We start from the raw sequence: 72,089 nt of genomic DNA on the forward strand, positions 1-72,089 counted from the left end.
CTCTCCTCCTCTGACACTACCTCCCCTGCTGCCCTCTCTTATGGAGGCCTCTCCTTCACACACTCGGTCAGACCTGATGGCCGCCAGGGTGGAGGAGTGGGCATCCTCCTCTCCCCCAACTGCACCTTCCGCGCCATCCCACCTGAGCCCTCCCTCACATTCTCCACCTTTGAGGTACACACTATCTCCTCTTCTACCCTATTCACCTCCTTGTGGCTGTAATCTACCGCCACTGGCCCCTGCTCCCCTTTCCTTGATAACTTTGCTGCGTGGCTTCCACACTTTCTTGCCTCTGACCTCCCCTCTATCATCCTCGGTGACTTTAACATTCCTGTTGACATCAATAATGCTGCCTCCTCTAATCTGCTTGACCTTACCACCTCCTTTGGACTTTCTCAATGGACCTCCACCCCCACTCATAATCTCGGACACTACCTTGACCTAGTCTTTACCCACCATTGTAATCTCTCTGATTTCACTAATTCTTCCTTCCCACTCTCTGACCACAATCTGCTCTCTTTCACCCTCTCATCCTCCCCTCTCCCCTCATTGCCCAGACCCACAGTCACCAGACGTAACCTCGGGTCTCTTGACCCTACTGTTCTGTCTTCCCTGGAGACTTTCCTCTCTCCTCTTTCAACCATGACTTGCCCCAACCAGGCTGCCTCTTTCTATTACTCTTCTCTCACCTCTGCTCTCGACTCTGTAGCCCCCCTCCACACGGTCCCCCTCCGACGCTCTAAACCCCAACCCTGGCACAACAAAATAACACGATTCTTGCAAAAATGTGCACGCTCTGCTGAACGCCTCTGGAGGAAATCTCACTCTCTGGCAGACATCCTCCATTTCAAGTTTATTCTCTCCTCCTACAGCGCTGCTCTCTCCTCTGCCAAACAATCTTTCTTCAAATCTCTCATCTCTTCCCATTCCTCCAATCCCCGACGTCTCTTTGAAACTTTCAACACTCTACTTCGCCCTGCACCACCCCTTCTCCCTTCATCCCTCACTGCCACTGACTTTGCCTCCTTCTTCCTCTCTAAAATTGAGATAATCCAACATGATATCTCCTCCCATACCCCCTCTGCTGCCCACCCACCCCAATCATCCTCCCCTCCCAACTACCCCACTCTGTCATCCTTCTGCCCTTCTACAGCTGAGGAAGTCTGCTCCCTCATCTCATCCTCTCCCCCCTCTACCTGTCCCTTGGACCCTCTCCACTCCCGTCTCCTCAGTTCCCTCTCCCCCACTGGCTGCTCCCACCTTGCTCACCTCTTGAACCTATCTCTTTCTGGTCTCGCCTATTCTTAAAAAAACAAACCTGGACCCTTTATCTCCCACAAGCTACCACCCTATCTCTCTTCACCCATTTGCCTCTAAAATACTAGAACGGCTGGTTTACAGGAGTCTCACCAGCTACTTGTCTGACCACTCCATCCTTGATCCCCTTCACTCTGGCTTTCGCCCACTTCATTCCACTGAGACTGCCCTAGTGAACGTCATCAATGACCTGCTGTCAGCCAAATCCAAGGGTCACTTCTCCCTGCTTATCCTTTTGGACCTATCTGCTGCCTTTGACACTGTGGATCACCCTCTTCTCCTCCACACAATCCAAAACATTGGCCTCTCTGGCACAGTCTTCAACTGGTTTTCCTCTTACCTCTTCAACCGTTCCTTCTCAGTCTCTGCCTCTGGCTCTACCTCACCACCTTCTATCCTTCCTGTCGGGGTCCCTCAGGGTTCCGTCCTTGGCCCCCTTCTGTTCTCTCTGTACACCTACTCTCTGGGTGCACTCATTAACTCATTTGGCTTCCAATATCACCTGTATGCGGATGACACCCAAATCTACCTCTCCTCTCCTGATCTGTCCCCCACTGTTTTCTTTCAAGTTTCCAACTGCCTCTCTGCCATCTCCACCTGGATGTCTGAGCGATTTCTGAAGCTGAATATGGACAAAACCGAACTTATTATCTTTCCCCCACCCAGAGCTATGCCCCCTACTAATATCTCTATCACTGTTAACAACACCATCATCTTCCCCGTTCCCCAACTCCGCTGCCTAGGTGTCACTCTTGACTCCTCCCTCTCCTTTGCACCCCACATCCAAGCCCTGGCCCATTCTTGCCGGTTCCAGTTACGCAACATTGCTCGCATCAGGCCCTTTCTCTCACAGAGTGCAACTAAGCTGATCATCCACTCACTGGTCATCTCACGGCTCGACTACTGCAATGTTCTCCTCACCGGCCTCGCTCAATCCCAACTGGCTCCTCTCCAATCTGTCCTCAATGCTGCAGCCAGGCTTATCTTCCTCTCCCGCCGCTCTAATTCTGCCACTCCCCTTCAACAAAATCTACACTGGCTTCCATTCCCCTACAGAATCCTCTTCAAACACCTCACACTTACATACAGGGCCATCTCTAATTCCATTGCTCCATATATCTCTAACCTCATCTCCATTCATACACCCTCCCGCCCTCTACGGTCGGCTGACGACTGTCGTCTCTCCTCCATCCTGATCACTGCTTCCCATGCTAGAGTACAGGACTTTGCCCGTGCTGCACCCCTTCAGTGGAACGCACTCCCTCGCTCCATTAGACTCTCCCCAACCTTGCAAAGCTTCAAACGGGCACTGAAAACTCACCTATTCATCAAAGCGTACCCTTCCACTGCATAAACCAGCTAGTTCTCCGACCCCTTGCCTTTTTACATCCTGCTATCTAACCACCACCCACTCGCTTGCACCACTTGTAATCTGTCTGTCTCCCCTTCCTACTAGATTGTAAGCTCCTCTGAGCAGGGCCCTCTTCCCTCCTGTTGTCAAAGCCCACTTCTCTTCACATTTCACTCACAGCTCTCCTTTACTCCAACACTCAGTGACCATCTTTGTCCGCATACTCCTCTCCATCATTGGCCTCAAGCCTCTAGTTGTATGTTGATTGAGTCCTCACTACTTACATTTAAGCTGTAATGTGTATTGTACTGTGGCGCTATTTATTTGTACTGTATTTTTGTTATTTATTCAATGTTATGCCAAGTTTTGTCTCCCTGTATTGTTCCTTTGTACGGCGCTGCGAAACACTTGTGGCGCCTTATAAATAAAATTATAATAATAATAATAATAATGATAATAATGTTGCCATTATTATATATGAAATGCGCACAATAGGTTATAGAATTCCATAAATTGCATAGTCTGCGTTTGTGAACAAATATAAGACTATTTTAAACAATATGAGCGAGAGGTTTAGACAGCTAAAAAATTGCACATCACTTGGGATTTTTAGCTGATAATCATACATGTAATAGGGGTCAGAAGTCACTTGTGATCTCCGGGGATTTTTTTAGTAACAGGAAAGGGCTATTTTTTAGTAAAAGTGTGATTTTTACAAACGGTAAGGTGTGGTTTTTTTTGGGGTAAAATACAAATAAAAATGGCATGGGGTCCCCACCCCCCTGAGCATAACCAGCCCCAGGTCTGGTTTCCCACATACGGACGGGGGATGAATTCACTGGGGTTCCCCCGGATTTAAGAAACCAGCATCGGGCACTTGTTTCAAACCAGACTGGTCCTTGTCTAAAAAATATAGGGGACAAAATAATAGAGGTCCTCTGTATTTTGGAACCAGCATCAGGCTCCGAAAGCCAGCGGTGTAATTCCACAGCTGATGGAAACTTTTTATGCAAGGTCCCCCAGCCAAAACATTATCACCCAGACTGGTCAGCCTTCAGCAGGGTCCCTGGGGGAGTGGGGACCCCATCCATGGCTGAAGCCCCTGGGCTGATATTTTTGGTGTAAAAATAGAATAAAAAATAGCATTGGGTTGTGCTCTCTAACTCCAAGTGACAGCACCCCCCCCCCCCCCCTTAACATTCACACATACTCCCATTCACACACGAAAACATACATATACTCACCTCCCCTGGGTCCCTTGAAGGTCTGTCCTCTTCTCCAGTAGAATCCAGGGGGTTAAAAAAAACCAATCACTCAGACTTTAATGCATGCTGGGGCTTGTGGTTTTCAGAGTCTCTAAATCGGGGGGAGAGTTGATGGGACTTGTAAGTGAAATTGGTGGGAGAAGTTGCAACCAAGTCAGCAAGATTGCCACGCCAATAGCCAACAAGAGTCTTTTACCACTTTGTGTCATGAGAGTGTTTGGAGGAAGTATTGGGAGGCCCATTCTGGTACTATAGGGATATAATTAACCAAGATGGCTGTGGCATAATTTATAACCTGCAGCCAAAATCTGAGAGTTATTGGACATGCCTTGAGGCAATGATACAAATCAGCAGACTGAGTATCACATTTGTAGCAATTTGAGTTACATGAATCTCCGGTGGAAGAATAGGGTAGTAGTGAACAGGCTATAGCCTGAGAAAAAAGTAGGTCATTTGATTATATATTAGAGCTGAGAAAGCCAAGTGGACACATTTGTAGATTTATCAGGTATAAATCTATCCCGAATGCAATCATGAAAAGGTTATAATAACAGAATTGACGTAGTATTGGGCCTGACAAAAAGAAAGGGAAAGCTGCCAAAGGGGGATATTGCCCCCTGGCCTCCTGGAATGTGAGAGGCCTCCTTGCAGAACCACAGATCAGTCTACACACCACAGCTACTCCATGCATTTGGAAAAGAGTCTTGTCCATTTTGAAATTCAGGATTAGCAATAAAAGAAAGGTAAAGAAATGTATGTGCGTTTAGTCCAAATATGTGCCTCAACATATCAGGTTATTCTAGTTTTTGTATATAGTAATGGGTAATAATGATGGAATTTCCCGATCATGCATATGACGAACATTTTTGAGATTACTTCCCTCTAGAAATTCTCTTTCAAGAGATGAATTTGCATACATGTCTCATTCACATATCTAGTCTATTATATATCTAATGTGAGCCACATAAGAATATCCATTAGTTTTAGTTTGCTGTTATTTATTCAATCCCCAATTTTCTGTTCTATTTTTAAAATAAAAATGTAAAATGCACAGCACCCACCATCAAGTGGTGCTGTGCATAGCACGGGGCTTCAGCACTGGATGGGTGAAGCCTGGGATAGGACAACTTTAGTGGGGTGTACCCACTCCCCCGGGGACCCCGCCCAGGCCTAACCAGCCAGGATGATAATGTTTTAGCTGGGGGACCTTGCGTAAGAAATGTCCCCCAGCTGTGGCATTACAACATTAGCTGTTCCAAAACACAGGGCCCCCTATTTTTTTTTTCTACTGTATTTTTGGAACAGGACCGATCCAAGAGACCGGTGCTGGTTTCTTAAATACGGGGTAACCCCACAATTTTCCCCTCATATTTGGGAAACCAGGACCTGCTCAAGGAGCCCATGGCTTGTTATGCTCATGAGTGGGGACCCCAAGCCATTTTTTTTTTCATTTATTTAAAATAAAACACATTACCATGTCTCAAAAATCGCACATGTTCTCAAAATCGCACATTTTCATAACTAAAAATCACACCATATCACATTGGTGGTATGAGAGCAGATTGTGGTCAGAGAGTGGGAAGGAAGAATTAGTGAAATCAGAGAGATTACAATGGTGGGTAAAGACTAGGTCAAGGTAGTGTCCGAGATTATGAGTGGGGGTGGAGGTCCATTGAGAAAATCCAAAGGAGGTGGTAAGGTCAAGCAGATTAGAGGAGGCAGCATTATTGATGTCAACAGGAATGTTAAAGTCACCGAGGATGATAGAGGGGAGGTCAGAGGCGAGAAAGTGTGGAAGCCACGCAGCAAAGTTATCAAGGAAAGGGGAGCAGGGGCCAGGGGGGCGGTAGATTACAGCCACAAGGAGGTGAATAGGGTAGAAGAGGAGATAGTGTGTACCTCAAAGGTGGAGAATGTGAGGGAGGGCTCAGGTGGGATGGCGCGGAAGGTGCAGTTGGGGGAGATGAGGATGCCCACTCCTCCACCCTGGCGGCCATCAGGTATGACCGAGTGTGTGAAGGAGAGGCCTCCATAAGAGAGGGCAGCAGGGGAGGTAGTGTCAGAGGAGGAGAGCCAGGTTTCAGTGATGGCGAGAAGGTTAAAAAAGTGGGAGATAAAGAGGTCATGGATAGTTGGGAGCTTGTTGCAGACTGATCTAGCATTCCAGAGAGCAAAGGAGAAAGGAAGGGAGGGGACAGGTGAGATAGTAATTAGGTTTTGTGGGTTGTGGGTGCGTTTGAGAGGTGTGGAAGTTGAGAGGGGGTGAGACCTGAATACATTCATTGTTCATATAACCTCCTACCTAAAATAAAAACAGATTATCTAATTTTGCTTTCAGGTGTACACCCAGTGGTGTAGCTAGGTGCCACGGTGCCCGGAGCAAGGGCATGTTTCGCGCCCCCCCCCCCTGCCGAATTGTAGTAGGCGGGGCTCTTGTGCGGCAAAAGGGGGCATGGCCTAACATTATACCACACACTGTAATGCCCATTGCACATTTTACCAAACTTTGTAATACCCATTACACATAAAGCCACTTACCGTAATGCCCATTACACAGAAGGACACACATGATGCGTATTACATACTATATAACGAACCATAATGAATAAAAATGAACTTTTATTAAATGTTTGTTTAAAAATTATGCAATATTTAAAAAAAAAAAGAACAGTAAGAAGTGTGAACAAGATATGAAAGAGTGTCTTAAAAAATTATAAAAATTCCTTGGTGGTGAGCATCCAATGTCACTTCAGTTTATTGTATGAATTGTTTGGTGTATGAACTAGTGCATCCTACTCATAAGGGATTCACAGGTTAGACAATAACAACATATGTACATGTAAACATAATTTGTAGCAGTGGTGAATGTCTTGATACAATTTCACTTTCCTTTATTATAAGTTATACCACAATGAGACTGAGGTGATTCAAGGATCAGACTGGCAATAATAATGTTGAGGTAACACTTGCAAACATATACATATGAATGGTGTCCTGTCACTTGAGGCTATTGTATTTATGTTTGAATAAGCAGATGCTTCTCAGCGGGCAGTACAATAATGCCGCTGTGACTTCGGGTTGGTGACAGGCACCTGGGTAGATTGGGTATCTCTCCCTTCTACAGAGCTGATTCCCACGAAGGCAGATCAGAGGACAAGTGGGTTACGCTGCTGTGATTCCAAGTAGATGGTAAGTTCCGGGGTCAAATAGGTGTCTCTACCCTCAGCAACACTGATAGCCGCAGCGGTAGTACAGCCAGTGTGATCTCCCGTCTGCCACTACCCGGACACTGTAAAGTGTGCTCTGGGTAGATGGAGTGACCTGGTTCCCTTATAGTCTGTGGACCGGAGCAGATGTGTCCGTCTCATGGTTCACGCAGACAGCTAATTTAATGAGGCGCGCCAAGCTAAACTATACAGATCAAAATTCAATTTTAAAAAGTTGACACGAGCTTACCCACTGCGAGTTTGATACTTAAATCACTTCAGTCCCATTGTGGTATTATCTATTATAAAGGAAAGTGAAAATTGTATCAACACACTCACCACTGCTACAAATTGTATCTATATGTACATATGTTGACCTATGAATCTCTTATGAGTAAGACGCACTAGTTTATACGGAGCCGGCCCTAACTAATTTGATGCCCTAGGCAAGATTTGGCTGGTGCCCCCTAACGCCACCGCTATTTCTGCCTCTGACCCAGCAACTCTCTACCAGCACAGCACCCCGTCACATTACAGCACCCATTACCCAGCAGCACAGATCGCAGCAGTCAGCAACACCCATCACTCCTCACCCATAGCAATACTCATCTACAGAGCCATAACTTAAATTTTTGGTGCACTGTGCCAGCAAGTGCTTTGGCACTCCCATCTGTATATTTTAAATGGGGACAGCATGTGCCAAAGTGGCCTTGTAAATTATTGCCACTTTAATTACACAGGCAGACTCACACAAAATCTTGTGTGCTCCTGTGCTCCAGTACCCGGCAAAAGTTGGTAAAGAGGGAAAGGGGTTGCAGAGCATATGGGGAAAGACTCAGAATGCTCAGCGCTGCCCACTGTAATTCACACAGGAATGGGTAGAAAGCAGCTTAAAATAAAATTAAGATAAAAAAAAAGCACTAGCATATTAATAAATAAATAAATGTGGGAGTGTCAAATATAGCGGCCACAACGAAATGTTGCAAACTAATAGAATAGCAATGACAAATCAAATAGAAAAGTAAAATAAATAAAAATAGAAGCAAAGCATCATTAAAATAAAAACAAAATAAGAAAAAAAATTGTAAATTTAAATATAAGAAAAAATAGTGGTAGCTGTAAGTACACACAAAAAAACCCCAAAGTTTATATATGGCTTATTGCAGGTGCATGAGTGAGCTGTGTTGGGAAGACAGAAACTGACCCTATCCTGTCCTTAGCTATTGCCTCTTACTTCTCTGTGCTACAAATAGCTGCACAGTCACCACCCCGTTGTATGCAATCTGTGTACACTTAAGGTGTGGGTTGTCAACTTTATGGCTGGTGTAGCAGTCAGCCCATGGGGTTGCGCAAGCCAGCTGCCACAATACCTACCAAGAGGTTAGGAATCTACATCCTCTGATAGAGATCCTGGCCTCTGCCCTTCCCTGCAATGGTGGATGGTAGAGGCCTCCATTTGGAGAAATGGACTGTTGCTACTCTCAAACGGCATCAGACTGTCAATCACTGACAGTCCAATGCCGTTCTGCATTCACCATCATAGACCCGTATTGCACATGTGCAGTATGTGTCCGTGATATGTGCAAAGTACAGAACATCGTACTTTTCTGTATGAGCCACTACTCCATCCCCATCTTAATATGGGCCATAGGGCCCAAATCAGGCATGATCTTATGGGCGATTATCGAGTGACCGTGCAGGTGTACTGCCCGCAGTACGCATGCAGGAGCCATTCATACGACAGGAGCTTGCAATGGGTAGCCCTGCAGGGCTCTGGAGGCATAAACGTAGCATTTTCCGTGAGTGTCCTGGAAAATGCAAGCGCTCTGCGGCCGTTGGGAGAGAGGGCTGCGGACATCATCAGCGGCCTCCTTCTCCCCACAGTAAGTCTAGACTGCAAGCAGGGGGAAATCATTCGATGGTGAGTGATTTCCCCCAGTCTGCACGGATGCAAACCCATTCACAGCCTGCACAGGGGTGGGGGGGGGTGCGGTCATTGTGGTGGGATTTACCTGATTGCATATACTTGAACCAGGACCGTAGTACACAAACCTTCAGCATGTACATAACAAGGAAGGGGGCAATGTCCACAAATGTCATTGTGGGCATGTACATCACTTCCTTGGCTGCTGTGCTGCCCCCAGCCTCACACACAGCAGATAGCAGTGTTCTCTCCCTACCTTTTCTCCAGCCCACAGGAGCCACAAATCACTCCAAAAATAACCGCCGCGGCCATTTCCGAGTGATTTGCGCAGGCGCACTGGATATGTCCCCGGGAACAAGCGTAATCAGTGCAATGTTCCCAGAGACCAGCAGTTGCACACGGGTCTTCTCCTCTATTCATACGCCTGTACACACAGTCACACACATACATACTGTCACACACACACACATCCACAAATACACACTTATACACATACATACATACATAATGTCACACACATACATTAGTTATAAACATATACATGTACCACATAATACATATTGTTACACTTCTACACATATATAGTGAGTGTGCCTCACTCCTACCTCTAACAGTAACAGGCCTGGCTGGGCTGCTGTGTGGTTACTGGGTGTGACTGTGTACATTCAGCAGCTCCTCTTCTCACACGCCATGCTGCAGCACAGTGCCGTGTAGCTCCGCCCCCGGATTGGACTCCGCCCCCTCCCTTCCCCGTTGTAAGGTAGTCGTTTCAGTTTATGCAGGTGCCACTGCCAGGCCAACATGACATGCAGTGCGCTCTAGTCTGCACGGCAGCGATAATGAAAGCTACTGGGTTCCCCTGGGAGCGCTGGAGCGAAATAGCAATAGACTGTAATAAACTGACACTGGCTGCTCACCAGCCGTTCATGTGGGCAGCTCAGCCTCCGCCGGGCAGAGCAGGGAGCGGGCGGGGGAGCGGGGGAGCGGGGGAGCGAGTGGGCGAGCCGGCAACACAGCTACCAGTGCACGCCTCCGGCGCCATTTATCTCTCTCTGCGCCCGGAGCGCGTGCTCCGGTGGCTCCGCCCTCCCTACGCCCCTGTGTACACCCTACAGTAATTTGTATTATTTCCTGTACCAGTGTATACTTCAGCGTAACATACCTTTGCTAACATCCCCCTAAACCTGGATACCAATTGGCAATATTTAACAATCACAAACAATGCAAAATAACCAGAAAATCCTGTAAATACAAGAATGGAATAATTCTACAATGTTCTTCCTTGAACTAAAAATAGTTACATAGCACTTATGTGCTTCTTATTTAACACCTACTAACTTTCATTTGTGTGCTGCCCTGGAGTAGTCAGCCTGTGCCGGCATATTGGGGGCCCACACGCCACACCCCAGACCCATACCCAGTGTTAGGGACCCCCAGTGACAGAGATGCCTTGACGTACGGCCTGGGGGCTTAACCCTATATCTGCAGATATATGCAACCAAGATCTCTGTATTATCTGATTATTATATGTATATTTCTCATTCAGTGTGCAATAGGGATACAAACTGTTTTTTTTCCTAACCAGATTTACCCCTCCCTGTTGGCACCTGAATGACAGACCTCTGATTGAGCAGCTTGCCAATAAAAGTGTTGTGCAGTTGAGAAAGGCACAGATGGGTCAGCTTTAGGAGGGATTGCTGACACCTGAGTGCCATTGGAGAAGCCAGGGGTATCTCCAGGTAAGCTGGCTCTCAGATGTTGTAAGCCATTATCATGTGGCCTTACACTGGGCTATTAGGCCCATAAATTTGTTATTGTGCATGGGATGGGTTTGGGAGTGTGATTCCCTCTTTGTTGGTATGGCTGGTCTGTTCCAGGTTGACACACCCTAACACTTTATTAACATTTATGTTTTTCCCTATCACATTGTATGTATTATTTTAACCACACCTTCACCTCCTTACATAGCACTTATGTGCTTCTTATTTAACACCTACTAACTTTCATTTGTGTGCTGCCCTGGAGTAGTCAGCCTGTGCCGGCATATTGGGGGCCCACACCCCAGACCCATACCCAGTGTTAGGGACCCCCAGTGACAGAGATGCCTTGACGTACGGCCTGGGGGCTTAACCCTATATCTGCAGATATATGCAACCAAGATCTCTGTATTATCTGATTATTATATGTATATTTCTCATTCAGTGTGCAATAGGGATACAAACTGTTTTTTTTTCCTATCCGGAAAGCAATTGAGCATGCCACACAATCATTTTTTGATTACCACAAGGAAAGTAATGATTTACTAAAACAAATGACCCATCAAATGAAGGAGCTAACACACAGTGTACAAATGCTGTTGAATACACTTGTTGAGATAATGGCTTTAAAAAAGGCCAAATATCAATGTCAAGTCTTTACAAGCAACGACCCAGATGTCATTGAATGTAAGGATATCTCTGGTGATTGGCCATCTACCTCCGAAAAGCAGAATTTCAAACTGGAGTCCGATGAAGCCAATGATGTAAGACCGAAAAGGCTTTTTAAGCGGCCAAAGAGGTTTGCAGAAATAAGCGAATTATCATTTTTTGAAGGTAAATTAATGATTATTTAAAAAAAAAAAATTAAACTATTTTCACTATAGAGGTCAAGGTCGACATTGTTATATGTTGAACTGTATCTAAGTTATCCTGGGTTTAGGCAGACACATGTGTTTTTGTTGACATGGCCTATATCGTAAGTTGGTCATAGGGTTATGCCCTTTTTTTGCAAGCCTAAATGTCTTCAGGGACACACTTGAAAGTGAATAGAGGGGTTTCCCTTTACTCACTATGCTTGGGACATGGTTCCTCGTTGTGCTTGGTATACTATTTTATTCTCCTAAATTGCCCATTTGAATGGTTAGGCATGAATTACCCAGCTTCTAACACATTGCTTCTAAAATAGTGATTACAGCCCAAGCCATCCTAATGAAATCTCGGCCCAAAAAATTTGTCATCCTAAACCCATGTTGGCCTTGTGTCCTGTGTGTCTCTCCATCTGGAAAGCTTAGGCAATGAGGAAATTGAACCCGGTTGAGCTACACCATGTCTGGCCAATTACGCCCCTGCCTATGTTGTGAAACTACACATCCCAGCATTCATTTGCATTGGTTTGGCCATGGCTACATAGGCAAACATTAGCTATGCATCCTGGGAAGAGTAGTTTCACAACATATGGAGTGAGGCAATTGGCTAGAACTGCCCTAGACTCTTGAATACCTTCGGCCATGTTGAAATAGATTCATGGTGTTTTACAACAAAGTTTACTTAGTCTCCTGTTGACATTTCACGCATGTTGACCCAACAGTGCCGACCTAAGGACTGTTAACCAACTGATATTTCAAATGTCCATAATGAAATGGTTTCAAAAAAGCCTCCTCCATGCTCTTTACCTCAGGTCTACGCCCGGAGAGTTTACTTGGAAAATATCCTTTACCCGTTTGTGACATGATTATATCCTATCTGTGTCAATAGAAATGCAAATGGTTTTGCTCTGAGGCGGGCAAAACACTGTTTTTAACTCCTTCGGAGTTGACAGGCATGTGTTAAATGGTGAAATATCTCTGCACCTTTCCCATTTAGACTTGTAGTTTTTCCATCCAGTGTAAATATTTATTATAGCTTGATACTGGTGCAATGTGAAAGGTGTATATATATATATATATATATATATATATATATATATATATATATATATGCCATCAGCCAATTTTTAAAAGTTTACATTTTGTTAAAATAAAAAACAAATAATTTAGTGTCTGGAAAACTAGGTGATGTTTCACCTGTTTATACGGGCAGGTTAGTTTTTGGTAAAATTCAGGGCATTAGTATGGGCTACTTTACAGAATTCTTTGGAACGTTTAGATTTTTTTGAAACATGCAAACAGTTTAGCTTAATGTTAGACTGGTGGATGATCGATTTTTAAAGTTAACTCTTTAAAATATTTTCAGGAATTATCACTAATTAGAAGTTAAATTTGCTCAATTTTAGAAATCTAAACTAATTAGAATGTCTTAACATGCTAAATTATTGAAATAAATTTCCAAAAAGGAAATGCATATAATTTGGTGCTCCTAATAGTCAGAGCATTGGTTTTTTTATCGTAAAATGTGTTTTTTAATTTTGACATCATTAGTTTATTGAGAGATCTTGAATCTATATCACAGACTAATTATCATTTCCTATTTATTTTATACAGGTCTCAACATCTGCACATTTTTGAGAATTGATACACTGAATTGTAACGTTACGTTAAACGTAGTTGTTTCTACATCGAGAAAGCACAGAGCAGAGAGCAAAGTTATTTTTCACTGGATATCATCAACAAGGCCGGTTTTCAACGTTTCAATGATTTGAAGATATGCATGTTTGGTCTTCAATACTATTTCCAGACCTTCTGTCTCAAGCACACTGATGGATATTAATGTTTAATGTTAATTTTTAAGTTGAGTATTATTAGGTTGCTCCATTTCATTATTGTATGCCTTCCCTTTACAAATACCATTTGGTGCCGTATAAGGTGCGTTGTGTGAAATTTGCATTGTTTTGTATCATATGCATCCCAAATCAGCCGCTCTGCAGTGCTTTGGACTGACTTTTCTAATAGGAAAAAGTTACATAAGGCCTCCAAAATCTGGAAAAACCATAGACTCAAAGATAACTGCCCCTCCCCCCCATTGGGTGTATCAGCACAAATTCACCCGCATAGTTAACTCCACCACACCATCAATGGTTGAACGAAGCGAGGCACGTGGTGGCAGAATGCGTCCTCAAACTTATTTCATACCCCCATTATAATTGTTAACGTGGAGTGGATTATGTAAAGTCTGGCGTGAGTAGTGATTCCTGTGAGGCATAAGGCCAGCCAAAGGGACGTGTAATGCATTAGTAATCCGCGTGAGGCTGACAAGCATGTGTCTTGTTTTCGTCAGCACCTTGTAGATCTTGCTATGTTCGCCCTACTTTTTTACATCTATTCCATGTCTACGTGGATAGTGACGGTATGAAATAAGTCAGAGGATGCATAACGCAGCGCTGGCCTCACCTCGGCTTAGGTACTGATGGTGTGGTATCATTGTGAATGATGGTCCATACACCAAAATAGGGGTCCCTGGAGGGCATCTGAGATTACACGGAATAATTATTTGGGGATTTTGAAAAATTTGTTTTTTTTAAAAATATCAGATCGATTAATCCTGGTCGATCGTATCTTGACCGATTTATTTGAATGTGATGCTTTGTAACAAGAATTATACGTCCCAATGGAAAAACGCTGGAACAGATAAGACACAAGTATCGATTTTTTGCCAAAGTTTTTACCTGTGACTTTGCACTATACACAGTCAACGTTAATCTGTTGTAGGATATAAACACTAAGGGTTGTTACCAATGTTTCTTGTTTCTGGAAAAAATCTTTTTTGTCTTATATGGCATTTCAAATGTTAATGCCTATTGCTATCGTATAGAAGATGTTTAAAGACAAGTAAAGAATAATCTATCTTTGGAGTATGTTTCAAAACATTTTTAATAAAACTGTTTTTTTTTCAACAAAACAACTGTAATAATTATTGCATACTTTCACTATCTTCAGGTTTTTAACAATTTAAAAGTCTCAATAACTTTTTAATTGACCTTAGGGATCAATTTACAAAAATTACTTAATATGTAGTTAACGTCTAAAACAATCATTACAGTAGATAATAACTAAGATCAGCAATGTAATTTTGAAAAGCCTAACAAGTCATTGTAAGGGTCACGGAGTTGACCTTTTACTTCAGCGCACAAAAAAATTGCCAATAAGCTGTGCCCTTAATTGCTTGCCCTTTGTAGTTTCGGACACATTAGAAACTGCTGCATGTGATAAATTAGGATCAGTACTACAAGGATTTGAAAACTCTATGTTGTAGTCAATGCAAATGTTATGAAGAATCGCACAAACCACAAAAATTTTGCACACTTTATCAGGGCAATATTGTAAGGCACCTCCAGATTTGGAAAGACAACGGAATCGGCTCTTAAGCAACCCAAAGCAACGTTCAATAACACATCTGGTACGAATGTGTGCCACATTATATCTTCTCTCACTGGAAGATGCTGGCTTTGTCAATGGTGTCATCAACCAGGTACGGCAACCATATCCAGAGTCACCTAGAATTTAATTTATTCCATAAAGTTAGAATGAGTTATAAGTCTGTTCAATATGGTTTATGCTAGACATTATAGAAAAAATATATAATATATTATGGGGGCAGAAACAAAATGAATTTATGATAATTAATGCCAACATCAGTGCCCTTGTTTTAATGACATCTGAAAACAAAAGTTTACCACAGAAAGCAAGGCAAGTTCTTCTTGATGCTGGAAAGAAAAGTCCACATCAAATAAGCCATAAAAGGGACACAAATGACCGTGCTAAAAAGACAGTCAAGCAGCTCCTACCTGCCATGTCCTAGACTCTGCATGAAAAATGTCCGACAGTAGATGAATGGCTGATTTTCTCTCTCAATTTTTAGTTTTTTTTACTTTAGGCTAACTGGCCCACAGTCTGCATTAGGACAATTCGCAAGTGATTTGGTGGACTTTTCTCTCTACCTATCTCACTAGCAATTATGTTTTGTTTAGACTTAGTACATCTGCCTTAAAAAAATGTTCTATCAAGGAGTAATCATCTTGGAATGCATGGAGCAGCAGTGCACCAGTGTATTACTTGTTAAAAAGTTTATAGATGCTTAACACCTACATAACACCCATACTATATACACACCTGCCTTGTTCCATCCCCTTTAATGTGTTTTTCTATTCCCTCTAAAAGTGTGGGGGTGTGCTAAGGGTATCCTGAACCAGACCAGTGATGTATCAATTAATAAAGTACAGATTATGGTTGTGGTGTAAGCTAAGCTGGTATGTGGTAGCTAGTGGTGTGACTATTGTCTAAATGCAGTTTAACTTATTTGGGACACGGCGTTTTCATGTGGAGCTAATCAATATCCGCCTAGCGGTCAAGCAGGAGCCTGTAAAGTCAACTCCAGATTTTCTACAATTTTATTTTAGTCTGGAAACAGAGGAGGAAACATATCTGCAGCTATGACAATCGGGGAGGCCGGTAGTTTATATATGACAATTGTATAAAAAGGAAGAAGCCCTGCACCAAATCAGATTAACAATGGAGGACCTGGTTGAGAAGGAATTCCTTCTACAGGACCTCCCAGAATTTTTTAGGACCAGGACCTGACGGCGATGCCGACATGGAGAATAATGCCAACATTGAACCGGAAGCAGCACATGGCACCAGATCAAGACCTTAGGAGGAACCTATGGGGTCAAGATTGGATAACTATCTGTTTGTGTGCAAGGTATGTATTATACTTTTGTTTTCCAGGTGTCATTGTGTTTTCCATTAACTATTTTTCAAACCTTGTAAGTACAACAACCAGTAGGACCTTGAATGACACGCACGCAGGCTGGGTTTTTTTTTGCAACAAATATAAGCTTGCAGGGGAGGCTAGCAGGGACTCATAGTTCTATAGTTTTAAACAATTGTTTACTCCTCTATTTTTTACATCCATAATCAGCCTATAACCCAACGCCCAGGGTCATCGGAGATTGCAACTGGATTCAGCCTGCTCTCGTAAGTCCTGGGGGGGGGGGTTGGGGGTCACCACTCCCCAAGGGCCCCTGGCCAGGCTGACTACACGGTAGGGCTGATTGCTTTGGCATTGGGGTCTTGTATTAAATCTATTCGCCAGGCTAAGCCATTAACCATGATGCCTATTTTGGCCTGGGGCTGAATCTTTAAATAAGGGGTTCCCCAGTATTTTGGAAAGCAGGTCCGAGCCTGGAGCCAGGGGTTGTTTGTTAGAGATGTGGTAATCCATATTTGTTGGGAAAGCTGTTTTTAAATTAATGTCCCCGGCTCATTCAGCCTGATGCTTGGTAGTCACCAGGGGTTTTTTTTGGCAATAATTTTTTTTTGTTATACTTTTTTTCTATACAAAGCTGCCTGAACGGATCTGACTAATCTGTGCTGACAGGCTATAGAAATTGGTATTAGCGGCTGTATATGCGGCCAAAAATACCAATGAATTGGCCATAGGAGGTTTACAAAGCAGTCAAATATGAATGATTTGTAAATCCCCCTCTGGAACAAGCCTTTGCATTACACTAAAACAGCTTTATGTATTCGTAGGGAAAATGCATATGCATAAACTTAGTTTTTGCATATTATTTTCGTTCACCTACAATATCTACTGTATCGCCGCTAGGATAGCGGTGAAATGTACTTTGGCCCTTATTCTGATCGGTGCGGAAATTCCCGCATGCGGACGGACCGCCGATGTTGATCGTCTGCGCATGTGCAGAGGTCACTCTGCGCATGTGCAGGCGATTTCACCGCACGGATTCTTTATACGCCGCACAGGGGGCGTAGAGGGGCGTGAGGGGCTACTTAGCCTCATTACCCTATGCATACGCCCCGCGTTTCATGGGCGTTCCCATGCAAACGCGGGGCGTATGCATGGTAATGAGGCCGTGACGCGTGGGTACGGGGCGGGCATCTGACATCGCCGGATGTCAGCTGCCCGCCCCTATACATGATTTCACACGGACAAGTGTCCGTGTGGTCTTGTGTTGCGGGACCTGGTGGAGCGTGCGGCCCTGCATTCGATGTTCGGCGACCATCGAATGCAGGGGCTGCTCCCACCATGGAGGAGGCGTATCCCCGTCCAATTTCATGCGGATCGCCACATATCCGCATACGGACGGCAGGTGGCGATCCGTATGGAAGGCGGGGATTCGCCTGCACGGTTGCGGCCGCATTTTCTGATCGGGCCGCACCGATCAGAATAAGGGCCTTTATAATTTAAAAAATGTTATCATAAGCCGAATCACGTTGTAAGCGATATCGCATGTGATTGTATGTGATTAAGCAGGAAATTGCGTCAAATCACATCTGATTGTATGTCTTCAATTAAGGTATGCAATCACAAAATCTACCTCCCTTAATTGACAAAATAACCATAAAGTGAAAGCAAGGAATGTTTTAAATCCATCCTTAAAAATGCTTCTGACACAACACTCCATTGTTTGCTCTGCACTTTGACCAATTTTGAAAGTTATATCATTTTTTGGTGTTTTTGTGGGCTGCAGACATTTGGCGAGATGTTGTAACATCCGCTCCCATTATTGCCGGCAAACTGTTTTATTAATAACGGCATATGATGTACCTTGCCATTAATAACGCAAGGGACAGCTCTTTTGTGAAGAGCTAAACCTTGTGATGCAAATTCCGGCTCTAGAACTCCGGGTCTTTGTCCTTGGAGGCAATCTGCGCATGCGCAGATAGACGCATTGGACATAGGGCATGCTGAGTGGGTTGTGAAAAAAGGATCCCTCAAAAAGCTTTGTGGAAATAAGGCCATAGGCTTCTGCTAGGATTCACCATCTTTTCCTGGAGAGTCTATCCGCAACACTGGCACTCTAGAGGCGCCATAGAGCATATTGAAATGTGCCAATAAACCTACTAACTTGGTTGTTAGCGAATTTCAACATTATGGAATGACCCCCTTTACATGAATTATGCTTATGCCTTAAGATTTCCAAAAGTTAGCCAATATTTATTAACAATATAGCCAAATAATCAAGCAGACAAACAGTAAATAATTAAAAAAGTCTATATTAAACATTATGATTTACCTAAAAGCCATCCATTTGGAAATTCGCCATTTTCAAAAAGTTCATAAATTTTCGAATGCCTCAATATGTAGGCATCATGTGTGGACCCTGGAAAGGCCGCAAAAACATTTAAAAACCGTAATCTGTAATCACAAATTGCTTGAATATTCATGGAATGTGAGTTTTTCCTATTCCTTGATACCTCATCCATTTCCAAAGATGGTGTATAACAAACATGAGTGCAGTCTAACGCACCTAAAACATTTGGAAACTTAGAAATTTGATAAAATCCTTTTTTCAATTTTAACCATTCTTCTGAACTTGAAGGGAAAAAAAATTAATCATTACAATGCTTCAAAATAGATTCCAGCACTTTGGGGAAAAATCTACTGAAAGCAGATTGGCTTATTCCAGATACCTCTGCAGCTGTGCTCTGGAACGATCCTGATGCCAGGAAATGTAGAGTGGCCAAAAGTTTAGTAAGTCCAGAAATAGCAAAATTGCGTCTTGTTGAAGGACAAATATCATTCTTTATCTTATTGAATAAATCCAGTATTGCTTTGCTCGACAATCTGAACAAATTGATAATTTTTCTTTCACTCATCCCTGACAGTGTTCTTCTTTTCCTATATTTTCTTTTATTTTGTGAGACATTTCGACTAGTAGGTGTCGATCTTAGATATTGCGCAGTGACATGCTTTCGCCTTGACCTTGAGACTATCACTTCTTAAAGAATTCTTAGCAATTGCAGTTTGATCATCATCTAGATTATGAATAAAATTTGGAATATTAATATTTATTCACATTTATAAAGACCATTTACACAATTCTTAATACATGTTTTTAGCCATCAAGCCATCCATCCATCCATCTATACTTCTATGCTTTAAATATGCGCATAATGGAACTCCAATGTCTCAGACCCCGGTTGGCCCGCACCGGCACATTATAACAGGTAATGGGCGGGATGTTGTAACATCCGCGGCCCCCTTAGTCCGGCTACCGCATTTTTAATAACGGCATATGCTATAACATATGCCGTTATTCATGCAAGGGAGAGCTCTTGCGATAAGAGCTGTCCTTTGCGATGCGGTGCCGGCGCTGGACTTCCGGGTCAGCGACCCGGGAATCCATCGGCGCATGCGCAGACCCCAGTGCCGGCCACAGGGCATGCTGGGAGGGATCCGTGAGGGATCCCTCACACACCGCTGTGGTAAGAAGCCCATAGGCTTCTGCTTTTGCTGGCGATTCCCTCCGCAGCGCTGACACTGCGGAGGCGCCATATAGCATAAAGAGATGCGGTAAAAAACCCGAAAACTGGGTTTTTACCGCATTTCTGCTATATAGAATCTCACACTACAACTGTAATGGCAATAGCTCTCCGATTCAACAACATCCCTTGTGAATGTAAGCCAATGTCTTTGGATCCCTCTTCTAAATGCACAGTGGAAAGAAGTCCATAGGAATCGAAAGTGGATTGCCTGATTCTGCGGTTGGTTTCCTCTGCAACACTAACACTGTGGAAGGGGGGTTAGAGTACACTGTAACATGTTTATAAAAAACACTAGGGCTATAATGTATTAATATACATTGCCGCCCATTGCCTAGTAGTCGCCACAATACTGCAGGCATATGTACTAACATATGCAGCCAGCATCAGCTTATGGTAACGGAGTCCCCCAACAATACCTGTGATCTGGTGTATGGGGATCTCCGTAACCTCCAGGTGACTGCCATGGCCCCTCTGTGTCTCCTCCTCCCACGTGAAGCCGGATGGCTAGCCGGCTAAGACACCTGGTGGGGGAGGGTGAGATCTGGAGGGAGGGAAGGGTTGTGCGCGGACGGGGAGAGGCAATCGAAGCCCATAGGCAACTGTTGGGTTTCGCCGTCATTATACCCAGCCATGCAAAAACTCAGCAGATGGGTAATTTAAATTGTAGAAAATGTGGTAATACCCCAGTTTTACCACATTTTCCCTTTAGTACATCCTGCCCGAGGAGAGTTTTTTACACATGTCTGTCTCTAAAATCGGCCCCCTAACACATTTGACCAGTATTGAAAGATACAGCTATACAAAATCTGGCAAACAACTTAATGCTCGCAACACGCTTCTATGAAAAATGTGCCCCTCATATCCACTCATTGGCCTAACATTTTGGATTAAAGGCCGTTATTGGGTTTATCCCCCATTTTGGAATACGCTAAGCATCCCCCGCCGGGTTACTGCGATGGGGAGCATCACTGAAAAAATCTGGCAATACACAATAGAAGCAGATGAGATTCAATCGCGACCCTCCACCACCCACAACCTCTGGAGCCCCAAACCGGCCAACACCTGTGTCCAGGCAGCACAAACGTGTGCTGGACAGACAAGTGTCCTAATCCACCCTGCACTGTGATCCGATTCCAGGTGCAAGAAGGAGGAGACCCCGGCACAGCAGCAGCACCAGGTAAGGGAGGGAAGGAAGAGTCGCCGGTTCCCGGTTGAACCCGCTGACTATCACAAAGGACAACGATTAACACATAAGTTTTCGTTTGCCATAGCTAAAGCATATGTGAGTGCGGGTGCCAGACAGTTACCCGACAGTCGGGATCCCGACAGTGTTTACCCCGACGTCGAGATCTCGACAGTTAAAACCCTGACATTCGGGGTCCAAAAGGCCACTGGCTATTCTCCCTCGTGGGGGTCCAAGTCCCCCATAGAGGGAGAATAGAATAGGTGGCAAGCGTAGAGAGCCACCGTGCCCGCAGTGTTGCGAGCACAGCAAGCCCGCAAAGGGAATTTGTTGCGCTCGCCCCACTGTCTGAGTCCGGCCAGTCGAGATCCCGACGCCGGGCTAATTACTGTCGGTATCCCGACTGTCGGGACCATATACCACACCCGCGAGTGCTTATGCAACAATTATGAATCATAAGTTGCGGCATTGTGCGATGTTGAAGGGGGGATTTTGGTGGAATTTCTCTATGCACAAAAAACATTAAAAACCCCCTTAACAGGTTTTTAGATACATTCGAACAATGCAGAAAGCATCCCCAACCAGCATAACGTGTCAGGGCCATCACCAGACAACTCTGGCGACGCCCCATAGAAGTCAATTGCCTTTCACCACAACCCTACACCACTACACACAAACCAACCACCACCACACAAGGACCCACCCCGTAAGGCCCACCTGGGTCTGATCACTATGCAGCCTGAACCGGTGACCTGCTCCTCCCTGCACTTATCCTCTTCCAGGGGGAGATTCTCTAAGAATTTCCGCCCACTTCGCCTGCATAATTATCGCATATGTTGTATCATATGCGAAAATTAAGGCAAAGGACAGCTCTTGCGTCAAGAGCTGTCCTTTTGCGGTGAGAGTCTCTGGGTCCCAGCAGATCCTAGCGGCTCCCCCCTCCCTCACACACCCGGCGCTGCTGCTGCACCGGGCTCCCCTCCTCCCTGCACCCGGAAGAGGATCAGTGCAGGGAGAGGGTAACAGGTCCGGGGAGCACATCTCTGTGCTGCCCAGACACAGGTAAGGGGGGTGGGGTGATGCGTTGCGGAGGGAGGACGTTCTGGGCGGCGGAGGAATGCTGTAGAAGCCCATTAGCTTCTATGGGGCATCGGCAGATTTTTATGACAATATGCCGTTATTAACGCAAGGGACAGGTTTTGCAATAAGAGCAGTCCCGTGCGATGCAGTGCCTACACTGGAATTCCGGGTCTGTGAACCTTGAGTCTATCGGCACATGCCCAGACCCAAGCGCCGGCTGCAGGGCATGATGCGAGGGATCCGTGACACAGGCCTCACAGAGCACTGTAGTAAGAAGCCCATAGGGTGGGATGTTGTAACATCCGCATACCCCTTTGCCAGACATCGCATTATTAATAACGGCATGTAACATATGCCATTAATATGCCATAGACATTGGCAAGGATCAGCTCTTGTGAAACGAGCCTCCCCTTGTGATGCGGTGCCGGCACTGGACTTCTGGGTCTGTGACACGGGAGTCCATCTACACATGTGCAGAGTGAAGCGCCGGCCACAGGGCATACACTCAAAATGCGCTGCAGTAAGAAGCCCATTGGCTTCTGCAGGGAATCACCAGCTTTTGGGGAATATTCTTTAAAGCGGAAATGCAGTAAAAACCCCATTTTTGGGGTTTGTACCGCATTTCTATATTCTAGATGGCACCTCCGCAGAGTCAGCGATGCGGAGGGAATCGCCAGCAAAAGCTGGCGATTCCTGGCAGAAGCCAAAGGGCTTCTTACCGCTGCGCAGTTTGAGGGATCCGTCACGGAACACTCTCAGCGGAATCGGTACATCTGTCAGAATGAACTTAGGTCTACAGTCATTAGGTTGACCCCACTAGGTCAACTGGCAGGAAGGTCGACCTGACTTACGGTCGACATGGGCCAAGGTCGACATGACTTAAGGTCGAATTTGCATAAAGGTCCACATGAGGAAGGTCGATTGGTCATAAGGTCAACATGGGTTTTTCACTGTATTCTTACCCGAATGTCGACACAGTCGACATGGACACAGTTTGCATTGAGAATCGGACGCTCGCATCGCTTGTTTCGCTCGCGCTGCTTCGGCCACAGTGGCTCGATTCACTAGCCACAGCTTTAATAACCTCCTCCACGCCCTAGTGAATGGTAGGGCATGAAATACCGCCTGTTGGCACATGTCGGCTCAAAAAAACAGTGAAAACAGCCATGTCAACCTTATGCCCAGTCGACCATCCTCATGTCGACATTTATGCAAATTCAACCTTAAATCATGTTGGCCCTGGCCCAGGTTGACCTTCCTTCATTCGAATAGATGACCATTTCCCCTCCCAGCATGCCCTGCGGCCGGCGCTTCACTCTGCACATGCGCAGATGGACTCCCGTGTCACAGACCCGGAAGTCCAGTGTCGGCACCGCATCGCAAGGGACAGCTCTTATCGCAAGAGCTCTCCCTTGCGTTAATAACGGCATATGTTACAGCATATGCCGTTATTAATAATGCAATGTCCAGCGAAGGAGACCGCGGATGTTACAACATCCCGACCTTTGTTACTGCATATGCCGTTATTAATAATGCGATGTCCAGCGAAGGGGACCGCGGATGTTACAACATCCCGCCCTTTGCTGGCAATTCCCTCCGCAGCACTGACACTGCAGAGGTGCCATATAGCATATAGAAATGTGGTGCACACCCCAAAAACGGGGTTTTTACCACATTTCTGCTTTATAGAATCTCCCGCTGTATCCTAGCATGACATTTGCAGGCAATTCTGCTGCGCTAAAACTGCGGTGTGATAATGCAGCACACCGAAATGCGGGAAATCCTCCATTAACAGGAATTTCAACCACATTTCTGTGTAGCACAATCGCCCCCAATGTGCGGCACCGTGTGGTGGAGCAGGGAAGCGGGTGTTAGAGGCAACAAAAACAAACATTTTTCGGGGGAGATTCTCTATTAAAGAAATGCGGCAAAAACCCCGTTATCTGGGTTTTTACCGCATTTCTGTATTCTCTAACCCCCCTCCGCAGTGTCAGCGCTGCGGAGGGAATCGCCAGCAAAGGCTGGCGATTCCCTGCAGTAAGCCAATGGGCTTCTTACCGCAGCGGTGTGTGAGGGATCCCTCACGGATCCCTCCCAGCATGCCCTGCGGCCGGCACGTCAGTCTGCGCATGCGCAGAAGGACTCCCGGGTCATAGACCCGGAAGTCCAGCAACGGCACCGCATTGCAAGGGACAGCTCTTACCGCAAGTGCTGTCCCTTGCGTTAATGACCGCATATTTTAGAGAATTTGCGGTCATTAGAAATGCGATGGCCGGCGAAGAGGGCTGCGGATTTTAGAGAATCCCGCCCTTAACACTTAAAAAAAAAAAAAAAAAAAACTAATAAATAAATTCATAATGCAATTACACTTATTTATTATTATTATTATTACAATTACACCATTACCATGGCTACAGGTTAGAAAATTGCCTCACACCTCAGGAGGCAAATCTATTAAAAAAAACACCTCAGAACACACATAAAACCGCAAAAAAATTAAATCAAACAAAATTTAATATTTAACAAGCTACAAAACACTCACAAAAGTACAAGGCAACATTATGAATCAATTAATTATTATTTTGGACAATTAACGCTGACCTCTCCGCCAGCCAAAGGAGGCGAGTTAACACTCAGCTTCAAGTAGCGCGTCGGGGGTTACAGCATAAGTTGCGCGCGCTTCTCCTGTTCAACCCTATGAGGAGAGCAGCGCGCACCGAAAACCTCCTGAATGCGGAAGTGCAGAGAGAAGCACTGAGCCGCCGGAGGATATAGCATACAGCGGCGCCGAAAAACACCCTGGGCCGCGGCGGTGAGTGATAAAGCATCCCGCCCTAAAGGTGTTATAATCCTGATTTATTTATTCATGGCATTGCTGCTATTTAATTGGTAGTGGTGATGTACATTGTTCCCATACTACGTAGTGCGTTACAGGGGACGGATGCACCCATAGATTGCTGCCTTGAACATAAAGTCTATATTTTAATTCACCTGGACACGTATGCCCACCAAAACTCATTTCGTTCTTGGCATCCAATGAATTTTCGAAGTATTATTGTGGAATATTATTATCGAAAATAATGATTATTACTGCAATGCTAGAGATTTTGCCTTTCTTTATTTTGCTGCTTGTGACACATCCAGATATGCGTCCGTAGCATAGCCTGGAGTGCTGGAAATTTTTATAAGGGAATATTACTGTGCGAGAACACAGCGTTGCCCATGCGCTTACCTGATGTGTTCTGCCGCCAATCATGTCACCCTTTCCCTCACTCATCGTAATTTTAGCATTGCAAAGCAAATGACAGGTCTTGTACCTAAGAATACAGCTAATCCAAGCTTTAGAGGCTGATGCTCCTAAATAACTCATTAGCTGGTACTGCGCTTCCACCGCCATGTTATGTAATCTATTTATTCTGCAGTAATAATCACACCCTTCTGGAGAAATACCCTGGAGAAGGATGGTCCCTGAGCTGAACTACTTTATTAGGAACGCTGTATCTGGGGCAGGGGTTCCCAATCTTTTTCTAATTACGACACCCTAGAGTATCAGAATTTTTCCAAGGCACCCCCAGGCCCCAAAAATATATCAAATCAAGTAGATTCTGTTGATATATTTTTCTTAGGGTCAGTTATGTGGTAAAGGGCAGGATTTGCTTCCGATTGTACACATTTTATGATTGGCAGCCACCAGCACTGGTTTTGTCCAGAAATAAGCGAACCCGAGGCACCCCTGCATGTGTCCTGAGGCAGCCTAGGGCCATAGTTTGGGAACCACTGATCTAGGGGTTGAGGCTGATCTAATTGAGACATAGGAACACCGAGCCTGGGAGGCTTACTTGGACTCGTCGGTTAGGCTGAACAAGTACATAAAGTCATCCTTCTAAATTTACCCCCTACGGCTCTCACTTAATGCCTCGATATGGCTCAGCCCCCTCACCTGAAAATCCAGGCCGCGCTGCCCATGTACCAACATCAGCATCACTATCCATGCCCGCTTCCATAGCCGACTCCACTGCCCGAAAATCCGTGGGGACTTGACGTCTGAAGATTCAGGCTGAGCAGCCCATGTGTCATCATCTGCATCATCCTCCCCGACTTCGCCAGCAGCAAACGAATCCTCTTCGCTGTAGTCCAGCTGTGCCTCAACATCTGTGGGAACATGCAAAAGGGGGGGGGGGCCCGAGGACCGTAGGCCTCGGTCACGTATGCGGCTCTGTGCAGAACCATCACCTCAGAGTGTCTCCCTCTCCATCATGGCAACAGCTGACCCCATATCCCTGAAAGCCTGCAAGAATTCTGAGCACCCTGGAATGGGCCTCCTTTGTGCCCCCTGAGACTAATCCTCTAACTGTCTTGGACCCCACCGTCTCCTGGGGCAGAGTATTAACAATGGGCACCAGAGCCCCAGCAACGGAGGACACTGCTGCGGACAGCAGAGAGGGGTCAAAGGAGGTAGTGGAGACTCCAGCCATGGTTGCACCCCCAGACCCTGCCACGGATCCAGAGCGCACCCCACCGGTGGAAGCCTGCCATCCCCCCTGACTCCACCCCCCAGAAGCCCGTGCAGTAGTATGTCCCTTAGGTGGCAGCGCCTCACAGCGGGCTGATGAGGGCATGTAAATGCTGCCCGCACTAACCTGGCCCACGCTGCCCGACCCCTAATGTTCGCAGCTACTGTAGCGCTCAACTACAACACCGGGCCTTGCTGCCCCACAGCGCCCCGCCCCTTGGCTCTAGCCGCCCCAGGGCCTGAGGCCGGAAGCAGGCCGCAGCGCAGGAGACTCCAAGGCTTCACCTGCAGCCGGGCGTCTACCACAAGCCCATCCGCGAACGGGGACCAGAGACAGGGATGATGCCACAGCATCTGTTCAGGCCTCCTTGACTTTGCACAGCATCTACTCAGCATCGCAGAGGGGTGGGGGGGCCTAATCGCGGCTAATTAGCAGATGCCGCGACCTAATTAGCATATGCTGCGACCTAATTAGCATATATTGCGTCCTAATTAGCATACACCACGACCTAATTAGCATAGGACACGCCCCTTGCGGGCGCTGTGAGGGTCCCTATGGGGAGCTCAGGGGCACAGGTCCATTCACCAGAAAACTTTCAGGAAAGAGAGAAATACTCCTCCCTTTCCTGCCCTGATATCCCAGCTAACACTGCCCTTCCCTAAGTCCTTATTGGACCACCGAGTCACATGCTACCCTAGGTCACACAACAGTCTTGGATGTTTAACCCACTCCATGCCTATAGCAGACATTACATTATTCAATTTTATTCCATAAAATGACAGGGTCATGCAGGAGATGCTGTCGTCGGCTCAAAAAGGGTGGTCAATCTGTTAAAATCAGATCACTGTATTTTGGCCTCTGTACTGAATCCCAGGTATTGTAAACCTGGATCTTTGATTCTGATGGACACAAATCTGCAGAGGCGCAAAGAGCTGTTAGTGAGAAAATGCTCGGCTCAAACGGAACGTGACACGGTAACATCTCCTTGCATTTATCCGGCCACTGCCGGACAAAACTTTGTACATTTTCAAAACGCCCCCGCTACAATGACGGACATTACTACTACTGTCACTGCATACAGTATAATGCTGCCTCCATTGAAAGAATTGTGGAGGATAATTTATTGTGACAGTAACAGACCAATAAAGAGGTAGGAGGGCCCTTCTTGCAAGTTTACAATCATGTAATATACTGTCAAGAAACAGATGCAGTATTTCAGTTGAGCCTTGCACAAACTACCTTTGTTTCACTTCAGTGCAATTTGATATCTAATACAGCATCACCCCTCTCCCACAGTGCCCGAATAACTCTCCAGTGTGTCGTCACTCCTCAGCAGTGCAATTTAAAATTTACAGCAGCACCCCTCTCCCACAGGACTGGAATTATACAGCAGTATCACCGGACTGGAATTATACAGCTGTATCACTGGACTTTATCGGCAGTACCACTGGACTGGAGTTATACACCAGTATCACTGGACTGGAGTTATACAGCTGTATTACTGGACTTTACTGGCAGTATCACTGGACTTATTTTCTTTAACATTGTAGCTAGAGATAAGTACCATACCTTTGTTTTCTCCCTATTTAACATACTTTAGTACACTGAAGTTATGAGGAATCACTTATATTACCTGTTGCTATCACACCACAATTTGATGCCATCCTATTACTTTAGCCAATTCTCTGTTTTGGAGTCGCTGGGTTTCTACTGCACTTAATTTCGGCCATATTGGAAAAGGGAATATAGGTCAGTGCCATTTTAAACAAAGTTGACTTAAAAAAAAAAAGAGCATCTGAGAGCTGGGATACGCAACTGAGCAGTGTGACATACTTCCCAACCTGACCCATTCCAGGAGGGGCAAAATGCTCTGTTTCTGGACTTCCATCTGAATGAATGATTGCCATCAACTGTGTTGAAAAACACCTTTCTTATCAATTCCCCTGTTCGGCACAGGTGATGGCAATCATACATTCAGGGGGAAGTCCTGAAACATAGCATTTTGTCCCTCCTGGAATGGGTCATGTTGGGAGGTATGGTGTGAGGAAGATACAGAGACAAGCAGCAAAGAGGTAGACACTGCAACAAGCAGACTGGCTGAGACTTGTGGTTCTACACAGAAAGTACTGCTATAGTGATAATTGTACCTTTTGGATGGGAAATAACACCCTGACTCAGTATACTTCATTGGTGAAATAAAACCAGATATATGTCCATAAACAACCATTGTTGCCCATAACGGTCTATGTACTAAACCTTGGAGAGATAAAGTGGAGAAAGAGAAAGTATTAAACAGCTCAGTGGTGTATTTATAAGGGGTTCTGTGTGTGTGTGGGTTGCACATGCTGCACCTATTTCAACTTCCACCTTCCGACTCCGCAGTTCTGCGCTGACAGCCGCAGCACTGCAGAAAGCACAGGAAAAATGGCCTCTGCCGTAACTACAAAATCTGCGACCCCCCCAAGTAGATCTGCGGGTCCCGGCAGCAGCAAGGAGAGGGTTAAGGCAGGTCCCGGGCGGTGGCAGCGCAGCAATAGCCCCCGCAGACCCCCAGGCGCCCACACTTAATCAGCGGGTCTGCATGGCTATTGCCCTGACCATTTTTATGGATATCTACACATGTTGAGTCCTCTTTAGCTCAGACTCTATATATCGCTGTGATGCTGGCAGAGGTGGAGACCCAGAGAGAGGAAGCTGCGAAAGGGCCTCCTCCTCTCTTGAAATGCCTCTGAACTAGCACCGAATATTTTTCAAAACGAATCAGGATATGTGCAGCAGGCACAGTATGCACAGTGGGATTATGGCCAGCAGTCACAGTACAGTATGCACAATCAGGTTATGGCCAGCAGGCACAGTATGCACACTGGGATTATGGCCAGCAGTCACAGTACAGTATGCACAGTCGGGTTATGTCCAGAAATCACAGTATGCACATTGGGATTATGGCCAGCAGTCACAGTATGCACAGTGGGATTATGGGCATGGTCAGCAGTCACATTATGCACAGTGGGATTATGGCCAGCAGTCACAGTATGCACAGTCTTTTAAAATAAAATATTGTTCGGAGCATTTTGGATTCCCAGGAATCTGAACCGCTCATCCTTAGTCTAAATACAGATAGGATGTGACTGGAGGGACATCAGCCATGGAAATATAGCTGCTGCAGGAGGAAGCTACTTGTTAAAATGATTAAAGCAGTTTACTTGACAGGTGCCGCTGGGACACCCCCTGGGATCTGCTGGGCCCTAAGCAGCCATTTGTGTTGCCTAGCATTAAATCCATTTAACAGGTCCCTTAGGGCATTCTAGACTCAATTACATAAACCAGGGCCGGCGCCACCACTAGGCAGCTCTAGGCATTTGCCTAGGGCGCCGGCACCTGGAGGGCGGCAGTTCGCCCCTCACCCCTAGCGAACTGTATAAAAAAAATTGCTGCACCGGCGTCCCTGCAGTGCGGGCGTGTCAGGGATGTCCGTGCAGCCGGGGTACCTGCGGCGCCGTCATGTGTATAAAGCTGGCTGCGGCCGGCGGGGTCCCTGTAGTGAATAGCAAATAACTAGCGATATGCGCGCGGCGGCGCGGGAAGCGCTAGTTATTTGCTATTCACTACAGGGACCCCGCCGGCCGCAGCCAGCTTTATACACATGACGGCGCCGCAGGTACCCCGTCGGCACGGACACCCCTGACCCCCCCGCACTGCAGGGACGCCGGGGCAGCAATTTTTTTATACAGGTTCCACCCCCCCTCCCCCCGGCACCGGGGCGCCCCCACCCCGACTCACCTGGGGCGCTCCGGTGCCTTGCACCGGCCCTGACATAAACACTTATAATGTAATCTTTATCACTGTATGATGTTTTCATGTATATATTTATGCTTAGATATACAGTTACATGCACGATTCTTAACTTTGCTTTGAGAACAACACAAAAATCAGTAGAGGGTTATGAGAATGCATTCTCCGCAAAAGATGCAATCATTTTCACCATGCAATAATGTGTTGCATGAATGTAACATGATTTTGCAAAAGCAATACACTGGCTTGCTCAGTGCGTAATTTCCATTCATCTCTTCATTGGGAACATGATGACGGGAACAGCTGTAGCCATCACCTAGACCTTAGATGGAGGGGCCTTTGGAAATGAATAAAAACTGGAACCAGATTGGACACCAGAATGCCGGGCCGGACAGACTCCAGTCATTAAACGGTGCCATGTCGAAGCTTGTAGTGTCCAGGGAGGGAAAGGGGAGCTGTCAGGGGGGTGTCTTTTCCAGGGGGCGCCAGAGACAACGAGGTTGATATTACAGCATGGTCTGAAGTAAAAACCATAATGGTTGGACCCATATGTTGAAGCTGTTATCTTTCCCTCCCCATCTCCCAGGTGACAGCAGTCAAAGACGACACCACCTGGACTGGACACTACAAGCTCCAGAATGGCAGTTTGAGGAATAAAGCTGGTCCAGTCTGGCCTTCTGGGAAACATCCCAGTTCCGGTTTCTACCTAATCCTGGGGTCTCTGGCATAATTGCAGCGAAGTTATAACACATGGCTCCTCTGTATGCCATGCAGACTTTTTCATTACAAAAACATCATCCTTGCAGTTTACCCATACTTGCCTACTTTGGAAAATGAGTATTAGGGAGATTGTAGTTGGTAATAGAATTTTGCACAGCGCCCCATTAAGGGGGCGTGTCAGGCTCCACCCAAAGGGCGTGTCTAGTTCCATATATGGAGAGATTGTGAAAAGAGATTGGGAACGTGGCACCTAGAAGCGTGGGGGTGTACTGTCACATCTGAGAGGAGTCTTTTAAAATTACTTATATACAAATGCAGATGAGCCCCAAAGCAGTTAGTAAGAGCTAATATACTTGGTAAAGTGCTGTGAAATGGTGCTGATGACTCAATGTAAATGTATCTGTCTCTCATTCCTCTTTTCCCCAAAACTGTAACATGTAATGTGGGCTAGGTGAAATGAGGGAGATTGCTAGACTAATGAGTGACAGAGGGAGATTGCTGCTATTTCAGGGAGTCTCCTGCAGAATGCAGGAGGGTAGGCAACTATGAGTTTACCTGATAAATTGTGAGATCCCCCATCACAGGGATAATGTTCTTTACTCCTAGGACTTCTCCAACACTTAAAAGGATTAATACACCTAACAACAAATGTGTGAGGTTTCCGATTACACTACTGTAAGAAGGGCGGTTCTTTAAATACAACAGCATTAGGTTTCAATGTTCACCTTGCTTACTAGTTCCATAGTGACTCACAAGCTGGAAGCATCAAAGCAAGGTGAGGATGTCAGTGTTCCATGTAATGACTTACTGATTTGTATAGGGTGAAGTAGGGTTGTGCAGACGGTTACTTTCTTCTGAACCAGTTCACAGTTTTTAAACAATTTATTGAAGTTAGAACAAGTATATCAATTCACAAATACAATGGCATTGGCATACATACATAAACAACTACAAAGCAGATTTTATTATACTGGAACTGCAGCCGATGTCTCCTATTCCAACTCTCCTTTCCTAAGAGATTCTGAGGTATAACACAATGATGCAACCCTACCTTTTGACGCTAAAACCAATAAGTATGTTATTAACTTTTATAAAACAACTGCATGCAATTACACAGTGAATACCTTTTATAATGACAATTATGCTATTATTGTTATTATTGCGCAATAATATGAACACCCAGGTACAGTAAGTGCACTAGTCTCTGTCTATATGCAAAGGGAAATTAAGCGCTTCCTATACTTTCTGCTAGTTGTTGCAGAGTTAATCAGTACTTGAGCTAGCCGAATCCTTTACAAGATCAATGTCTCCACTGAATAACAAATGTAAGTCTGGCTCCTCTGAAGTAAAGTTTAGAAACAATGAATTTGTAATCTAAGGGATAGTTGGTAATGACAAATTAACTTGTTTAGCTGTAATTATTGTATCCAATGAGGTAATTCTTTCTTTCTAAGATCTGTTCTTATGCTGGATACTCTCTAGCTGCTATGAAGGGGTTGCACGAACTGACACTTCACAACCTGTTTTTCTGCACTGTACTGGCAGAATGTGTAACAATTAATATCTTCTATACTGTAAACTATTTCTATGCTGGAATCACTGCATTCCTGAGGTGTCTTTTGCTGAAAGCAAAGTCTAAAGGTGACCATTCCTTACTGTACTTCATATACTGTACTGTCTGCAATACCGTGCTGAATACTAAGTCCTTGTTCCAGCTGTCTGTATTAGGAAGAATATTTTAATTGCAGGATGCTAATGAATGACTGAAGAATGCACTGCTCCCTCACTCTCCTCTCTCCCAGTCAACTGGCTGAGTGTTAACACGGGCTACACAGACTTAATTAGCAATTTCCTCCACAGACTGCAGATTTAGTATGCACTGTATCAGGCTCAGAGGGATACAAGGAGTTAACTTGGTTGCACCAGCTTGGATACGCTGACCTCTGGCTGCCCAGGGCTACACTGAGAATGTCCGTTTATCTATCTATATTGTGGTGGGGAAGACAGGCTGTCACGTAGTTTACCTAGCTGCCGTGGGGCTGGTTGCAGGGGCGTAACTACCATAGGTGCAGGGGGTGCAGCTGCTATGGGGCCCAGAGCTGAAGGGGGCCCATCTTTGCTGTCAAACTAATATGTTTTGCATACATTTATCACCATCAGTTGCTAAATAGGGGGCCCTTACAAACTTTTGCTATGGGGCCTACGAATATCTAGTTACGCCTCTGGCTGGTTGTCACTCACCACTCCCCCTTGCCGTCACTAGGATGCAGCTCTCTGCCCGACCTCCATCTAGTTGCCGCCCTCCAGATAACTCAGCCTCCTCCGGGTGTCAGTCTGCCGCAGATGCCGCCCAGGACTGTCTCTCAGGTCCTGCGTCACCACCCAGCCTGCGTCTTCACTGTTCGCCGCTGGTAAGCCTCAACCTGCGATGTGGTGCTGCGCTGTCAGTTACCTCAGCGCGCATCCGACAGTTCCCGTCCTCCGTCACCTCAGCCTTCCCTCAGCTCACTCGCTCTGCCTCCTGTGCCCCCTTATATCTCCTCTCTTTGAGCGGGCTCACAACAGGGCTCGCGCTGAGCGCAAGCACCCTCAGCTTTATTATTCCATGACACCCCAGTGTCAGCAATTCGGGAAAAGAGGGTCTCCCTCCAGAGCAGGGAAAATAGTACAATCCATCAGTCTCTGCCATAGAGCAGACTGTCCAGCACAGTCCACTTCTCCTGCTTTGAGGGGTGTTCTTGAGAGGAAATTTCTTCACTGGAGAAATTATTACTTATAGATCCCTTTTCTAAGAAAAGTGTCCTGAACATACATTTATTGTAGGTTATATTAACCCATTGCTGTATTCCCTCTGTGAGGGAAGCTAATATATGCAGTCTCTTCCAAGGGAATAAATATACAGCAACCAATATTTGGTGATGAAGTCCAACATATTACATTAATACATTTATAAGGTCAGAGGATGTCACATTCCACTAATGCAAAATTACGTCAGGATGCTTATGATGTAAACTTTGCACAGATTGTATTGTGTCATTTTATCAGGCGTCATATGATTTACAAGGCTTCTCATGCTGGATTTATGTCATGTTTTAGTTCTTTGTAGTGGTTGCTGTCCATTCGGCTTCAGTATTCAATAGCATACAGCTACCAAAACTGCCACAAATGAGGCACGGAGGTGGAATTATGAAACCGATATTCTCGTAGTACACCCTATATAACTGGAATGTGTTCATTCATTTTCAGAATTGAACGAGTTAGCTGAAGTGAAACATGGAGTCTGTACCGGAAGATCCTGATTATGACAACAGTTTTGATGCAAGGAAATATCTGGATATGTACTATGGAGTAGACCCCAAAACCCAGGAAATTAATAAAGAATTGATGTTTTTGCTCACATTTCTGAATGATGTATTTTCATCAGGTATGTCATCATTTGCAGAGCAACAATGTTCATGGTGGGTCAGGTCTATGGAGCAGGGAAAAACAATTGGATAGTTATATTTCACATTTCAGAGGATCAACATTATTGCTGTGTACCGGGGATGATGGGCATGGCTACCCGGTGGTACATGGGTCTGATTTGTAATGTGTAGACATTTTTATATATAAGCAAATTATTTGGTGAACAGACCACAAATGCAGTATAGAAAATATAAAAAAGCCCTGATTAGACAAATAAAAAGTTTAAACCAAATTTTACTACAAAACATTTTTTTTTATATTTATTGCTCTTTCGCTTTGTCCCCTTTTAGTAGGAGCTGTCGAAGATATTTGCATACAAACAAATGGATATATATGCATACAGTATATATATATATATATATATATATATATATATATATATATATATATATATATATATATCAAATAGCAGCCATGCCCCCTTCTCCTCCCACTGCAGGTGGGACATTGAATCCCCCCTGCGTGTTCTCGGTCAGCTGTGACCCCCAGGTTGAATACACCCCTTAGTCTCTTCTGTGATTAGCAACGTGCATATTCATAGTGATGCAAGAGACTGTATTTCATGCAACTTTTTGAACATATTAATTTAAGTCACATTTAATTAAATTGTTTACAATAGCCTAGGGCCACAAGATAAATATTCATGTTACACAGCTTCAAAATCATCCATGTGCTGTGTTTTTTTATTATTATTTCTTGACTGTATATACTAATGAGGTCATTCTGGTCGCGTTGCTCCCCTGCGCGCTCACACAGGGGAGCAATGTTTAGCAATTGTGCATGTGCATAAACTTTTATGCGCATGTGCAGCCGCTTTGTGTGAGTGGGCACAGCAAATTGCTTATTCGACAGCTTGTTGGTACCTAGCAGTGTGGGTGGGGGGAGAAGGTTGACGGCAACGGGGTTGCGCCCATGGGAATGCCCAGCTATTCATGGGCGTCTCCATGAAAATGCTGGGCGCTCCCATGGAAATGCGCTCATGATGCAGGTGCCGGGGGCGGGCAGCTGTTTTCACCGGATGTCAGCTGCCCGCCCACTTCACTCTGTGAGTGCTAGAGAAATCATTGGATGGTCATCATGGAATGATTTCGCCCGCACATTAGTGTTCCCTCTAAGCTGTGCGCACGTGCGCGCGCACACAACTCGCCGAGCGTGCGCACAGACATTACAACAGAGCGCACAAAGCAGCAGTGGTCCCTTTTTGCAGTTGTGGACTCAATTAATGTGTGTTTCACCCATTAACTACATTGTGTGCTGTGGTTTGAATGTTTAAATGTTTAATATAATTTTTAAGTAAAGTTAACACAAATGCTGAATGTCATTTTCCAGTTAGTGCATATATAAGTGACGCACACAAATTTTAATTTCCTTCCAAAGTTGCACAGTCAAAATCTTTTGCCGCACACAGCCTCCGTAAAATTAGAGGGAACATTCCGCACATGCAAGGTTATGAATGGATGTGTATGCTAAGCAGCCATTCGCATGAAGACTGTTCAAACTGCAAAATGGAACTAGATTTTTTTTTACGATTACCTGATACTGACATGGGGGGTTATTCTAGTTCATTCTTTCTGACAAAATCCTTCTTAGATGGACAAAACCATGTGCACTGCGGGTGGGGCAGATGTAACTTGTGCAGAGAGAATTAGATTTGGGTGGGGTTTTTCTTCAAAGTGAGATCTACTTTGCAGTGTAAAATCATGCAGTCAGTATTTTCCCTGCACAGAAACAAAATAACTCACCCAAATCTAATTCTCTCTGCACATGTTACATCTGCCCCCCCTGCAGTGCACATGGTTTTGTCCATCTAAGAAGGATTTTGTCAGAAAGAATGAACTAGAATAAACCCCTTGGTGATTGCTAAGGGGTTTACTGACCTAATATAGGGTTCACTATGTTGACACGAAGAAGCATTCACTGTAGTTATCTCCTTCATGTGCGTGAGGTGTAGTAGTGTCAGGAGGATAAGAGGCATTACTGACATGCTGTTTCTTATTACTGAATAACATTTCACTACAGTTTTATTGCAATGGCTATGAACACTACACAATACAGATGGCTTTTAACCTCTGCTATATTCATGCAGTTCTTACCTAGCCTCCTGGGATGTCTTGGAAAAATACACATTTCACTTATTTCTCCTGGACTCCCAGAAGAGCTGGTTTCTGTCCTATAACCACTCACTTAGCAAATGGTTACAGCAAATTGCACCATGACAGCACTGCCCATTGAGGGATTGTGGGTGATGCAGCAAAATGCAGCTTTGCCACCTATTGCAAAGCCATGGCAATGGGATGCGGTCAATTTGTCGGCGGTCGGGATCCCGGCGTTCAGAATCCCGACACTGGAATCCCGACCGCCGAAATCCTGAAACTTTCTCACACCGTGGGTGTCCACGACAACCATAGAGGGAGAATAAAATAGCGCGCCGAGCGTAGCGAGGCACCGAGCCCGCAAGGGGGGGCGATCCACGTCCCCCCCATGTCGGGATTTCAGCGGTCGGGATTCCAGTGTCGGGATTCCGACCGTCGGGATCCCGACCGCCGGGATTACGTATCGGATCCATGGCAACACATTAATTAATCTAATCGAATATCTGGGTACTTATGTATTATCTGGACTCCCATGTTAAATGCACCCCATTTTTTCATACCCCTACTATCCAACTACGCATGGAGTTGATTTTATACAGTGTGGCGAGCGCAGGGGACGCGGTCTCATAAGAAAAACGGGAGTCCAGATATTACATAAGTACCAATATCTATACTGTGGCAGAATCCTATACCTCATTTATTTTGCATATTTTATACTACATTATACTGCATTATAATTCCAATTTTATGGAAAATGAAAATTGGACTGAAGTGGAACAAATTTTAAATCCTACCTTAAATGTTTTAAATAAAACGTAAATAAATTGTGTAAAATTTTCGGTTTGAATTATTGATTTCATTAAGAAATATTTAGCAAGATATTAGTCTGTTTTATGTTTTCTGTCTATGAGGCCGTTCATATATCTAGAATTACAATTTTTTTATTCATTCATTTATATTCATTCATTCATTATTCATTTCACTGTTTTTAAATCTAAATGAAATCTGAAAATAACTTTCATCTTAAAAAACAAACAAACAACCAAACAAATGACAAGAACAAAAAAATGCAAAAGAAAAACAAAGCAAAAAAAAATAAAATAAAACAAAAGCCCAGGCATTTGCATTTGTTTTTTTGGTTTTCACAGAAGCACAGAAAAGCTTGTGTTTTTTATGCATTTATAGTTGATAGATGCTAAACATATGTCAACTGACAGCAGAGTGGTCTTCTTCAGTCATTATGGACTGACATGCTATAACTGCTGAATGGTTTTATCAACCACATTTTATGAGTTTATAGAGGTAGAGTATCCCTTATCCAAATATCCCTTATGCAAATTATTCCGAAAACCATAGTCTCCAAATTGTATTTTATATTTGTGTACATTTCATGTGTTTGATGTGTTTGTACAACATAAATGCAAGATACCTCATTCAAATATAAAAATATTCCAAAATACGGAATAATCCATTATCCAAAATTCTTCTGGTTCCCAAGCATTTTGGATAAGGAATACTCAACTTGTACTGTACATGTGGCATTTTATCTGCATCTTTGTTCTATAGCTATTAGCTGTGTGAGAAAGATACTAAAAACCCACCTTGAAATATTTTAGTTAACATATACAGGTTGAGAATCCCGTATCCGAATATCCGTTATCCAAATTATTCCGAAAACCAAACATTCCAGAAAGTGAATTTTTTTAAATTATTTTGCTAACGTATTAGTGGGGACATTTGTAACAGCTCTATTGGGGACAATATATGTAACTGGCACTATATATGTGCAAGAAAATAATTGCTTGGCATTTAAATTCAGTATCTGAGATAGTACACAAATTTTGTTTCATGTTTTGAAACCTTGTTTTTTGAACAAATAAAATATATGTGTGTATTTCATGTGTTTGATGTGTTTGCACAACATAAATGCAAGATACTTCAAAATACATCATTGAAATACAAAAATATTCTAAAATACGGAACAACCCATTATCCAAAATTCTCCTGGTCCCGAGCATTTTGGATAAGGGATACTCAACCTGTAGTATGTAGAAAATTAACTTATACACATATTTTAAATACTTTCATCTCTCCTAATTGCATGCTTATGTAAACCTATATGCAATTAAAAGATCAGAATCTGTTCTTCTATCTAATTTCTAGAATATCTGGAATGGCGAGGAATGTAGTTATACACGTAATGTGAACACCACATTTTTGACATTTGCAGAATGTCACCCTTTGGCCAGGATGTTTAAAGTAAAAGGGCATACAAACGGGGTGATTTCAGACCCTTCTCTAAGCGATCTGACTAGATCACTTAGAAAAGGAGCAGGGTTCGCTACTTTTGTATGCCTTCAAGTGATGGCGATGCGTGTTCCCGTGCGTCGATATCACCTGCAGGGAAAGTGAGCGCTTACACTGGCTTTCCCTAGATTGTGGGGCTTTGCCTATTAAACATAGGAAAAGCCCCGCTCAGCACGATCGCTCAGCTTTGCGGTGTTCATCGTGGGTGCAATGCAATGTGTGCTGTGCAATAGCGCTGGAGCACGTCAGCAAGAGTGCCGGGTTGCCCTGTGTGTATGGGACTTGACATATTGAGGGAAATTTACTAAACTAAATTCATACTTTCCATAGTAAAATACGAATTTTCTTGGCGTATTCGGATTTTTGCCATTTACTGTGCTAAAAACTCCCCAAAATGTATATAAATGTTGTTTTTATTTGAGCTGCAATCATGTATTGTTCTGTAACTTAGTAGCAAGTATTGCTGATTTTGTTTTACTCTTAGAACTTTTTGCAGTTACTAGCATACCGCTAGTAACTGCAAAAAGTTCTAAGAGTAAAAAAAATCAGCAATACAATAAAATATCCATTTTAAAGCTGGGAGGTGAAAAGTACCCACAAATATATGGTCACAAACCATGCGATATTATCTTAATCAGAGTGGTGAAATATACGGGTCTGCTAAATGCACCAATCGGGTACCCAGAAAGTTATCTGGTGTTACACTGGGCTCAGGCAGCGTAAATACACCATAAAAATAGCTAGGAGCACAGCACACTAAGCGGTTTGAGAGGTGCCCTATGACCGGTCCGTCAGCCAGGACAGCGGGGCTCGCAGTGTCAGAGTGAAATACACTGCGCCCGCTTGTCGTGTCGGCTCGAAAATGACGTGGCCTGTTCTCAGTACCGTGTGCAGCAGTGGCCGGGTAAGCCTGTAGGGCTGTGAGCCACTACATAAAAAGCACTGGAGTCAACTGATATACTCCGTGCTAGTCTGCCGCAGATCAGTGCTTAATGCACGCCGCTCAGTTACCGCTAGAAAAAAAATTACAGATCAAAATGCAATAATGTAAGGGAGGGGAAGTGGGAGCACACCACAGAGTGTACGGTCGTCGTATGCTTCGCTAGTGAGCTTCGTCACTAGCGAAGCGCACGCCGACCGTACACGCAGCTGAGCCCGGAAAATCTCTGGGCGTACCACTAATATACAATAGGTGCGCGCCAGTGGTGTCCAGGTGTGCACCACTGGCAGCACCTCTAGAGCCCACCCCCCGCCACAAACCTGGGTTAAAACATATTTTTAAATCGCAAAACTTAAATTTAACGATGCGCTGTTACTTATGGGCCAGTGCTCTGTACTTGCCCCACAAGGCTAAAAGTTGCCAGCCAGCCCCTGCTTGTAAGTATAATTTTCTTCCACAGGTCCCCCATGGATTTCGTCAGATACCGGACACCGGACCAGGACACTGGACCCCGGAGCCCCAGGACACCGAACACCTACCTACGGGATCAAGATAGGTAAGTATCAGTGTGTATGGGCTTTGGATGAAATAAAGTTTTTATTTATAATGTGTGTCAGTGTGTTTATTTCACTATTTTTAATAATGTGGAACTACAAGTGCCAGCCAGCACTTTAATGCCCCGCATGCTGGGACTTGTGGTTCTCCAAGTCCCAGCATGCGGGGGAGGCTTGCTAGGACTCATAGTTCCACAGTTTTAGACAATAGTTTATTCTATTTTTTTACACCATTTTATCAGCCAAGTGACCACCGCTCCAGGGTCACCGGGGACAGCACCAGGCTTCAGCCAGGCCAAGTAAGTCCTGGAGGGGGGGGTCCCCCCTCCTGGACCCCTGACCAGGCTGGCTGGTCGGCAGGGTTAATGCTTTGGCCACAGAGCCTTATATAATAAGTGTCCCCCGGCTGGGGCATTACCCTGCTGGCTGGTTGGGCCTGGGGCTGGTACTTAAAATACGGGGGACCCCTAGTCATTTTGTCCCCCGTATTTTGGGAACCAGCCCCGGCCCTGGAGCCTGAGGCTGGTTAAAAAAACTGCTTTGTAAATTACCCTCTGAAACACAAATTTGCATACGGCTGAATCTTATTCATTCGTATTAAGAATACGAATACGATATATCGTATTCATATTCTTAGTAAATTTCCCCTATTATATTTATTAATTATTAGTTATTAACACATCCTACCATACGCACAAATACACATTAGTGATCAGTCAGGTGAGGCAGGTTACGTAGAGCCTCTTGTGTCATACTCCAATATACTCCAAAGTTTTCACTATAAAAAGAATACGAAAAATAGATAGAATATTATAAATATCTTCTTTGTAATATTCTAATGATTTTTATAGTCAAAACTTTGCAGTAAACTGGCTTATGACAGGTGAGACACTGTCCCCGTCTACCTTGCACCTGTGTATAATATCCACATTATATAAGAAATATTATGTTTATGTACGTGCTCTCCTCGGTCCTGAAGTACCCCCAACAGTTCATGTTTTCCAGGTCACCCTGCAGGTGCACAGGTGCTCTCATTACTAACACATTTTAAAAGATCCACAAGTTCATCTAATTAATTAATTGCGATTCTGTGTGGAGATCTGGAAAACATGCACTGTTGGGGGTCCTTGAGGACCGAGTTTAAGAACCACTGATCTAAGCAACAGTCAACATAAAACTCAACCATCTCTCATCCTAACCTTCTGTTTATGCGCACTTCTACCCCTTCTGTGCCACCCCTGTCTGTCTAACCCTCCCCTTTAGAATGTAAGCTCTCATGAGCAGGGCTCTCTATCCTCCTGTGCTTTTCTTAGAATATATATATATATATATATATATATATATATATATATATATATATATATACAACAAAGATATAGAGTGCGCCTTTGTATGTGTCACCACCACCACCATAAGACAGGTGTATAACCGACACTTTTTTGGGTACTTATGTATTATCTGGGCTCCCATGTTAAATGCACCCCATTTTTTTATACCCCTACTATCCAACTACGCATGGAGTTGATTTTATATAGTGTGGCGAGCGCAGCGAGCCACCGTGCCCGAAGCGTGGCGAGCGTAGCAGTCTTATAAGAAAAAACGGGAGCCCAGATATTACATAAGTACCCTTTTTTGTAATTTCATACAATTTATTAAAATGAATAAAAAGATTTTTCAGCAAAATTTCATTCGTATGCAGTCATATTCATTCAGTCCATCATTCCATCATTCCAATAACCCGACGCGTTTCGTCACTTGGACTTCATCAGGGGTATAACAAAAAATGACTCAATAGAAACAAGCTTCAGCTTAAAATAGAGACTGGTTCTTCCTTAGTTCTTGAACCGACTAAAGTTTTAAAATTCGGTAGCGATGTTGAAATGGGGCAAAATAGGGTGATGTGTGGAGAGGTGAATTCATCTGTCCTCTCACAGCAGTATATCTCTCCTATCGTACCACTCCAATGTCTGCATAAATATATATAAATATATATATATAGTCATAAGCGGCACTCCAAGGTAGCATAGGTTCAATAAGACACCAGACAAGTGTTGGATTCTACGTTTCGGTTTATTCCAACCGTCATCAGGAACATTCCTGATGACGGTTGGAATAAACCGAAACGTAGAATTCAACACTTGTCTGGTGTCTTATTGAATCTATGCTACCTTGGAGTGCCGCTTATGACTAATTAATTACATGATTTATTGGAGAAGGCACCGGGTAAAAGTATTACATATTGATGGGCAGGAGTGCCGGACAACTTGGAACAATATATACAGATGTATCGGGATTCATCTTTGCAGGTGATGGCGTTGCCATCGCCATCACCTGCATCCCTGCCATCTGTATGCCGCACCACCTTCCGACGGTGCTGCCCTCGGTCGCCCGGTGCCCACACCGGGCGACCGCACCCCCCGCAGCCTCCTCGGGTCCCCCCCAGCATATTCAGCGGGAGGCGGACAGTATTGACAGGTGAGGATGGTTATATTTAGTAGCCATTGAAACCTGTTTGTGTCAACTTGTGTGCATGTTTTCAGGCCAAAATCTCAAGGGTATGTAAACTTTTGATCAGGGTCATTTGGATAGTTTCTGTTGTCATTATGATTTAAAAAAAGTAAACACAGTTGTTTGACAATAAATGGCTTCACCCAACCACTAACCATGAGTTTGTGAGTTATCATTCATATTCTCTGTCAAATGGCCAGAAAATCTCGAATTCTGCTATGGTATGTAACCTTATGAGCACAACTGTATATTGGTGGGTTATACAGCCATTAATGTGTACTGTCCATAATATCTGTCCATGCAAAATGGGATCATATTCTATTCTGTTGCTATTTATGGTGAGTCTAATTGGCTTGTTATATATTTTTTCTCTCCCTTTTGTTATTCAGTTTACAGAAGATAAAACGCTTGATTTCTTTCCCATTAGGTTGTGTTAAAGGAAAGAGCTTGATAGAGATTGGTGTAGGCCCCTCTGTAAATTATATCATGACTGCCTCTGAAAGCTTTGACACCATCTACCTTACCGATTATTCCGAAAGCAACCTTCAAGAAATTGAAAAATGGCTGAAAGATAGCATGGATGCTTTTGACTGGTCTCCATACTTAAAATATGTCTGTGAACTTCAAAACAACCGGTAGGTATATAGTAAGATGAATTAACTTCATAGACTTAAATACGTTTGTCTTACTCCATGGCCAGTAGTCAATTAGCTGTGGTAATGTACTGCAGATAATGAATTTGCCCATGGCTATCCAATTAGCCTCGATACATGGAATACTGTGTGTCAGGGATTATGCTTCTCTAGCCTCAGGCACCTTTACCATAATCTGCAATAAAGAAAAATGGAAGTTGTGTTCCTGCGCACTGAGTAAATGATTTGGACTAGCTGCAAACACTGGAACGGTCTGACTAGAACCGATTTCGGTACTTATGTATTATCTGGGCTGCCGATTTTTTGATTGTATGCCTTAACTTAATTTTTAACTTAACTTAATTCTGTGTCCCCTCGCGGGGCGCGCTACACTCGCAACGCTTCGGGCTCGGTGGCTCGCTACGCTCGCCACAGGTTTATATCCATCTCCATGCCCACTTGGATAGTAGGGGTATGAAAAGGACCCCTTTTCCCATTGAATTCCATGTTAAAATGGACTCAGTCCATTTTAACATTGAGTCCTATGGAAAAATCGGGTCCATCACATCGCATCGCATGCGATATGGTCGGATGTGATGCGATGGACCCGATTTCAAAATCGGCAGCCCAGTTAGTACATAAGTACCAAATGTGCTTTAAAGAAAGGGGGTTGATACAAGCACTATTTCAAAATACAACAGCTGTATTCTGCAAAGATGATGAGCACCCTGGTTGTGGCAAATCATACAGCACAGTTTCCCAAATTGTGCACCGGGCTCCCAGCCTGTCTTGCCAAAATGGGTAATAATGGTCTATGACCTGCCCAATATTGTGTGGGGAATTCTGGGCCAGATGTATCAAGCTTCAAAAAGTGATAAAGTGGAGAAAGAAAAACAATCAGCCAATCAGCTCCTACCTGTTATTTTTCAAACCCAGCCTGTAATATGGCAGGTAAGAGCTGATTGGCTGGCTGTTTTTTTGTTTTGTTTTTCACTCTCCATTTTATCACTCCATTTTATCACTTTTGAAGCGTGATACAGCTGGCCGTAAGTCCGATATGTTCCCAAACAGTCTAAAAATGTATCTGAATGCGGAGTCCCACTAATCAGATATACATGTTGCGTCTTCGGGTACCTCTTTTAAAGTCAGTGGTGGCATGCAGTTTTAGGAGGGGAGGGGGGACAGTGCAGTTTAGGGTATGCCAGTGTCTCCCTGCTTATCTCTGGACAGTCTGGGCACCGCACGTGTGTGGAGACACATCGTGCTGCGACCACAGTCTACCGCTGGTGGATGCAAGGCTGACAGTGTTGCCGTGTGCGCCTCATCCCCTAATCTGTCTTGGATTCCTCCTGCCTCTCTTCTCACTCACAGCCTCCTACTTACTCTTACTCACAATCGGTCCGTTCGTAGTTTGCGTCCGGCTCTGCTCCCGTTCAGCTCCAAGGTCTTCCGGGCTGTCTCCGTTAAGGGTGCGGGTGTACGGTCCCCTGGCGTTTGGTGAGTCAGTCTGTGCTTGCTCCAATGCGGTTCAGCTCGTAAGCCTTCCTTGAGGAGATTCTCCTGTTGATACCGCTGTTGTATTTTGAAATAGTGCTTGTATCAACTTCTTTTCTTTAAAGTGAAAATTGTGTGGAAATTACAACTGTGTCAATACTACTAGTGTTTATTTATTTACAATACTATTTACAATAAAATACCATACCTCCCAACTTCTGTTCCTCTTAGTAGGGACACTAGTGCGGCAGATCCGCCAGCGCGCCCAAAAAGGGGCGTGGCCTATGCTAATGAGCGCACAGCATTTTGACAATTAGCCGCGATTAGGACATGTCCCCATTTTTTCCGTCTGCGGCGCTGGTTAGGCTGGGGGGGACTCCCAACTGTCCCCCCTCGCCACGGGACACTGCCGGACCCGGGAGGGACGCGGGACCTTCCCAAAAAAGCGGGACGGTCCCGCGAAAAACGGGACAGTTGGGAGGTATGCAATACTATATATACACATATATAGTATAAGATACATAAACATTTTTGTCTGGGCATACAAACCAGACACATAAGGACAGAGAGCAACACAAAACAAATCTACTGTGTGCATAATCTGCAATAAACAGACACCAGAGCCCTGCTACCACATGGGATAGGGAACTTATCCAAGATACTGTAAATGTGTTATCCCACAATCATGGGTCCTTTTTTGGCCATTAGAAATAGCCTGTAATTGTATAGCACGATAGTGACAACTTGTCAAAAAATCAAGCAAAAATAATTGCACCTAAAGGCCAGTATAGTCACAGCTTATTTTTGTTCTAGTCATTGGCACCTTCACATACTAACCATCACTGGCTTTGCAGAATGGTAATGAATACTAGTGGAGCAATACCACTTATAGGGTGAAATGTAATAGGGGTGAGAGAATCAGAAAGTGAGATATTTGGTAAGAAATCTCTAGTTTTTTTAAAGCGGCAATCATTTACACTATAAAACCAGTTTGGTTTTGCGGTGTAAGTGATTGCTGTTTTAAAAAAACTGGAGATTTCTTACCAAATCTCTCACTTTCTGATTCTCTCAGAAATTGCAATTACAATCTGCAATTACATTTCACCCATGGTGTGTACACACGGTACAATCCAGCATGTATATAGTCAAAATCGCATCTGGTTCGCATGCAGGTCACATGCAGATCGCACAGGTTTTTTACCTTGCGATCCCGATGCGCACTCCGGGACAGCACAAATCGAAACCCAGATAGACAGGGCAGCAATGACTCTATAGTGCAAATCTAATGCAGATAGCATGAATTGTATGTAAATAGCACATGAGTTAGCATGTACATTAGTGTGCATGTACACAGGGGCTGGCTGGCAACTTTCAGCCTGGGGGGCAACACAAGCAAGTGGCCCACCACCATCGCCATCATTTCACCACCCTACTCTCCCTTCTCCCGTCTAGTATGCAGCAAGGATTAACAATACAAACATACACCAGAAACGGGGACAGTGCATGCGGAAGGCGCCTTGCTAAAATTTACACTGTAATGCCCATTACACATAACGCCAACAGCGTAATGCCCAATAAACATAATGCCACACACCGTAATGCCCATTACACATAATGCCAACACCATCATGCCACACACTGTAATGCCAATTAAACATAATGCCACACCGTAATGCCAATTAAACATAATGCCACACACCGTAATGCCCATTACACATAACGCCAACAACGTAATGCCCAATAAACATAATGCTACACACCGTAATGCCCATTACACATAATGCCAACACCATCATGCCACACACTGTAATGCCAATTAAACATAATGCCACACCGTAATGCCAATTAAACATAATGCCACACACCGTAATGCCCATTACACATAACGCCAACAACGTAATGCCCAATAAACATAATACCACACACCATAATGCCCATTACACATAATGCCAACACCATCATGCCACACACTGTAATGCCAATTAAACATAATGCCACACACCATAATGCCAGTTAAACATAATGCCACTCACCATAATGCCCAATACACATAAAGGCAACAACGTAATGCCCAATAACCATAATACCACACACCATAAAATCCATTACACATAATGCCAACGCCATAATGCCACACACCGTAATGCCAATTAAACATAATGCCACACACCGTAATGCCCATTACACATAACGCCAACAACGTAATGCCCAATAAACATACTGCCACACACCGTAATGCCCATTACACATAATGATGCCTATTACATATTTTACCACATAACTGCTGCTTACCTACATGCTCACTGTCAGAGGTATATTGCTCATATTGGCCCTTATTCTGATTGATGCGGACTTTACCGCGTACTTACGGATCGCGTCTTTATGACGTCTGCGCATGCGTGGAGAACGCTACGCGCATGTGCCACGCATTGACTCCGTACCAGTTCGGCCAAATCCCGTCCAAAACTGTTCGCCGCTATCAGTCGGGAAATAGGGGCGTATTATGGGCGTCATGCGGAATGACACATGGGCGTAGTTTCAAAGTGGGCAAAACGGGGCGGAAACATGGGCGGACACGGGGGAGTACACTTATGTTGGGGGGCGTACATTCGGAAACCACTCCGAATGCACGCGATGAAAAAAGGGCAGAAATGTGCGGTGTCCACAAGTGTACTATTGCTTTGCGGACACCACTCGTTCATGCGGTAGGCGAACGTACGCCTAATGACTACAACCATTAACACCTGAACCCAATAGAATCTACTCCTTTACTCATTACTCACTAATAGGACGCTTGTCAGTGCTTTAATTGAAACCATTGCTGCTTCAAGGAACCCGTACTAAACACCCACATATGCTGTACTTGTCAGACACTTTCAAACTGCTAACAATGGACATGACAGAATATTAATACTAACAATACACATGTGTATTTGACATGTACTCATGAAACCACACATTTTGGGTAAAGTAAACACATTTATTTATATTCATGTCACAGTCAAGTTTATGAGGATAGGTAATTGAATAAGTGGGTCATGTGATGTATTGCAGAAGATACTTCATAGTGGGTTGTTTGGCGTAAATCCTCCGCTTACGTGCGGTAGCACCGCTTGGCTCCCGTTCGGATGCGGTATTCCCGAGCATACTCTGTAATACTCTGTAATACCGTGACGAATCGGAGTGTTTCTCCCGCACACGCATGATTTGTATGTCGTCCGTAAACACGCCCTGTTCTTAAAGAGTGAGTCCGTCCGAATGCGGAGGACACGTGGGCGTTTCTACGGACGATGGCCGCATGCGGAAAAACACCGTGGCGTGCGGACCGCACCGTAAGAATGCGGGAATATCCGCATCAATCAGAATAAGGGCCATTGTTATATCTCTCAGACATAAGAATATCCACATTTATTTCTGCAAACTAATGCAACAAATTAAATATTTTACATTTGCAAGAGAACAAAACAAAAAATATTTTGACTAGCCCACTACAGGGAGAGGACATTACAGCTGGGAACCACCACCCTGGCCGCAGAGCTGACACTCACCTGTCAGAGGCCGCAGGCTGTTTACCACTCATTGGGCTCCTCCAGGATAGTCCTCACCTCAGCTAACGCGTGTGACACATCCTGATGCTCAGGGGCGGATTGGGGACTAAAAGTGGCCCTGGAAAATTTCTGAAAGTGGCCTCATGTGGGTGGCAACAAATCAATAAAGGGCGGAGCCAACATAACAGTAGGCAGGATTATTACATCACTATACTTAGATACATCGTTGACAGGCAAAACGATGCCACATTTTCATAAAATAGGGAAAACAGGGGTAGTGCGCACCGAAACTCCACACCATAACGCCTATTATGTGTCACACACCCATTACATAGTATACCACATGCAACGATGGCCTGCCAGGCTTGCTGGTGCCGCCCCCCCCCCCCCCCAACTAACAACTACACTACAGCACTACAAGAACCGTTGTTAGGGTTACCTATGATTTTAATGCTAGCCCACAAAGTAACTTACTGCTTTGTGGGAGATCCTGTAGAGAGGCAAGGAGAGCGCAGAGAGAGAGAGAGAGAGAGAGAGAAGGAGAGCTCAGAGAGAGAGAGAGACAAGGAGAGAGCAGAGAAAGAGACAATGAGAGGGCAGAGAGAGAGAGACAAGGAGAGCACAGAGAGAGAGACAAGGAGAGCGCAGAGAGAGAGACAAGGAGAGCGCAGAGAGAGACAAGGAGAGCGCAGAGAGAGAGACAAGGAGGGAGCAGAGAGAGACAAGGAGGGAGCAGAGAGCAAGTGACGAGGAAAGCGCAGAGAGAGAGAGAGTGTGATGAGGAGAGCGCAGAGAGAGAGAGACGAGGAGAGCGCAGAGAGTGACAAGGAAAGCGCCGTGAGAGAGACGAGTAAAGCGCCGAGAGAGAGACGAGGAGAGTGCAGAGAGAGAAAGAGAGAGACGAGGAGAGCGCAGAGAGAGAGAGATGAGGAGAGCGCAGAGAGAGAGAGACGAGGAGAGCACACAGAGAGAGCGCAGAGAGGGACAAGGAGAGCGCAGAGAGAGAAAGAGACAAGGATAGGAGAGAGAGAGGAGAGCAAAGTGAGAAAAAGAGGAGGGGAGGAGATAGAGCAGAGAGGGAGAGAAAGAAAGAGAGGGAAGAAGAGAGCCCAGAGAGAGAGAGAGACTAGGAGAGCACAGAGCGAGAGAGAGATAGAGAGACGAGGAGAGCGCAGAGAGAGAGACGAGGAGAGCGCAGAGAGAGAGATGAGGAGAGCACAGAGAGAGAGAGAGAGATGAGGAGAGCACAGAGAGAGAGAGACGAGGAGAGCACAGAGAGAGAGAGAGACACGGAGAGCACAGAGAGAGATAGAGAAGAGGAGAGCATAGAGAGAGAGCGCAGAGAGAGAGAGAGAGACAAGGATAGGAGAGAGAGAGGAGAGCAAAGTGAGAAAAAGAGGAGGGCAGAGAGGGAGAGAAAGAAAGAGAGGGCAGAGTGGGGGAAAGGGAGAGGAGAGAGTTGAAAATGGTATGTGTCTCCAATCCCCCCCCCCTCCTTCTTCACTTTCAATGTACAAGGCAAATAGTGTACCTGGTCAGAGGGGCAACAGCAGGTACCATAAAGGAGGCTGAGGTGGCGGGTCCATTGGTGGAGGCAGAGGTGGCAGGTCCCGTAGAGGAGGCAGAGGCGGCAGGTCCCGTAGAGGAGGCAGAGGCGGCAGGTCCCGTAGAGGAGGCAGGCAGGGGCGGCAGGTCCCGTGGAAGAGGCGGCGGGTTCTGTGTGGAGGGAGATCGGGCAGCAGTGGGTCACGTGGAGAAGACCATGGAATATGAGGCCGCGAGTCCGGCGGCAGGTCACATGGAGGATGTGCCTGCCAGGCAGCATCATGATCACACCAGCTCTTCCTTCCTCTCTGCTTTTTCTTGCGCCGGGGCTGTCACATGACGTGAAGTCCCAGCATCAGCATTAGGAGAGGTTCAGACAGAACAGCGGGTGGGAGGAGGTGGGCCACTAGCTCTGACTGCAGCCACCCACCTCCAGTGACGCTGCCTGCCACTGAGCGGCTGAGCAGCTCCTCAGCCCGTCACTATAGTTGTGTTAGTGCATGAGCAACAGCGGTGACAGCCTCACTAGTGTTGGTCCCCAGGAAAGTTCCCAGCAGATACAATGGCCAATCCGCCCCTGTGTAATGCCCACGCCAGTTGCCAACAGTAGTAGCGCTGCCTATATGTAATGCCCACGCCAGCTGCTGACAGTAGTAGCGCTGCCTATATGTAACGCCCACACCTGCTGCCGACAGTAGCGCTGCCTATATGTAACGCCCACACCAGCTGCCGACAGTAGCGATGCCTATATGTAACGCCCACACCAGCTGCCGACAGTAGCGCTGCCTATATGTAACGCCCACACCAGTTGTCGACAGTAGCGCTGCCTATATGTAACGTCCACATCAGTTGCCGACAGTAGCGCTGCCTATATGTAAAGCCCACACCAGCTGCCGACAGTAGCGCTGCCTATATGTAACGCCCACACCAGCTGCCGACAGTACTACGCTGCTTTTACAGATGGAGCCAGCCTCATTGTTGTCGCTGGTGCACCAGATGCTCCGATCTAGTGAGCACCCGCCAGCATAAATGGACACGCAAGCGTTTCGGACGCTCGCATGTCCATTGCCGGGAATGGGGCGGGCAAGCATCAGAGATGCACACATGCCAGAATCCCCAGCGCACCGCAGTGATTGGCGCGCCGGAGACAGGTACAATGAGGATGGCTCCATCTGGACATAGTTTGGTGACAGTATTACTCGCTCTAACACACATTTTTTTTACCTTAAACTCTGTGGCAGCTCATCCTCTCCTGTCATCAGCCCTGCTGTGCTCCGATGTAGCTCCGCGCCCCTTGCCCGTGTGGCTCCGCCCATCAGTCCCGTGTAGCTCCGCTCCCTTTTCAGTGTCTGCTGGCTGACGCTGAAGTAGTTATAGGGGGGTTGGGACATGGGAGCTGGGATGGGAAGGAGCCTCAGGATGCTGGCGCTGCTGTGCTGTCTGTAGTGTGACAGGCAGCAGCAGCCACGCACTGAAAGCAGCCGCAGCAGCAACAGGGGGGGCAGGGGGGGCTCTCTGCTCCTCCGCTCCTGGCTCCCCTGGGCTCCTTTGATGTTGTGCCCAATCCTCGAGCGGCACTCCCGCTATCTTTCCAGCCGCAGCTCCACCACCTGAGCTGCTGCTGGTGTCTGCTCGGCTGGCCTCCTCTCCCTGTAATGCGGGGAGCAGGAAGAGGGGCAGTTATGCTGGAGCTGGGGAACTGCTTCTGGGCACGGCCACTGCTACCCATAACTCCGCAGTGGCCGGCCCCTTTACTCATCACAGTTTTCAGCCTCAGAGTTGGCCGGCCTCCCGGGAAACTTCCTGATGCCTTTAATGGCCAATCCGCGTGCTGCTCACACCCGATGCTGTCTACACTGACAGACACTAGAGGTATGGCAGTTCCTCTAGTGTCTGTCTCCTCCAAGGCGGCGGCCATTTTTGGAGGGGCCGTCGCCTTACAGAAGAGAAGGCTGTCAGTGTCTGCTCGGCTGGACTCGGAGGCGGCGACAGCTGCGCCAAGACGCACACAGCCGGCTGGCCGAGCCCCAGCCAGTATATACCGGCCCGGGGGGCATGTGGCACTCTGCCCCCCGGCCCAGCCCGCCCCTGTACATGTGGTAGGGAATATAGATTGTAAGCTCCACTGGGGCAGGGACTGATGTGACTGTTCAAATATTCTCTATAAAGCGCTGCGAAATATGTGTGCGCTATAAAAATAACTGGTAATAAATAAATAAATGTGTACACACCATTAGAATGTAAGGATAGTATCCTTATATCCACGTATCTTGCATTGATTGTACAGTCTATCTAAAGCAGCCAAATCTTTTTTGTGCACAGAAAATTGTGGCTTTTTATAGATACATACAGTAGATGATCTATTTATTGTGTGGGGCAGTAAAGCAGCTGAGTTCAGTGCTTTGATTGGCTCACACAATTTGAGTGACAGCCCAATAGGGTAAATTATTTAGATGTGCAAATAACCACGCGCCCTCCCTGTCAATCACGCTGTGAGTGGTTTGTAAATAGGAATATTTGCCAAAGCTGCTCGTAGCTGGACCTCGCTTATGCGCTTTGCACAGTAGCACAAACATCGGCCAGCGTCTGACTTCGGACCCATTATCACATAAATCACACTAAAGAGGGACAAACAATACACTTATGATGTTGCACATGTGACTGGGAAACCAATTACATCATTTGGTTATTTTGGGGCGCAGAGCACACACATGTTTAATATCTACATAAAATATATTTCCAGATGAGTCAACAATATACTGTGGATGTTATTGGTTATGGACATAAATATGTTTCCGCAAATATTTTCTTCCAGAGAATTTGCTTATGTTTATATATAGATCAATATAGAACCATTTTAGGATAGCCATCATCTACAGTGAATTAAATACTCTTCAAAATATCTGAGTTTAAACAAAGGCAACGTACAGTATGCAGATCTCTACTAAGCTCTATCATTTAAACTATGCATTACTTATGCCACTAAGTACAATACCGTCGCCATATGGTGATAATGTGGGGACTTTCATCCCGGGCCCAAACAAATAGGGTGTCTGGGTTGTAGTGGTGTTTGATTGGTACCGCTAGATGATTGCAGCTGGAACACCTGGCTGCAACAAGATAGAGACAGTGATGGTGGCATTTTAAACAAAGAAAATTTGTGAACCAATCAGAACTCGTGGACTGATAGCCAATCATAAGCTGCCACTACAGTGGCTCCTGATTGGCTGTTGGTCCATGGGCTCCAACTGGCTCACGTTTGGCTCCATGAAATGCCTCTAAATGTCTCTACTTGGCTGCCAACAGGTTCACCAGCTGCAATCAGCTGGTGGTGCTGATCCATCTCAGGCAGAAGGCCTCCTGCCTAAATTGTCTGACCAGGCTCCCCAATTTCTGATGACAGCCCTAACAGGAATATAAGATAAGCATAATTGCAATGAAAAAACTATTTGCTCTTAATTATGCTGTATGCTTCAAGTCTAAAGAAATATATACTGGCAGACGCATAATCAGTTTAGTGATATCACTCAGGTGTGTGAAAGGGAGGGGTAATACTGAGTAAGAAACAACACATTGGTTTTCCCTCCAGCACACCGACTGATACCAGTAAACATATTTAGACCACATGGTATCAGAGATCTTGGTTACATATATTTGCAAATACATGAGTAAGCCCAGGGCCGGTGCAAGGCACCGGAGCGCCCCAGGCGAGTCGGGGTGGGGGCGCCCCATGCCGGGGGGGGGGGTAGCGGTGGTGGTGGTACCTGTGTAAAAAACCTTCGGCGCCGGCATCCCTGCAGTGCTGGAGCTGGCAGGGGTGTCCGTGCCGCGGGGGGTACCTGCGGCGCTGTCATTGTGTATAAAGCTGGCGGCGGCCGGCGGGGTCCCTGCAGCGAATAGAAAATAACTAGCGCTATGCGCGCGGCGGCGCGGGAAGCGCTAGTTATTTTCTATTCACTGCAGGGACCCTCCATCATCATGCTGGGGGTGAGGGGCGAACTGCCGCCCTCCAGGTGCCGGCGCCCTAGGCAAATAAGCGCCGGCCCTGGGTAAGCCCCCAAAGCCATCTGGAGCACTACTGGGTTACTCTATGTAGGCAGCTCTCTAAAGGGGGCCTGCACAGGGGGACATGTGCTGAGCATTCTGAGCATAGGCGGATTACCCACGGGGCGGTCGCCCCGGGGCCCCCACACATTCTAGGGCCCCCGCCACCCCACTGCTACGGCGGTGGTGGGTGGATGGCAGGCAGCGGGACGTGCAGTGGGTGGGTGGCAGCGTGTCCCTGCGGTGTATGTGATCCGAGGTCCGCAGCGGGGTCCCTGCGGTGGATGGGAACTAGTAGTTCCCACTAGTTCCCATCTGCCGCAGGGACCCCGCTGCCGACCTCACATCCGCCGCAGGGACCCAGCGCAGCACCGATCCCCTTAAGGTACCGCCCGGGGGGGCCCACAAACCGTGTTGCCCAGGGCCCCCACAAACCTTAATCCGGCATCTGAGCGATGCTAGAATCTGGTTACTGGTATTAGTCAGTGTGCTGGGGTAAACAATGTTTTTTTTCTTAATACATGTACTGCAAGCCTTACTCCAGACAGGTTGAGGTGTGTTGTCCATTCATACAGTCTTGATCCAGTCTAATAATCATTGCTGGAAAACAATACATATTTCCAAAATCTCTTTTTTAGAACCACCCCTGAAGAGAAGGCAAAAAATATTAGAAGAAAAGTGTCACTGATGAAGTGTGATGTCACCAAGACCAATCCCCTGCATCCGAATTCCATTCCTCTGACAAACTGCTTGCTCATTGGAGCGTGCCTTACTTGTGCTGGCAAAACCGTTGCAGACTTTAAATCTGCTCTTAAGAATATTGTGTCGCTAATCAAACCAGGTGGTCATCTTGTTATAATTGATTACTTGGCAGCATCGTCTTATAAGGTCGGAGAGACAAGATTTCCGGTTCTGTCAGTCAGTGAGAAGATTGTCAAGGAAGCAGTGTCTGAGAGCGGATGTGAGATTGAAGTGTATAAAATGTCTACAGACTTTGGGTTTCCGGAGGATGTATTTGATAGTAAAGCTGTCTTCTGCCTTCTAGCCCGTAAGCTATGAGCCCGGATTCAACGTATACTTCCAATGTCCATTGACCCTAATGACATTTTTCATTGGAGTCATACAAATATGTTTACAGAGGCATTTCATAATACATTGTTGCATTGTTATGCTTTATACATATTAAAGCCTTATTCAAAATTATACAAAAGACGCCATGAAAAAAATAAATTGTGACAAGTGCAAAAATTATCTCCCTAGGAATACACACAAGTTACACGTACTGTATAATGTATACTGTATTTTGAATTCACTAGAGCAGCGGTTCTCAAACTGTGGGTCCTGACCCCTAAGTGGGTCCTGAACTTCTCAGCATGGGGTCGCGACTCCATGTTGCTGACCATCAGGCTGATGACTTCTCTGATCTCAGCTAGTTATTCAAGGAGTATGAAAAATCTGTTGAGTTGTCTGTTATTTTAGACTCCTCGCATCATGTTGTGCCTCCACAATGCTGCCATGTATGTGCTGTCTGCTGACTACACATGTATTATGTGATAGGTTATGGTATATTAGACTCCTCCCATCACTCTGTGCCTCCACAATGCTGCCATGTATGTGCTGTCTGCTGACTACACATGTGATGTGAGGGTTATGGTATATTAGACTCCTCCCATCACTCTGTGCCTTCACAATGCTGCCATCTATGTGCTGTCTGCTGACTACACATGTGATGTGAGGGTTATGGTATATTAGACTCCTCCCATCACTCTGTGCCTCCACAATGCTGCCATGCATGTGCTGTCTGCTGACTACACATGTGATGTGATGGGTTATGGTATATTAGACTCCTCCCATCACTCTGTGCCTCCACAATGCTGCCATGTATGTGCTGTCTGCTGACTACACGTGTGATGTGATGGGTTATGGTATATTAGACTCCTCCCATCACTCTGTGCTTCCACAATGCTGCCATGTATGTGCTGTCTGCTGACTACACATGTGATGTGATGGGTTATGGTATATTAGACTCCTCCCATCACTCTGTGCCTCCACAATGCTGCCATGTATGTGCTGTCTGCTGACTACACATGTGATGTTATGGTTTATGGTATATCAGAATCCTCCCATCACTCTGTGCCTCCACAATGCTGCCATCGATGTGCTGTCTGCTGACTACACGTGTGATGTGATGGGTTATGGTATATTAGACTCCTCACATCATGTTGTGCCACCACAATGCTGCCATGTATGTGCTGTCTGCTGCCTACACATGTGATGTGATATGGTATATCAGACTCCTCCCATCACTCTGTGCCCCCACAATGCTGCTATGTATGTGCTGTCTGCTGACTACACGTGTGATGTGATGGGTTATGGTATATTAGACTCCTCACATCATGTTGTGCCACCACAATGCTGCCATGTATGAGCTGTCTGCTGACTACACATGTGATGTGATGGGTTATGGTATATCAGACTCCTCCCATCACTCTGTGCCTCCACAATGCTGCCATGTATGTGCTGTCTGCTGCCTACACATGTGATGTGATGGGTTATGGTATATCAGACTCCTCCCATCACTCTGTGCCTCCACAATGCTGCCATGTATGTGCTGTCTGCTGACTACACATGTGATGTGATGGGTTATGGTATATCAGAATCCTCCCATCACTCTGTGCCTCCACAATGCTGCCATGTACAGTATGTGCTGTCTGCTGACTACACATGTGATGTGATGGGTTATGGTATATAGACTCCTCCCATCACTCTGTGCCTTCACAATGCTGCCAAGTATGTGCTGTCTGCTGACTACACATGTGATGTGATGACCTTCTGCAGTAACTTGCTTGGGTCATGTCATTATTTTTATTGTCTAATGGGGTCCCAGAGCAAAAAAGTTTAAGGACCCCTGCACTAGAACTTCTAAAAATAAAAAGAGACAATGTTGCTCAGAGCAACCAATCCCATTCTGTCTATTATTTTGTATTACATCCCAGCAAATGATAACAGAATATGATTGGTTGCTATGGGCAGAATCACCAATTTGTAGATTTACCCCACCGCATCATATACTTGTCACCCATTGCACTTTGAGAAGCAGAAAGAGCAAAGAGCAGGTAACCCCTGGTAATGAGCATGAAACCTCTGGCAACGAGCATGCAACCTTGGATAAAGACCAGGTAACTCCTGTCAATAAGCATTAAACCTCTAAAAATGAGCATTAAGGTAATTACAAATATAATAAATGTATGGGGGGGGGGAGTCAGATTTTTTTTTTTTTTTGGCAGGGTGGTGCAAAACTAACCATTATGCTGTAAATCCATGCTGATTATTTACAAAATATTATTTATTGTGCAGACAGTCCTCTTATGGCCAGCTTAAGAACACAAGAAGTACAGTACTTGACAGTACTATGGAAAAGGTAAAAGAAATGAAGGTTATTTGCATTACAACTTGTATCATCTGCAGTGGATATACAAGTATTAGTATACAATCATTAAAACATTTGTAGGGAGGGACATACTGTATGTAATAGGGGTCCGTGTTTGACAGAGGTGCGGATGGTGGCCGATCTCAGACGTTTTTTTAAAGCTGCAATCAAGTACAAGGCAAAACCATAGCCTGCAAAGGATTCAGTGTCGTAATTTAATTGGGTGCCATCCCCTGAGTCCGAGGGGGGGGGACATCAAGCAATCTGCACTGATTTCTTAATATCTACCCATCCAGATTCCCACGATGAAGGCAGCAGCATTGCCGGAAAAAAATATATTTTTCCAATGGTCTGCGCGTGCGCAATAAAGTCTGAGCACTCTAATGCTCAGACTCTATTGCGCTGAGCAGCTGGGATGCTGCGGATGGAAGAGAGGAGGGGGTCCGGGCGTAGGTGGCTGCACACGGGCCTCCTCCTCTCTTGAAGCGCCCCTGAAAGGATTGCCACTTTAAAAAAACTTTTTGCGATCGTCTGACATACAGCACTTATGTCAACCTTGGACACTATTAAATATGCTCCAAAATGTATAAAACATTTTGTGTCAAGTATCTCTAGATTATTTATATCTATTATTGATAGGAGTGTCACCTAATACTACAATTCTGTTGGAGTATTAGGTGTATTACTGGTCCCGCTCATCTTACCTGTGAATGGGTTTGCACATATGTATGTATTGTGATTGCGACTAGCCTCGCTCATGTGCGGCCCGTTCCAGGAGCAAAAACACCATACAATCCTATGGGACTTGGGCGAGTTACACAGCGCGCGCGCACATTACTGGGCACACTAGTTGCAGCAAACGATTCTCAGAAATCGCGGGTAAGATGAGGCCAAGCTCATATGAATTAGATTCATTGTAAGGGCTGCAACAATGTCACCCGGAACAAACATACAGCACACTCTAGCAGGGAAACATTTGTATGAACAGTATAATAAAGTCAAAGTGATAATGAGATCGATTCCCTTAGATTTAAATGTAATCCCATACATCATATAAAAGCAATGAAAGGAACACAATAGGGTAAAGCCTTAGGTACAAACAATAGCTATTATGAATCACATCACTTTGGTAATTCTCTTCATTCAGACATGCTCGATAGTTTGAAGATTTTTTTCCCTTGATTATATGGAGATTACTATTCATCTTTCTGCAGCATTTTCAAAACTATGCCATAAAGGTACAGGCTTTAAGGATTTCCATGATTGAGCAAACGTGACTTAACTTATATCTTAATCAGTTTGATGGATAGTATGATTTAGACCTGATCTCTGCTGTGTGAATTTGCGGAGTATTACCGGTATACTGCACATGCGTATGGACCGCAATGCGTCTACGCAATGCCTGTTAGCAAAGAAATTCTTCTACTTTATTCCTTTGCTCGCCATTCTCAAGTGATTTACAGCATAGTTGCCAACCCTCCTGCATTCTGCAGGAGACTCCCTGAAATAAGAGCAATCTCCCTATCTCCCTCATTAGTCTAGCAATCTCCCTCATGTCACCTAGCCCACATTACACTGTTACATCATAGTTACCTCCCTTCCTGCATTCTGCAGGAGACTCCCTGAAATAAGAGCAATCTCCCTCTCTCCCTCATTACTCTAACAATCTCCCTCATTTCACCTAGCCCACATTACAATGTTACATTTTTGGGATAAAAAAGGGAAAAAAAGGAATGTGAGATAGGTACATTTACATTACAGTACAGTATCTCTTACTAACTGCTTTGTGGCTCATCTACATTTGTATATAAGTCATTTTACAAGATTCCTCTCAGATGTAGCAGTACACACCAGCGCTTCTAGGTGCCACGTTCACAATGTATTTTCACAATCTCTCCATATATGGAAATAGACACGCCCTTTGGGTGGAGCATGACATGCCCCCTCAATGGGGCGCTGTGCAAAATTCTACTACCAACTATAATCTCCCTGAAACTAGGTTTCAAAAGTAGGCAAGTAGGATTTACAGGAAGGAGGAGTCTGGCTGGTAAACGGCTGTTTATGAGACAGATGCAGGCGTGCCTAGGAATACACAGGTGTGTCCAAGCGTTTTAGGGAAGGTTGTGTGACATCAGCTCCGGGCCGGATAGTCCAGCACTCATTGCAGACGTAGAATAAGTCCCTGGCTACTCCGAACCTGTGATGAGTGGTGGAAAACCCATTTGATTGTGAGCGTCTAATAAATGGATATTGACATATTCGCTTGGCTACTTCTCTAGCCGTACATATCTATTCGCACATTAATTCTCAAGGCGGGAATTCACTATAGCTGTGGCGTTTACCTGTTCGTTGGCCGCTAATAAGTCGCACAGCAGCGATCAGGTCTGAATTGGGCCCCTATATACTTAAAACCTGGACAGTAGTGGAGGAGTTTGGGAAATACATAAAAATGTGCATACAACATAATGTAGTACATTCTCTTACATGAAATACATTATATTATACATAAAAGAAGCAGTAATAAGGACAAGTATACAGAATAGAATAAATAACACAGTGGACTCATACCTGATAGCAGCATATAAATTAATTTCATGTCTATGTATACAGATAAGGGGGAAATATACTATTCCCCAACACACACACACACACCCCATGCACGAGTATAACCAGCCCCAGGCTCATTGAGCCGGTCCTGGTTGCAGAAATACAGAGGGAAAGTGAAATGGGGTCCCCCTGTATTTCCATAAACAGCACCAGGCTCTTGGCCCGATCCTGGTTCCCAAAATATGGGGGACAAAAGGAGTAAGGTCCCCCGTATTTTGGAAACCAGAACTGGGCTCAAACAACCAGCGGTGTCATGCCACAGCGGGGGGGTCACTTTTAACATAAGGTTCCCCGGCCTAAGCATGATCACCATGCAGTGGCGTAACTACAGTGGGTGCAGGGGATGCAACTGCTACGGGGCCCGGGGGATGGGGGGGCCCGAGGACCCAGCAGTCAATCCCCTGCACCATTTTTAGTAACTAATTGCCCAGTACCGCTCACCCAGGACTGGCAGGAGCTCTACTTCCTCTACGAAGGAGGTGGGAGGAGGCTGGCCGGGTAAACACAGCAGGCTGCGTAGGACACCAGGCTAGAGGGTGCTGCGCCTGCGGCTATCTTCTTCTATTGCCGGGTGCGCACGTTGAGATTGCATACCAGCGGGCTGCAGGACTCCGGCTCCTGCGCATGAGGAGCAGATCCCTGTAATGCAGCACTGTGCATGGGGATGTCAGAGGGAAGCCTTTCAGAGCACCTCCACAGTATAAACAGCGGTGCAGCGCAGCAGGGATTCGGCCGGGTGCTTGATGCACACACCCGTTATAATGCACACAGAATGGCCCCTGAATCAATCAAAGCAGGTAACCGACTTGGGGAAGGGGGGATATGCACTGGAACAGTAGGCACTACCTCTCCTAATTCACCCCCACCTCTTCCAGTGTATCATGTTTTGCCCTCACCACCAGGATACATACCTCCCCCCCCACCCCCCTGCAAGTGCCAGCCTGCCTTACCTGTGTGCCCCCCCCCCCCCTGCAAGTGCCAGCCTATCTCACTTGTGTGGGTCTGCACCCCAGTGCCAGCCTGCCTTACCTGTGTGGGCCTGCACCCTCCCTGCGAGTGCCAGTCTGCCTCACTTGTTTGGGCATGCACCCTCCCCTGCAAGTGACAGCCTGCCTTACCTGTTTGGGCCTGCACCCCCTCCTGCAAATGCCAGCTTGCCTCACCTGTGTGGGCCTGTAGCCCCCTGCAAGTGCCAGCATGCCTCACCTGTGTGATCCCTGATACTATGTGCACATTTGTCCATCTTTGCCCCCGGTCCAATCATATATTCCTGGATGCAGCATATTGTGCTCAGTCCAACCATGTCCCCCCCTTCTCAATTCTGTACATCTATGTTCGTCATTCCTACCTGATTGTCCTGGCAATGTCTCTCCTGCTCACTCTCCTTCCCTCTTTCTTCCCCTCAGGCTCTCTGACACTCTATTTTCTTCTTTCTATCTGACACTCTTTCTCTGCCTTCCTGATGCTTCCTCTCTCTTCCAAACACCCTTTCTTTCTCCCTACAACCCTCTCTCCTCTCTTTATCACTCCTTTTTCGAGGGAACACTCTCTCCATTACCCCCACCCCCTATCTAATTCTTTCTCGCTGTTCTCTCTCTCTGACCACCGCTTTATCTCTCATTTTCCTTCCCCCCCCCCCCCCAAGAGGCATTGTAGTGACAACTGTGGGGGCCCTATCAAGATTTTGCTATGGGGCCCACAACATTCTAGTTACGCCTCTGTCACCATGGCTGGTCAGCCTGGGACGGGTCCCTGCAGGAGTGGGAACCCCCCAGTAAAGAGGTCCTCCCCTCCAAAGGAACCCTGGCTGTGGATGGTGGGCTGATGAAGTTAACAGTTAAAAGCAGCCCTCACTTGAACCACAAGTCCCAGCATTTGGGGCATTAATGGTCCCGCTGGTTCTTGTAGTTCCACAGCAGAACCAATACCTAAATAAAACACACACACCATAAAAAGGGTCAACCATAAACCTGTCCTCTTCTCCAGTAAAATCTATAGGGTTCCTGTGAAAAGAAATCATACTCACCCCCATCCTGTGTAGATCGCTTCCTCTTCATTCCATGTAGCATCCAGGGTTTAAAAAGAAAAAAACGACTACCTGGCTCCAGCAGACTGATGAGACGCAAGTCTGTTGAAACTTGCAGCCCCTTCCCGAGAATGTGGGAATTCCCAGTGACGAACAGGAGTGGCAGCACCCATTTATAGGGCAAACAGTGGCAGCACCCAGTTATAGGCCAGACAGTGGCAGCACTGAGTTATAGGGCAGCCAGTGGCAGCACTGAGTTATAGGGCAGCCAGTGGCAGCACCCAGTTATAGGGCAGCCAGTGGCAGCACCCAGTTATAGGGCAGACAGTGGCAGCACCCATTTATAGGGCAGACAGTGGCAGCACCCAGTTATAGGGCAGACAGTGGCAGCACCCATTTATAGGGCAGACAGTGGCAGCACCCAGTTATAGGCCAGACAGTGGCAGCACTGAGTTATAGGGCAGCCAGTGGCAGCACCCATTTATAGGGCAGACAGTGGCAGCACTGAGTTATAGGGCAGCCAGTGGCAACACCCAGTTATAGGGCAGAAAGCAGCAGCACCCAGTTATTGGACAGATTTGGCAGCACCCAGTTTTAGGGAAGACAGTGGCAGCACTCAGTTATAGGGCAGACAGGGGCAGCACTCAGTTATAGGGCAGACAGTGGCAGCACTCAGTTATAGGGCAAACAGGGGCAGCACTCAGTTATAGGGCAGACGGGGCAGCTCCCAGTTATAGGGTAGACAGGGGCAGCACTCAGTTATAGGGCAGACGGGGCAGCTCCCAGTTATAGGGTAGACAGTGGCAGCACCTAGTTATAGGGCATACAGAGGCAGCACTCAGCACTCAGTTATGAGGCATACAGTGACAACACCCAATTATAGGGCAGACAGTGGCAGCACTCAGTTATAGGGCAGACAGGGGCAGCACTCAGTTATAGGGCAGACAGCGGCAGCACCCAGTTATAGGGAAGACACTGAAAGCACCCAGTTATAGGGTAGACTATGGCAGCACCTGGTAAAAGGGCAAACAGTGGCAGCACTCAGTTATAGGGCAGACAGTGGCAGCAACCAGTTATAGGACAGACAGTGGCAGCACTCAGTTATAGGGCAGACAGTGGCAGCAACCAGTTATAGGACAGACAGTGGCAGCACTCAGTTATAGGGCAGACAGTGGCAGCAACCAGTTATAGGGCAGACAGTGGCAGCACCCAGTTATAGGGCAGATAGCAGCAGCACCAAGTAATAGGGCAGACAGAGGCATCACTCTGTTATAAGGCAGATGGTGGCAGCACCTAATTAGAGGGCAGACAGTGGCAGCACCCAGTTATGGGGCAGACTGTGGCAGCACCCAGTTATAGGACAGAGAGTGGCAGCACCTAATTAGACGGCAGACAGTGGCAGCACCCAGTTATAGGGCAGACAGTGGCGGCACCTAATTAGAGGGCAGACAGTGGCAGCACTCAGTTATAGGGCAGACAGTGGCAGCACCCAGTTATAGGGCAGACAGTGGCAGCACTCAGTTATAGGGCAGACAGTGGCAGAACCTAATTATAGGGCAGACAGTGGCAGCACTCAGTTATAGGGCAGACAGTGGCAGCAACCAGTTATAGGGCAGACAGTGGCAGCACCCAGTTATAGGACAGACAGTGGCAGCACTCAGTTATAGGGCAGCCAGTGGCAGCACCCAGTTATAGGACAGACAGTGGCAGCACTCAGTTATAGGGCAGACAGTGGCAGAACCTAATTATAGGGCAGACAGGCAGCACACAATTATATGGCAGAGTAAGACAGCAGACACAGCAAGAATCTACCCGACACCACCACCCACAGACAGACATATGCTGGATTGAAGACAGCGCAGATCGGTGAGGACTTATCTAGGATCCAAAACCCATGAGACTCCGACAGCGGGAGGATGACATTTTTCCTCATTCTGGGATCAGAGTCTGGTATGAATTACTGGGCCAAATTCAGATCCTGCCTTGGGTCATGAAGTGAGGGGGGCTCGGATCTCGGGGATCTGAACCCGCTCATACTTACTCATAACCATAGTGAGTTATGCTGGCCACACATCAGACCAACTTTCCTCCAACCATCCAACTAGTTGGTTGGATGGACTGAAAATCAGGTACTGTATGGGGGCAAAGGCCAATAAGCAATTTAGTCAGTCACAAACTCAGGAGAATGGACAACAACTTTCAGTGAAATTGTTTAAATCAAATAGTTCCAACTACAGTACATTGAGTGAGTGACAGTTGTCCATGTTCCGATTTGGGAAACAAATTACTTAATTACAAATTACATTTGCTCCTATCCAGTATCAGGTTTTTATTCCATCCAACCAACTAGTTGAATGGTTGGAGGAAAGTTGGTCTGATGTGTGGCCAGCATAAGACCCTTGATCAGCCCTATTTTTCCATCAGCTATTGCATTCTTTTCCCCTTTGAAAATGCGGCCATATTGCTCCACAAACTGATATACTTTGAATAAGGTCTTAGTATATCTGATACTCTGCTGTCTTAGTATATCTGGTACTATGCTGGAAATTTGGGTATTGTACTTTCATTACAAGAGAAGATAAATGGGGGGATATTATAGAAATCTTCACAAAGTCCAGAAGGGAGACATTCTTCAGCTGAAGGGAAGTAGTAGATCACCACTGGTTCAGGAAAAATTACTTCACAGAAAGGGTAGTGGACAAGTGGAGTAGTATACAATCAGAGGTTGGTAGAGGATAGGACAGTGGAACAGTTCAAACATGCATGGGATAAACATAAAGACATCCTTACAAAGATATAATGATCAAACGTGGTTTAAGGGTAACAAAAAGGTTAAAAAAGGGTCAGACTAGATGGGCCAAATGGTTCTTATCTGCTGTAAAATTCTATGTTTCTATGTTTCTGTTAAGTTTTAGAAATATAGTAAATGCCTTACTTTGTTGACATTAAGGGGGAAATTTACTAAGACTATGAATACAAAAAAATCGTATTCCTATTCTTACTACGAATGAATTCAGCCGTATGCAAAGTCGTGTCCCGGAGGGGAATTTACAAAGCAGTCAAATACGACTGCTTTGTAACCATCTGATGGTGTAATGATTAGTATTAGCGGCCGTATATATGGCCACTAATATGAATTCGTGCAGGCAGCCTGCACGGATCAGCCAGATCCGTGCAGGCTGCAATGTGTAAAACAAAATTGCGGCCGAGAAAGTCGGCTCCTGATTGGCCGCTGCACCTCTCCTCAGTCTGTGACAGCTGACCGCCGGGACACTCACATGTTGTTATTTTGCAAAGACCTGGACTATTTCAGGATAGAAGAGGACCAGATCTTCGCCACAGGAGACATGTAAGTACAATTTGCCTTCACAGGTCCCCTATGGATTACTTTGGACACCGGACCCAGACTCCGCCGACATGGACCCAGATGCCGACATGGACCCCGACACCGACACGGATGCCGACATGGACCAGGATACTGGACCAAGACCGATAGGTAAGTATCAGTATGTGTGTGTGGTCTTTGGATGTATTAAACTTTTATTTTTCAGGGTTGTCAGTGTGTGTTTATTTAACTATTTCTTATACTGTGGAACTACAAGTGCCCGCGGGCCCTTTAATGCCCCGCATGCTGGGACTTGTGGTTCTCCAAGTCCCAACATGCTGGGGAGGCTTGCTGGGACTCATAGTTCCAAAGTAAAAGATAATAGTTTATTATTCTATTTTTTGCACAAAGATCATCTCGATGCCCACCGCCCAGGGGCATCGAGGACAGCACCAGGCTTCAGCCTGGTCAGGTAAATCCTGGAGGGGGGGACCCCCACTCCCCCGTGTCTCCGGGCTGTGGCATTACCCTGCTGGCTGCTTTGCTTGGTTCTTAAAATACGGGGGACCCCTATTCATTTTTTCCCCCGTATTTTAGGAACCAGCCCCAGACCTGGAGCCTGGGGCTGATTTAAAAAAATCAGGGAACCCCTGGGGGGGGGGGGGGGGGGGGGCACGCTGTTTTTATTTATTTATTTATTTTTCTATATTTTTTACACTGAAGCCTGCACGGATCTGACTGATCCGTGCAGACTTAAAGCAAATACAACAGGACAATAAAGTGTATTTTCCTGCCGTATTTGCCCGGCAATTCGCGTCCGATTTACGCTAATTAGCTTAGTAAGTCGTATTCTATCGATGGTGTATTTATTCGTATATGTAAATACAAATACGAATGTCCCATCAATACGAATATGAAAATTTTTATTTTTGGCATAGTAAATGCCAAAAATACGTATACGCCAAAAACAAATCGTATTTTCGTATGAAAATATGATTTTTTTCTACAAATTTTTGTTAGTAAATTTCCCCCTAAATCTAACTTGTGGCAACTTTTTAATTGAACACTAGATGGCAGTATACCTCTATTGTTAAATAGAACAAATCACCATTCGCTTTGATGCTCTATAGCCACAAGAGGGCAATAACAAGCTTTTAAATGTGCAATACTGTAGTGTTAGTACTAGGGGGATATATTTCAAAAGTTAGAATTTCAGTTATAAAAAAGAAGTAAATAATATGTCATAAGTTTTAAAAGTTACATCAAGCCCAATATTTTTACAAATAAAGTGGCAGACAATTCATTGTTTGGTATAAATATTGATAATTACTGTATGTACCTGATGTCACTGTATCCAATCCATAGAAAAGTTTCTCAGTGAAATCTAATGAAACCTTATACTGAAATTGGTCTATTCAATGTCATTCATAAGAATGATTGTCTAAAACACATTGGGGGAAATTTACTAAAGGTAATTTGTAAAAAATAGGTGTATTTGTATCCAGAAATACACTTATTTTTCACATTTACTATAACGAAAATATGGCAATTCGTATTCGTGTTGATAGCACATCAATACGAATACGGATTGCCGTATTTTCGGGATAGTAAATGTAAAAAAATAAGTGTATTTCTGGATACAAATACACCTATTTTTTTACAAATTTCCTTTAGTAAATTTCCCCCATTAAGATAATCTTTATGGTTCCAGACTCAAGTGGGTGTCGAAGCAGGGCAATTATGGAAATCGTGATGTCATGATGAGGGGGCGAAGCCAATGAAGAGACCAGGAAGCTGAGTTCCTGGGGGGGTCCTAAGGACGCATAGGTGGCTCTCCGACAGATCTGTAGCTTGTTACCCAATTACTGATGCGGCTTCCTTCACCTTTACAGTTTAATAGAAATCTAATTCTTTCAATGTTCTGACAGATATGTTATAGTGAAGATAAAGTATAAATAAAGATTAATACCAACAAGTAACACAGCGTTGTACAAACAGGGAATACATTTTTATTTTATGACAAGGTGACGGCATACGGTCACAAGATCAATTCAATTAAGGTCGACGTACATTATGTCCACCACTGAAGGTTCACAGGGCTTAGGCCGACACCTGAAATAGGTCGACATGGGCCAGTAATATGAACATACACAAAATGTAACAAATGTAGCTATCGCCGTAGTGTGTTTTCCATCGCTCCTACCTGTTACTTCCCCAGATGTACAGTACGTGCCTCCTCCATATCATGCTTCAATGGGTTAGGTTAGCCAAAATATAATCTTCCTACACATACAGTACGTATCTTATGTAGCATCTGCATCAGTAGCATCAGTATGTGACTAATCATCAGCGTGGCCTTGTACCTGCTCTATAGAAGATGCCAAAGATGCTTCAGGTGCATGAAAGTTAATGTGCTGGTCTACCTGGACCACATCTGTTTAAACAGGGGCGTAACTCCCAGATGCAATAGAGGCTCCATCCTCCGGGCTGCACACCTAGAAGGGGCTCCTGCATGTAAATCAGCACCTGTGTGGTTCATAGCAGGATCCAAGTGTGACCACTGCTCTAGCAATGGAGCTCTGCTGCGCACCTGTAGTTATTTGGCTCTATACCAGGAGCCCGGCTAACATCTGCAATAGGGGACAGGATGGCTCCTGCCTGGTACCACTAAACCTGTACTGATCAGACCTGCCTGCACATCGGACCTCGGACAGCTTCCAGGCAGCAGGGAATTGGGATGGCATCGCATGCGATCCTGCAGCTCGAGAAGGTCCTGGGTCGCTCAAGAGGGATCGGCTATGACATCTCCCCTTGGAGAAGTCACAGTAATGTATGGGCGCCTTAACTCTAACCCCCAACTCACACACACACACACACACACACACACACACACACACACACACACACACACACACACACACTAGCCTAACACTACATCTGTAAATGGACTTCTTGGACAATCTTGGTAAATCTGACTGCAAAGCAGCCCCCATATGATCTGATATGGGAGTATTAAAGTTTAAATGGTACTTGTTTCCTAGCACGGCCACACTGATTTGTATCGGGGTGATCGTGTCGGAAAAATTGCGTTGGTTGCATCGCATGCGACCAAATCGCATGCGATGCGATCAGCGCGATTTTTACATTGAATCAAATGTGAATAAGGCCCCTGGGACCCTATTTTACATTGGATTCAATGTAAAGTATTCCCCAGACCCCCAATTTTACCCCCTCAATGTCACCCCACGATTGATGCCAACCCGAAGCGTGGCGAGCGCAGCGAGCCCGCGAGGATGGCGGTGCGCGTCCTCTAACCTTTTCATACCCCTACTATCCACGTTGGCGTGGAGTTGAGAATATAAAGTGTGGCGAGAGCAGCGAGCCACCGAGCCCGAAGCGTGGCGAGCGCAGCGAGCCCCGCGAGGTATACGCGAGGTATACGCGTCCCCTCGCGGGGCTCGCCACGCTTCGGGCTCGCTGGCTCGCTGCGCTCGCCACACTTTATATTCTCAACTCCACGCCGACGTGGATAGTAGGGGTATGAAAAGGTCGGAGGACGCGCACCGCCGCCCCTCGTGGACCCGCTGCGCTCGCCACGCTTCGGGTTGGCGTCAATCGTGGGGTGACGCTCACAATGGGGTTGCATTACTTTTACACCATGACGGGGCCATATACAATGTGAAATGGGTCATATTGGCCCATTTCACATTGTTTCCTATGTAAAATGGACTTAATCAGACCGACGCGATGCTCCCGATTTCAATGTTAAAAATATTTTAACATTGAAGCCTATGGCAAAATCACGTCCATCGCGTCGGTCGCGTCGGGGGACATGTTAATGCACGCGACCAATGCGATGCCCCCAATTTTGCCTTTGCCGGCAAAATGGACCTGATTTCAAATTAAATCGGGTCCATCGCGTCCATCGTGTATCTTAAGTTTAAGGTACACGATGGACGCGATTGTGGCCGTGCTGGGAAACAAGTACCGTTTAAATTAAAACCAGACCATGCCACCTTAGTTATGTATATGTGTGGATGAGCGCCAGTTGGCTGAGACTGAACCCAGATAAAACAGAAGTCCTGATGATAAATCACAGGACAAGACGGCAACATAGCCAACTGACAGGTCTTATGCTGGGGGGCACAGCACTAAAAAACTCTGATCATGTGCGGAATCTTGGTGTTGTCCTGGATAGTGGCCTGACACTTAAACATCAGGTGTCAGCCACAATCAAATCCTCATTCTTTCATCTGAGAAACATAGCCAGAATCAAGCACTTACTTCCCTCAGAAGACCTACCTAAAGTCATACATGCATTTATACCATGGGTCTTCAACCTATGGCCCTCCAGATGTTGTGAAACTACATGTTCCAACATGCATTGCCACATTTTTTCCTATAAGAGCATGCCAAAACTGTCAGGGCATGCTGGGAAATTTAGTTCCACAACATCTGGAGGGCCACAGGTTGAAGACATGTGATTTATACCATCACGACTAGACTACTGCAATGCTCTCTACCTGGGTCTTCCAGCAAAAGAATTGCACCGCTTGCAGCTTGTACAAAATGCAGCCAACAGACTATTAACTAACCAGCCCCGCTCCTGCCACATAACTCCCATTCTCTACTCCCTTCACTGGCTACCTGTAAAATGGCGAATCGTTTTCAGGATTGGCTTACTCACTTTCAAAGCCCTACATGATCAGGGCCCAAGGTACCTGCAGCAGCTTCTGATTCCTTACTGTCCTACTCGATTACTACAATCCACTGAAGAAGGACTACTAACAGTACCCAGAATCTCCCTAAATTCATCTGGGGGTCGAGCTTTCAACTTTGCTGCTCCAAATCTATGAAACTCTCTTCCTCGCACAGTGCGAGAAGCCCCCACTGTATAAGCCTTTAAAAATAGACTAAAGACTTACCTATTTACTCAAGCATTTTACTGACATCCACTGTTAAGCTTGTTTTGTATTTTGAGCTGTAAAGACAATGGTGAAGTACTTTGAGTCCTATTGGGAGAAAAGCGCTATATAAATATTATTATTATTATTATTATTATTATTATTATTATATATTATAATATAGTGATTAAATGGATATATATATATATATATATATATTTACATTTATATATATATATATATATATACTGTATATATATATATATATATATATATATATATATATATATACATATCCACCTATGCCGGCACTCCAAATGGTCAGCTGCTCCGGTGCCACAGTTTAGTACAAATAGTGGATCCACGAAAAGAGCACTCTGGAGACTTTTCATTTAAATCAAAAACGAACTGTATTGCAGTATAACGGTATTAACGTTTTCAGGACCTCAGTCCCTTCCTCAGATACCTACAGCAATTTAACAACAAAAAAACCCCCCTACATATACCCCGCCACTTACCACGTTACCGCGCTTCTCCCGCCGTCTGCGTCGCGTCTGGGCTTCCTGATGACGCACTTCCGGTCGCGTCACCCTCCACTCCATGGCAACCAAGCAAGCTTGCGTTGCACATGGTGTTGAGTGCGGTCCACAGACACTGCCGCCTCTCAGCCTCAGTCTGCAACCCCTGGCAGCGGGGATACGAAGCAACGGGACTGTAATACAAAATACAATGAATACATATAAAAAATGAAAAAAAAGTGCATATATACAAAGAAATACATACACAAAACAGAAACATAAATGAAAATGCGCAAGTTAATGCATAGTGAACACCACTACTAGAGTACGCCTCATTATTAACCCAAAGAGTTCCAGTTTATCTTGTCATTTAGGCCACCAGGCCTGGTAGTGCCCAAACGCAAGATCCACTGGGACTCACGTACCAACAGACTTTTATTCCTGTCTCCCCCACGCAGGGATTGGGGCACATGGTCGATGATAAAGTATTTTAAGTCCTCCAGGCGATGCCCAGCTGCCTTAAAGTGACGAGGCACAGGCTGATCCACATCCTTGCCCCGTAAAGTAAGGCCAATGGAGGATCTATGTGCGGCCATCCTCTCCTTAAATTTGCGAGAGGTCTGGCCCACATACATCAGACCACATGGACAGGTTACAATGTAAACGACATGGGATGAATTACAAGATAACACATGCCTAATGTCGTAGGTACGGTCACAATGAGGGTGTCTGAAGGATTTACAGGCTATCATGAATGAACATGTAACACAATTGGCACATCTATAGCATCCCGGGGCTTTGGTATATACATTAGCC

The 72,089-nt window shown here is 45.5% G+C and overlaps 1 protein-coding gene across 1 annotated transcript; it reads left to right on the forward strand.

Moving 5' to 3' along the window:
- Nucleotides 1-33,678: 33,678 nt before the first annotated feature.
- Nucleotides 33,679-55,645, forward strand: LOC146042092 (nicotinamide N-methyltransferase-like). The gene is made up of 4 exons (XM_083162004.1): nt 33,679-33,744; nt 34,580-34,757; nt 43,628-43,835; nt 55,102-55,645. The coding sequence occupies exons 2-4, from the start codon at nt 34,607-34,609 to the stop codon at nt 55,520-55,522; spliced, it is 780 nt and encodes a 259-aa protein (XP_083018130.1). The 5' UTR covers nt 33,679-33,744; nt 34,580-34,606; the 3' UTR covers nt 55,523-55,645.
- Nucleotides 55,646-72,089: the final 16,444 nt, after the last annotated feature.

Source organism: Crinia signifera, chromosome 19, assembly GCF_055691185.1.
Source record: "Crinia signifera chromosome 19, ASM5569118v1, whole genome shotgun sequence".
Taxonomy (NCBI): domain Eukaryota; kingdom Metazoa; phylum Chordata; class Amphibia; order Anura; family Myobatrachidae; genus Crinia; species Crinia signifera.

Excerpts from the sequence above, each read along its gene's own strand:
- LOC146042092 (XM_083162004.1), top strand. The coding sequence starts at position 34,607 with ATGGAGTCTGTACCGGAAGATCCTGATTATGACAACAGTTTTGATGCA. Across the intron at positions 34,758-43,627 it reads GAATGATGTATTTTCATCAG|GTTGTGTTAAAGGAAAGAGC; the intron begins GTATGTCATCAT and ends CTTTCCCATTAG. Across the intron at positions 43,836-55,101 it reads TGTGAACTTCAAAACAACCG|AACCACCCCTGAAGAGAAGG; the intron begins GTAGGTATATAG and ends TCTCTTTTTTAG.